This window comes from Lathyrus oleraceus, chromosome 3, assembly GCF_024323335.1.
Source record: "Lathyrus oleraceus cultivar Zhongwan6 chromosome 3, CAAS_Psat_ZW6_1.0, whole genome shotgun sequence".
NCBI classification, from domain to species: Eukaryota; Viridiplantae; Streptophyta; class Magnoliopsida; order Fabales; family Fabaceae; genus Lathyrus; species Lathyrus oleraceus.
In genome coordinates this window covers 260,959,773-261,031,861 of record NC_066581.1, presented here as the reverse complement: position 1 = coordinate 261,031,861, position 72,089 = coordinate 260,959,773, and the positions used below count along the sequence as shown (strand labels likewise).

The window sequence follows — 72,089 nt, the reverse complement described above, 5'->3', positions numbered from 1 at the left end:
ACAGGACACATTCAATGGGCAGCATATCAAATTTCATGCAATTTGGACCAGTGGAAGTAGGGAAATTAAATTCAACATGTCATGGCATGCAAAAATCAACCTAAACTAGGTCACAAACCAAGTGTCAACTTCAATCAATTTTAAAACAGTATGAACAAATGGGAAATGAATGGGACTAAAGCCAAATTGATGCTAAACATGTTAAGAAACACTCCACCAAATTTCATCTTCATATGGTAAGAAATGAGCATTTCACAAGATATGGAAGTTTGCTACTCAAGCAAAACCCTAAAAATGCTAAACAGCAATCAAAAATCCCAATCAAATGAGAAATGGATCAATTAAATCCACACAAAATCATGGTGAAACTAGACATATACAAGGTATCTCATGCAAAAAATCAGAGCCATAGGCCTAGTGAAAACATGGAAAATTAGATCATGAATACAACATAGCATAGTGTGACACATATTGTCACACTCAAAAAGATTATATCATATCTACCAAACCAGGGATCCAAAAACTACAAACTATACATCAAAATCACCAGGCATGAGTCAAGAACAAGCATGTGAAATTTTATTCAATTTGGATAATGCATGATTATTTTATGATCAATATGGTAAAACATATGCACATATCATACATGATCAAGATCAATAGGCAAGTTCAAAAAATCACCAGGCACAACTTTAATTACCATGCCTAAAATAAACTAGACAAAATTTGGAGATTAACAAAAAAAACCCCACTCAATTTGGATTAGAATTGAATTTAATATGATTTTTAGAAGTTTAATGATGAAATGAAATAATTATTTAAGTTTAAAAATGAATTAAGTGAATTAGCGTGGCATTTTTGTAATTAAGCCCAGCCAGGATCAAAACGCCACGTTCTATTAAATTGCCTGGCGTCACGTGATTGGCTGGTTTGCGCGCTAAACATGTTTTCAAACGGAAAGGCCATGGAAACGGATCTAGCACGCGAAATTGAAAGGAAAATCCAGAGTTCTTCATCATTTCACACTGTTCATCATGGACATGAACATTTTTTCACGAAAACTAGCAAACTATATATGCATCTCTTCATCTCGCAACAAGGATCACGGATATGCAATTAATTTTATCCAGAAATCATCACACAAGCAGATACGATTGAAAATAGTTTTGCATCTAAATGTTCAGATCCAGATTTCTCCTTCGATACTTAACGAAACTCTATGATCTAAATTGCATTGTAACCTACGTTGTGAGATCTACAAGACGCATATCAAGATTTCAAGAATCGTGTTCATCGAGTTCTGACCTTATGTAGATGCAGGCCGTGATTCAGTTTGTTTTGCGGCTCCAATGTGTGAAACAGATGGCGTATGTTGGTTATGAAGGTGACTGGTGATGATCGTTTAGCTCAGAAGTGTTTGGATCAGTGGAAAATCGCGATTGCCATGGAAACCCGAGCTTGCAACAGTTGGTGTTTTGATCGATTTCCTCTCCAATTTCCTTCAAACAGAACTACACAATCACCTGCAGATGATGAATGCTGCAAAAGAAAGCACAAAGATCAAAGGATTCTTGAAGAATTGAGTGAAAAAAGTGAATGTGCAAGATTGAGATTTTTGAGAGAATTGGAGAATTTTGTGATTTGATCTGAAAAATGATTGTTCCCCCTTCAATTCTGTTACAATTAACCTTTTATACTTCATGTTAATCCAAGCTTTAATCATGATTAAGCAAATTTGGATGATTAGTGAATGAGCTCATTTATGCACTTTGGCCAATTTGCCCTTGGATGGCTTGAACCAATGTAACAGTAATTTTTCACTTGAAGCAAACCATAAATTGCATTTAGAAGCTAATGGAATTGGTCCCATGTGAAAATCCCTTGTATTTTGAAATTTGGACTTTTTTCCCACCAATTTTTAAATGGTCCACTTGAAAAATGACCTTTTTATGTGAAGGTTTTTGGTGAAATGTGATGATGGATTTGGATAGTACACACCAAATATGGTTTGCTCAAAGAAGAACCATCCAATTTGGCCATTCCATGTGAAAGTTATGCCACTTTGAATTTAGGCATTTTCTGAAAATGATTGGACCATATCTTGCCAACCACACATGGGAATTGAGTGATCTTGGACTTTTTGGAAAGGTGAGAACAAGATCTTCAACTTTCATGTTGGACAAAATTCCATTTGAAGCTTGTATGATGAAGTAATTTTGAGGAGCATAACTTTCCATTTTGGGCAGGTGAAAATTACAGGTCATTTCCATTTGGGGAAACTTTTTGTCTGACCTCAAATCCTTCAACCTTGATCTTTGAAATGTCCAATGAGGCTTATATGGACATGAATGAGACCTTTCCAACCATCTCACACCTTCCAATTCCTGATTAAATGTACAGTTGACCACAGTTGACTTTGCTAGGGTTTTGGTTGACTGAGCCATGTTCTGATGAATTTCAACCCTTTTTCACTTGAGATCTTGATACCAAATGATACCATAACTCATATAAATCTCTTATGAATGATCATGGTGCCCAAATTCTTCAAGAATGGTCACCATCTAGCTCAATGGCTGATTTTGACTGTTTGACTGATGATTGCTTCAGCTGCAAGTAACATGGTTAGATGACAATATTTTTGTACTTTTGGTTAGTAAACATATGAAAAGCAATGACATACAAATGCAATACATGCTTGGTGATCAGGAACCACACTCACAAGGCACCCACCCACTAGGAGGGAAGCAAAGATGCACAATGATCCTTGAGGCTATGATATGATATGATATGAGCCATGAGGGATCTTAGGGCAAAAATTGGGGTCTTACAGTCAGATACATCTATGTGAAGCAGATCAGCAATCTCTTGGAAAGAAGGAAACCTCTCCAAACCACTGAACGGAAACTGGTCCAGAATAGGTATACCCACAAGATAGGCATACTCCTCAAGTGTAGGCAAAAGCTGGAAATCCGGGAAAGTGAAGCAACGATACAGAGGATCATAGAACTGCACCAATACACTCATCAGACCTTCATCCACCTGAGTAGAAAGAATAGACAGAAGCTTCCCATGGCGAGCTTTAAACTCCAAGGGATCTAATACATAGGATGTCAAACTCCTTAACTCTTTCAAGTCGGGTTGTCTGAAACTGTACTTCTTCGTATTCCTTCTTTGCTTATCCATGACTGAAAATTTGCAAATAGACCTCTTAAGTTCCTTGAAAATTTTGTCATTGTTGATGATATGGATGCAAATGAATGCATGAATGCATGGATGCAACAATCACACTCAAGGATCAAGCAAGTCACACCACACAAAGGTCACGGGATGGCTCAAGTCATCCTTAATATCAATCATCCATTTTGGTGGATTATGGTTTACACCTTATCTACACCCAAGTTCCATTGATATTAAGGATATACGAGAAAGGATCAACCGCGAATCAAGGGTTTGTTGTGAGTCACGAGCATGGAGTCTCGGTTAAGAACCAACCAAAGGGAGTGTACTATGGTTAAACCTGACAATCATGTTCTAAAAGAGGTCCCCATAGTCATCATCTCATATTTCGGATATTATCGGATAAAACGACTACTCGTATTCCCAAAATATTCTCAAGAGAGACTCTTATGAGTGTAGTATCCTGTAACAATCGTATCAAATCTTACACTTGAACGACCTTCGCACTACGTCCTAAAATAGGCCAAGATGGGCTAGATAATCTAAGGTCCTTGGATTCTAAGGTTTATATTGGAAAGAGTAATGCCTAACCACGACTACTCGTGTGACATTATTGATCCCAACAAGACCTCCACCAAGTGAATGGGCTTGCAAGTCAACTTGCAAAGGAATAACTCCACACAAGTCAACAAGACTATGCCATTCTCCTATCATAAGTGCACTCGAGTTCGGGTATAGAACTCATCTCACAAGAAACCACCAAGCACACAAGCAATTGATATATATCAAGTAAATCATACATTACAAACAATACAGTCATCCCAAATTTGCACAAAAATATGTCACAAAACAATACAATACAACAAAGGCAAAAAGTAGGCTAAACCTGTAACACCCCGAATATTGTTGGACTAATTCAAATATTATTTTAATATGATTATTTGAAGGTAAAATGATTTATTAAATAATATTGGGAATTATTATTATTATTATTATAGATGTTAATTATTTAATAACAATTAAATAAATAAATGGAATATGAAGAGTGGAAGGGTAAAAGTGGAATTTGGATAAAAAGAGGCCAAAGTGAGAACTTAGGGTGTTTTCACGTATTGTTGCCTCAGAGTCAGAAAAAGGGAGAAACGCTGAAGAGAAAGAGAAGGAAGAGGAAAAGGCCAAAGATTGCTCAGAGCTTCCTTCAATCCAAAGAGGTAAGGGGTCTGAACCTTATTAAACGATAATATGCGAGCAAATTCATGATATATGTTGGATTGTTGATAGATTTTGGGGATTTTAGGGAGATTTGGAAAGTTGGGGTTTTGATGGAAATCCCCGATTTGTGAGTTTCGTTGAGTTATATGCTTTATAACCGAAGTATGTTGTGTATGTATGACTGTTAAATGTTGATATTGGGTTGTTAGCTGTGGAGTATGAGTTATGGCAAGTAGAGAAGCAAAGCTGCGCTAGGTTCTGTAGCAGAGGGCTTCTGTTCGCGCGCGATTCGCGGCGCGAAGCCCAGTTCGCGGCGCGAACTGGGCAGAATCCAGAGGAGTTCTGGAACGCACCGTTCGCGGCGCGAACCCTGCTGCGCGGCGCGAACTGTGCTGTGCAGAAGTTGATGTTGGCGAGTTTTGGGTACGTTGAGTTGCGAGACTCTTAGTAAGTCGCTGTATTTGTATTATAAACAATTAATAGTGATTGTATGATTGTGTATGAGGTGTTTATGATGATGAGATGTTGAATTTACGTGTTTAGTTATAAATGTGTTATGTAACGATGTGATATCGTTGTAATATTGTTGTTGTTTTGTTGAGTGTGTGTCATGTTATTAATGATGATGATAACATGACTATATGATGCTGTTGTTGCTATGTTGATTATGATGCATGTTTGATGTGCATGCATTCATGAAAGGCCGATGCCTAGTGATGAACGGACTGAGTTCCAATGATGTTGTTGACTCCGGGCTTGTTGAGAGGCTTGGTTCCTTGCGGGGAACTCGGATTCTATGGTGATGAATCTGGGAGTGGTGATCCTATAGTTGGTCACAAAATGGGTATACCGAGTCGTGTTGAGTCATGCATGGGTGTGTGCATTGCATTTGATATGTTGTTTTGTTGATGTTCATGAGTATGATGATTATGATGATTATGACGAGCTGTGTTGGCATATGTGAAATATATTTATGTTTATATTTCTGTCGTTATATTATTATTTAATAATGTAATTCTCACCCCTTCTGCATGTGTTTATGTTCATCTATGATGAGCAATGTGCAGATAAAGAAGAGTAGCTATTGTTGAGGTTTGAAGAATAAGTGTAGAGTTATTCTGCAGAGTCGAGTCAAATGCTCTGGTCATGTGACACCGGGGTTATGGGATTCGATAGATAATTGGTTATTATTTACGTTGTTTAGGATGACTAATATGTTGAGATGTTTTGTTGAGATAATGTTGAAACATTATTATTAATTGTTATATGATGAATGATAATATTGGTGTTGTTGTCCGCTGCGAAGTTTTAATAAAATAAATAATATGTTTTTTTGTTGTGATGTGATAAAAGTATTATGTTGTAAGAAATGTAAACTCTTCTACATGTTGTACTCTGATAATCTATTTAAATATGTCGTTTGGGTAGAAGGGTGTTACAAAACCCACTAGGAAGGAGTTCCCCAGCAGAGTCGCCACTTTTCTGTAGCGGGGTATTCGTTACCTTTAGATTTATTGACTAAATCAAAAGTAAGCATACAATTCGAGTCGCCACCACACTTCTATTTATCCAAAGGAAAGGTTAGAAAGCGAACAAAAACCAAGTAAGAAGTTTTATCAAATCAAAAACTAATAAAAATGTCAGAGATCTGGGTAAGGGGGTTGGTTATGAGATGGGAAGGTTTTAAGCACCCAAAATATCCTTAGTACTCTAAGGGAGCCCTTTTTGCCAAGGTGTATTGTAGGTTGGTATTTGTGAAAATATTTGTGCAAACAAGATTGGGGAGATGAGAAAAGAATATACAAATTATTTACAATTTTGTTGTTTGAATGGATGAACCCATTGCCTACGTACCATCACAAAGGTAGGATCAAAACCTCGTAGTTCGGGGTAAAAAATCTCAAAAAATTAGTGAATTGATTTGTCAAAAGCCTTAAGGTCTTTTGTTACCAAAGGGAGAAAACTCAACCTAAACCAACAAATCTACCATGTGAGGAGAACTTCAACATACTAGTGATGGATCCACCCTATAATAAGTATGGAAGACTTATAGTCCAATCACTAAAGATAAGGTGAGGTTTACATCAACCACTATGATAACTTAAACCTATGGCTAATGTTTATGAAAAAAAGTTTTTAACAAAGGTGGTCATTGGAACCACAAAAATCACTTGAAGTGAGTTGGATTTACAAATTATAAGTATTCACAAAATGAGGTCAAAGTTGACTTAAGATTCATTCAAAATAAGTATTAATGAAAAGAGTTTGAAAAATCAAAGGCATAAGGCCTAGGTTTCTAGTTTGAAAATGATGTCAAAGTTTGCACAAAATGAGTTTGGCTTGGGTTAGAGTGGAGAGAAGAAAAGAATGGCTAGTCCTAAACATGCAAAGATAAGAGAAGAGATAAAACCCTTGGAGCTCCTTTCTTGAGATCATAAATATGATTCAAGATGCTCCTTTTCTTTGGACTTAGTAATTAACTCAAGCAATCAAACAAATATTCAATCAAGCTCCTAAGATCTCCATTTGGCTTGTCTTTCTTAACTTGGCTATTCATGACAATGGTCCTTCTTACTATCTCAAGATTGGAATCCCTATCACACAAGAACAAAGAATCAAAAGGTTCACAACACAAATAAGAAAAATGGACAAAGAAAGAGTTTTGAATTAGGGGTCCTTTGAAGTCAACTTTCAAGATTAAGCATTCTAAAGGCATGAGGCCTAGTTGCTCTTGAACTCCTTTAAGCATAGGTAAGGTCCTAATTCTAAGTCCTTTCTCCTTTTTGCATTGGGTTCCCACAAACAATCACAAAACAAGCACAAAGCCACAATATATTTATTCACGATAATGAGCTCAAGTGAACAAAAGGAAAATAGCATAAACATAAAATATGAGCTCAAGTGAGCAAAGGGAAAAGGCAATATGAATAAATGAGCAAGAAATTAAATTGCATTAAAGTAAATTGCAAGAATTAAATGCTTGAATTAAAATTAATGTTAGTAGTTAGTGTTAGTGTGCCATAAGGTAATTTAGCGCTATGTTAAGCAATCATAAGTGGACTAATGTAGTAGTCACACCTATCTGAGGCCGGTCAATAAAAATATAGGCAAATAAACACAAGTTAGAGATCATATAGGTAAATAAATACAAGTTAGAGATCATGACTAGTAAGCCAAGCTTCTACAACTTGCCATGCCAAAAGAAAGGAAGGAAAGGCCTTGTATGGATTTTAGGTTTTTTTTTTACCAAGAAGCAACCTATCTTGGACACAAAGCAATTCACTTGATCTTTGATCAAATTGAATTTGATTTGGATCAAAGAAGGTTAAGCCTCTCATATGTCAAGGCTAACCACAAATCATTAACTCCTTGGCCAAAATAAAAAGAAGAAGATGAAGATGAAATGAAAATGGACAAAATGAGAGTTCAAATGACATAATCAAAATACAATGATCAAATGTGAATGAAATCAACATCAACCAATGGTAAACAGAAGAGAAATGAAGTTTAGAGGTCAACAAAGTCAAACATATTTTTTGGTATTTTTGGAATTAAAATAAAACACAAAATAAAATTAATAAAAGAAGGTCAAATTTCAAATTCAATTCAAATCAACTTGGATAAGTCCAATTGAATCATCATAAGTCTAACATGGTCAAACAAGGTTTGACAAATTTTCTCAACATTTTTTGAAAACAGAAACTATTTTAAAACAATTAAAAATCAAGAAAAATAACACAAATGGACTAAAATCTCAAATAAATCTTAAATCAATTAAGAAATTGATGAGAATATTTTTCATAGACTTATCATGATCCATATGTATTAAGAAAATATTTTTGGAATTTTTGAATATCAAAAAGTATTTAAAATGAATTCAAAACTATTAAAAACAAAATAATTCACAAAAAATATTAAATGGAATCACAAAAATAATTAAAAATCAGATTATGAAACTAGATTTTAAAAGAAATTTTTTGCAATTGGTCTCATATTTTTGTGATTCCAAATAAAAGAGTTATGAATTTTTGAAAATAAATGGAATAAAAGAAAATAAAACAGAATTTAGAAAAAGAGAAAAATCAGCGCCCTTGGATCAATTCATTAATTGACGTGGCAACATCCAAGGGTTTAGAAGCGCGCGCACCATGGTCCACAGTCAAATGCATCACACCATGAATTTTAAAAAGTCATAAAGAACAAAGGCCAGGATTAGATCGTGCATGTGAGATCTAATGGACACAAGGCCTCCACATGGGGATGGTGGTGAAAACCACTGCCTTCTCCGGTGAGCTAACAGTTTCCGGCCACCAGTTGCAGGTTTTAAAACCTCAACCAAAATGCATGATCCTTATACCAAAATAAAGTTGGGGTGATGTTCATCACCCCTGTAACCTTGGATTATCCTCAAGATCCCTATGGAATGAGAAATTTGAGATGGAAAATCCAGGTGTTCAAACTGAAATGTTCCAATTCACAAAATCAAAGCCACCATTGGCTTGCCTCTCACACGAGGACTTCAGAAAACCATTTGTACACAAGCAAATCACATTATATGAAGAGATATAGATCAAAACAGTTTGAGCATAAACCTTTGAAGTGCAGCTTTAAACAGCACGATCTGCTCCAATTCTTGCTTCCAACTTGATCAGGAGATGATGATGATGATAGGCTTAGGAATTAGAAACTGAAGATCAACCAAGGAAGTTAAAATTCAAGTTTGAAATTGAGAAAATAAAATCAGAATTCCTCTAGTGTGGTTGGGTTTGAATTTCTGCAGAGCTTCAGTTTGAATCCAGGGTGAAATTTGAATGAGGCGAGGCTCTTATTTATAGCTGAAGTGCAAGCAATGAGGTGCCAAAACCGTGTGCATGAAGCTTTGGGTCCTCCATGCATGGGCTTGTACAGGCGCATGTAAGGCCCAAAAGCTGGTGGAAATGAATGCTGACCTCACTATAAAGTGAAATGGACGTGTGGTTTGAATTGCAATTGCTTGTTCATGAAGATTCAATGTGAATTCCATAATTGGGCACAAATGTTCCCCTCTTTGAAAGTCCCATATAGAAAATCAAGTCATAGACATGTGAGTAATGGTTGGAAAGGTCTTGACATAAGGAAAAAAAGCTATGTTGGACAAAAATCCATTTGGAGTTTGGAAAATTGTGAAAACTGATCATGAAGTTTGAGGTACAAAACATGCCTTTGAAAAATTTGTCAAAAGTGGCCAACTTTAAGCCCTTCTATTTCAATGATGCAAGCCTCAAATGGAAAAACCTCCAACATCAAAGCTGTAGATCTTTTCAAAATGATAAATTTGGACTTAAATTTTGAATCATTTGGATTTTTGATGAGAAAGTTATGGGCACTTGAAGTTGGACTTTTTCAAGATTCAATGGCTTTGGTCCAAAGTGACCTATAATGTTTTGTATTATCACATGTATTTATTTTAGGATTATGAAATTTTTTCCAACATAACATTTGAATTAGACATCATAATATTTCCAATTCAATTGGTCTCACCTCAAAATCATAAAAAATGAAGGAGTTAGGTCCTTGGGAAGTTGACCCAAAATTAGGGTTTCAGTCAAAATGACCTATAATGTTTTGAAATGAATGACGACCTTCCAAATTTCAAATGAATTTTTGATGAACATGAAAGTTGTTCATATGGTTCTTAAGAACATTTTTCTCTTTGGGTCATCTTAATTTGACAAACACATCAAAAGTTAGGTCTCAATGGATCTCAAAATAGTCAGATGACTTGACCGGTCAACTTCTCAAGTCCAAACTTCAAATCTTGATGAATGAATGATTGAGGATACTCACATAAGCTCATATACGCATAAAATAGTGAATGAAAGAACTTCCCTTGATTGTATTTGATCATAGGTTGAGGTTGCTTCATGAGCAAGGCACAATCAATGCACATATGAATTAGGGTTTCCTTGGGAAACAATCCTTAAGCCCTTTGGTTTATCTTGATCAAATTGGAAAATTGAGACACTTGGGAGACATATATGATGATTGAGAGCTTTGGGAACCATTTTCATGCTTACTTTCATCTTCATCTGGCCATTTCATTGAGCATAGTATCCTCCTAGGAGCAAGGGATCTCATGATTGCTTGAGTTTCAAAATAAAATAAGTTAGTGACATATTTTTGTGTTTTTGGTTAGTAAACAAAATAAGAAAAGCAATAACATACAATTCAAGCATGCTTGGTGGTCTCAAATCAACTCACACAAGTCCTAACCCAAGGGTTAAGGAGCCAAGGTGTTATGATCCTTGAGGCAATGCAATGAGCAATGATATGATGCCATGAGGGATCTTAGGGTCAAAATTAGGATCTTACAAATATTGTGATAAAATCATCGTCACAAGAGGATCAGCTTGATCACCTTCGACGCTCGTTTGATAGAATGAGAAAATATGGATTAAAAATGAATCCATTAAAATGTGCTTTTGGTGTACATGCAGGAGACTTCTTAGGTTTCGTGGTACACAAACAAGGCATCAAGATCAATCAAAACAAGACAAATGTGATCTTGGATATCAAGCCTCTGTCGACAAAGAAACAACTTCAATCTTTGTTTGGGAGATAAACTTCTTGAGAAGGTTCATATCGAATCTAAGTGGTAGGAATAAGGTGTTTTCGCCACTACTCAGGATCAAGAAGGAGAGTGATTTTCACTGGGGACCATAGCAGCAAGAGGCTTTCGACGCCTTCAACGGATACCTTATAAAGCCTCTTATTTTGTTGCCCCCTAGTAGGAGTAAAAGTATGAGTTTGTATATTGTTGCGTCGGATTCGACCATAGGGAGTATGTTAGCTCAAGAGGATATTAGTGGTGTCGAAAGACCCATATATTACCTCAGTTCAATGCTGATAGATGCTGAAACTAGGTACAGTCTGATTAAAAAATTGTGCCTATGCCTGTACCGCGCATGCATGAAATTAAGGAAATATATAAAATCAGTTGATGTTTATGTTTCGTCTCACTATGATGTTATTAAACATATGATGTCTCAACCTATTCTGCATAATCGAATAGGAAAATGGGCACTAGCTTTAACAGAGTTTTCTTTGACATATAAACCTTTAAAGGCTATGAAGGGTCAAATCTTAACAGATTTTATAATGGATCATGCTATGACCGAACCTTCACTAAACACGACTGACACAAACCCTTGGCGGTTATATTTTGATGGGCCGAGCCATAAAGATGGAACGAGAATTGGAGTATTGATATTATCCCCGTAATATATTCCGACAAGATTCAAGTGTAGAATCGACGAAAAATGTTCCAATAACAAAGCCGGATACGAGGCCCTAATAACTGGTCTTAAAATCCTGAAAGGATTAGGGGCCATTAAAATAGAGGTGAAAGGAGATTCAGAGTTGGTAATTAAGAAAGTCACACGAGATTACAAGTGCATTAAAGAAAATTTACTGAGGTATTTCGTGATGGAAACACAACTATTGGAGTACTTAGAGATCATCGGCATTACGCACGTGCCAAGGAATGAGAACCAAGAAGCCAACGATCTACCCCAGATCGCTTCTGGGTACAAGATGTCAAAGTTAAGACTCCAGGAAATTATCGAGGTACGAGAGAATATGGTGTCGAACGTACCACCACCACTTAATACGAAGATCCAAGAGGCGACATGGAAAGATATCCTCGACAGTAGTGTCAACTTCTATGAAGGTCTCGGTGACAAGCGCCTCGAAGATTTTGAGTTTGAAAGTTTCTGGAGACACGAAGTTTTCGCTGTTGGAAATTCATCACCATCAGATTGGAGAAAACCAATTTTGGAGTACTTAGAGAATCCAGTCGGAGATACTGACAGGAAAATCAAGTAAAGGGCCCTGAGCTATGTACTATTAGAAAATGAAATATTGAAGAAATCTCGAGAGAGAATATTGCTTAATTGTCTGGGAAGTACAGAAGCATACCTAGCCATATCTGAAGTACACAATGGAGCTTGTGGGGGCACACCAAGCAGGCCATAAAATGAAATGGCTAATGTTTCGACAAGGCGTTTATTGGCCCAGTATATTGAAGAATTGTATCGAGTTCACTAAAGGATGCCAAGAATGTCAGATGCATGCGAGTGTCTAAAACGTACCAGCAAGTGAGCTTCATGCGGTTATTAAGTCGTGGCCCTTTAGGGGATGGGAGTTAGATGTCATTGGTGAGATTCGAATCATCGAAGCAACAAAAGTTTATCATGGTCGGAATAGACTACTTTTACAAGTGGATCGAAGCTATCCCTTTGGCAAAAGTAGACCATGAGTCCGTGATCGAATTCATTCAAAAGCACATCATATATAGATTTGGCATCCCATAAACCATTACCACAGACCAAGGTTCGGTTTTAGTGGGGCAAAAGATGCAGAAATTCGTCGTCGAAGCAGGTTTCAGGTTGGTCACTTCCACACCTTATCATGCACAAGCAAATGGCCAAGTCGAATCATGTTGACAAGAAGCCAACAAGGTGATAATAAGTCTAATCAGAAAACATGTTGCCAAAAAGCCAAAAAATTAGCACAAGACTTTGGACCAAATCCTATGGGTCTGTCGAATGTCCCCAAAAGAGGCAACAGGTTCGACGCCTTTTCGTCTGACATTTGGGCATGATAACGTACTACTAGTAGAGATTTCTTTACAGTCAGTCAGGGTGCAACGCCATAACGATATTCAGTCGGAGTGATATTGGGAGCTGATGTTTGACGAGTTGGATGATTTAGACGAAAAGAGATTGGTCGCGATGGAAGTATTGATTCAACAGAAAGAGCACGTGGACAAGGTATACAACATAAAGGTTAAAAAAAACCTTTTCAGTAGAGGATCACGTTTGGAAAGTAATTCTGCCCATGGATCTAAGAGATCGAACCTTAGGAAAATGGTCTCCAAAATGGGAGGGACCATTTCATGTAATCCAAACACTTACTAACAACACCTATGAGATTCAGGAACTAGGCATGGGTCGAAGAGTCTTAAGGGTAAATGGGAAATACTTGAAGAAATATAAACCTATGCTACAAGAGATTCAAGTCCAAACATGAAAAAAATATTCATTAATTCGTTTAAATAGCCTAAAAGGCATTACAAAAAATGGCCTACCGACCTTACAAAACCAAAATAAGAGAAAGTCAGGCAGGAAATCTAGATTTGAAATCCTCAAAGGAGGTTGTCTCATGACCAATTCGACTATCTAGAAAAAATTTCTTCCCTTGCAGCTGCTTGATGCTAACCTTGATTTTGAGGGCCTTTTCTCCATGAGAGATCCCCTTCAGAACTTTGCGGTCGATGGCTTCTTGTGCAGGAAGCTCTTCAGTCGTCTCTAAGAAAGCCTTTTGCGCTTCCACCACAATAATTTTCTTGTTACGTTCGGCTATCTGCGTGGTAGTCCAAAATTTATTGGTCGAAGGCCTATTGTTGGTAGAGGCGCTCCTTCTTCTTGGCTTCAAAGTCACTAAGTTTTTTCTCGCATACTTCACTAAAATCCCACTCAAGCCTCATTTTGTTAAGCTTCGATTTCATTTGAAAGTCAGCATTTTGACGAAGGTTGAGGTCCTTACAAAATTGGGTAAAGAAATCTCAAATTCAACAAAATATTTGACAAAAGAGGCGGGAAGCGCGTGAAGCACAAGTACGTCAAGGAGTTTGAAGACGTCACGGGCTAAACCTTCTTCTTCTTCAAAGACGGTTAAAAATTCGCGCTTGAACAACAAGTCCTTCAACTATTGAAGTGCGAGGACGGCAGCGACATCCATCTCCGACGGGGGAGCCACAGTTGAAGACGAAGTTGTGCCTCAGTCGAAAGCTGACGAAGTTGTTGTAGCTTCCTTAGAGCCTCGGCTGGATTCTGTCGCTTGATGGCCAGAATCTCGTCTGGAGTTAGAACGCTGGTAGAAATCCCTTAGTCAATGACATTTGAAAGATCTTGATTTGTTTGAGGGACGGAATTCTATTGGATCTCAAGCAAGACATTTTGAAACTCAGTTTGCTTTTGTGGGCTCAAGACAACCTCGATAGTTTGGTTGTCGGCCCTCTCTTCTACCACAGGTTCGGCCTGAATCAAATCAGCCATATGTTCCTATGGTATAAAGAATTAGAACTCACACCAAAAATAAGCCCACTGATTGGTAAAGAATAAAGAAGGACGAATACCTGAGGGGCCACGTGAGACGGAGAAATAGTAGGAGTCCTCTCTGAATCATGAGGGGAAAAGACCTCTTCAAGGTCATCTGGGACTGCAGGGGTTGAAATCGAAGGAGGCACCTTTTAAAGGATCTTCTTATCCTAAGCTTTCTTCTTTCGGATTGGAGTAGGAGGAGTTAGTGGTGGTGCCTTCGACATCAGGAAAATATGCGAATACACATTGTCTCCAGACTCCTCGTTGTCAACCAAAGGGACCTCTTCAGGAACCTAGATCATAAGACAAGTGAGAAGGTGATGAAAACTGTTAGAATAGAAATCCTTTTAAGGACATTGATGCTAAGTACGTTTGGTTTTGGAGTCGATGGCGCCCATTGCTTCTTCGAGGGCTTGGCCAAGGCTGGTTCACATGAGGGAACCTTTTTTCGACCCTAACAGCAGAAACGTTTAGTTTTTTACATTCGTAGGGAAAGAAATAGTGAAAGAATAATGTTTTCCTTTCTTGGGGCTTCATCGATGTTGTTGGTTTGGATTGTGTTGTCGGGAGCATTGACAGACGGTGGCGGAGGCGGTATATCGACGGCGAAGGTGGAAAAGGCATCGATCATATTCTGGAGAAATAGATCACTGGAAAAGGCTTGAAGCTGGTGGATGGCCCACCATTCGTCAAAATCAAATGTTATTAAAAAGGATTGTTGAAACTTGAACATAGGAAATTCATAGCGTTTAGTGGATTTAAACGAAGGCAAGCTTTATGGTCATCAGAATTTAATGATCGACCAGATCATATAATGTCGGTAACATGTGATACTAAAGGCTTCAGGACCATTTGACTTAGTCCAAATTGGCGAGCCACCAAATTGGGTTGATAACTCATAAAACCGTACCCCTTTGACCCTGCTTCAATTCTGAAAGATAGCAGCGTAGGAGTAAAAAATGCTCTCCATAGGGCATTTGACTGTGTTGCGGTCTAAGGAGAGTCACCTGGGAAAGGGTCTATAAACCATTTTGGGCCAAAGCTTCGATCTGCGAATGGGGACATGCTAGGGGCAAACTTATCAGCCTCGATAAACATATTTAAGTATTTCGTGAAGAGGTGTTTGTTGGGAGTTTCCTGACATGTTATCAAAGCAAACCTTCCCCCTTCGATCGGTCGATCCTCATTCAACCGAAGGATACGTTCCGACACTAGATAGCCTAGCTGATATTTGAAGGTGGCATTTAACCAGTGTTGTAAAAGCCACAAGGCACCCGACAAATTCAGGGCCTTTGGGGTATTATGGAGAAATTTTAGTTTCAGGGTGGCAAGCCCCAAAGATTGATACAAGGAGGCTAGTAGTAGCTTACCCAAAGAGACCTGTCGACCCTAGTGAATTTGGATCACCAGGTTGATATAACTCTTGGCTATCTGCAAAGAGTTAGGACGTAATACAAAAGCCACAATGTGAAAAAAGCGATATGTTCTTTGTTTGATACTTCGACGAAGTCTTTGTTGTGATGGTCCTCGATGTAATTTTGAAGACTAGCTCGACCAAACGAGAAAGTGTTTTCCGTCGGAAGTGTGGGTTCAAAGGTATCTCCCAACGACGATAGACCAGTAATGGCCGCTACGCCGAATAGTGTGGGCGTCAGCATCCCACATGGAAGTTGGAAGGTATTGGTCGAACCCTCCCAGAAGTACATAGAAGTCAGTAACATGCAAGGATTGATGCGGTGGGCGTACCTAGAGATTTGGATGGCATCGAAGATTCATGCACTTCTCCATTGATCTTTGTGTTTCTTATGGACTTTGTTAAGCCATGCCAAATATTCTTTATTACCTGGAGTAGGCATAGATCTGAAGACTCTAGCTTTGGAATCCATAAACCTAACGTCGATAACTCTGGTCTTATCGAAGGAAGGAGGAGCAGTAGGACCGTAACCGGGGAAAAATCCTTGGACTGCTTTTGGTGAAGATTTTGGGTCTGCAAGAGGCCCATGAAACGCAACTAATTTCTTGTCAACGAAAAAAGGAATAAGCATCTGGCGCTGCCATATTTTCATCACCGCTTCATCAGAATAAGAAGGTTGAGGGATGCATTTCATGCTTTCTTTTGCGTTGAGTTGAAAGGAAATAGGGTTGTCCCAAGTGTTTAAAGAGCTTCTGTCTTTAGTACAGGTAGAATAAGCCATTGGTTAAGAAGTTTGAAGGAAATATGGCGAAACTGAAGTTACTGTGAAAGTTGTTGAAGAAAAATGCAGAAGGAATATGCAGGGGAAGTATGCAGATACGCGGTTGTGGAAGCAGAAAAGTTTGAGAGTGAAGAGATGGTTATTTATAGGTGAACAAATGAACAGTCAAGCATTAGTCGACTGATAAATGTTCAACTAGGAGGTAGTGGGAGAGTTGGTGGCATTGGTTGTAATCCCACGACCTAGAAGAAAGATAGTAATGATGATAGTGTGTCTGGGAAACCGCAACGTAAGAAAGCCATCATCGCACATAAAACCATCACTAATGATTAGATGGCTAGCCGAAATTTAGAAAGTCAAAAGTCAGGTTTCTCGGTCGAAGAGCTCAAGTCAAAACCAGCCTTTCAAGGGGGCAATTTGTTAGTTGACAAATTTCGTCCCAGGGAGTGCATGGTTTGGTCGACCACAGGAACGGTCAGAGGATCGGATCAACGAGGCAGAAAATCGGAGTACGGAGTCGATATTAAGGGAAGCCTGTTGAAGTCGAAGGCCAGCACTCCATGATGGAAATTGATCATGGGTGTCTGAAACGTGGGAAGTTACCTACAAACATGGGAGAGATGCTCCCACACGTGTCATCTCGTGAAAGGGTTGCAACTTCCCAATGGTTATTTTCTACTAGTATTTAAGCAAATTGTAATGATCATTTAAAGGGTGGCATTTTTAGCATTGTAGTAGAAGTATACTTGAAGTACCAAAGCGTTTACGAGAAAAGAGTCATCTCCCTACAAAATGTACCTTTGCTTCCATTTATATTTACAAGTCATTTAACTTACCAAATTATCTTTGTTTATTTTTTCCATTTACATTAAAAAATTTATCCTTTACTGCATTTTGAACTTGTGAAACCTTGAGTCCACTACCCTTAAATATTCCAAACACTTTACAAACAAAACATTCATATACTCAACACAAAGTCTAGGACTTTGTAGCCTCTCCTGCAAGTAAACGAATCATTCATCTCAAACTCATTCATCAGCTCCTTCTTGAACTTAGCTATCTCATGTTCACAACTTCCTGTTAGCAATATGTCATCAACATATAGACACACTAGAATCATATTTCCTTCATAAGTATGTTGAACATAGACACCATACTCTATCTCACATTTCTAAAATCCCTGCTTCTTGAAAAATGAATCAATTTTCAGATTTCAAGCTCTAGGGGATTGCTTCAGTCCGTGCAAAGCTTTATGTAATTTCTACACCATCCCTTCCTGATTCCTTTTCTCAAATCCAGAAGGTTGTGACACATAAACCTCTTTTTCTAATTGACCGTTCATAAATGCATATTTCACATCTAAATGCATCAGAGGCCAATTTCTGTTAGCAGTTATCACAATCATCAGCCTAATTGTTTCATGTCTTGCTACAGGCGCAAATACTTCAAAGTAATATAACTCAGGTTTTTGCAGAAAACCTCTCACAACTAACATTTCTTTGTTTTTTCCAATTGATCATATGGCTTTAGCTTCACCATATAAACCCATCTCATGTTGATGACTTTCTTGTTCTTGGGAAGTTCTATCAACTTGCAAGTCTTGTTCTCTCTATTGCATCAAGTTCTTATTCCATGGCTTTCAGCCATACTTTCTACTTGAGAGCTTCTTCCGTACTCACGGGTTCAGAATCTACTAACATGGCACACTGAATAACTTCCCCTTCAAAATCTACTGCAGTATCTTGCAGCATGTCAAACTCTACAAACCTTCTCAAAATGTTTTTGATTCTTTGTGGCCTTTGAACTTGATCAAAACCTTTTGATTCTGGAATAATATAAGATGCTGGAACTCCAAAAGTATCAACTTCAGAAGTTGACCACCTTCAGAATCTAGAATATTCCCAGAATCTGGACTACCACCAGAATCTGAATCACCATCAGAATTTGGATCACCAGAATCTGGATAAGAATCAGATTCTTCCTCAAAATCAATCTCGGCTTCTAATTCAGACTCAATCTCAGACACATTTTCAGGCTCTGACTCGTCTTCAGAATCATAATCAATATCTTCATAAGTTAACTCTACACCGGATTTGGATTGAGACTTGCTCCAATCCCATACTTCTTACTTTTTCACAACAACATCTCTACTGACTTCAACCTTATTAGTGAATGGACAATAAAGCTTATAAGCACTTGTAATGTGATACCCCACTAGTAACATCACCTTGCTTCTATCATCCAGCTTCTTTCTAGTAGCATTTGGAATGTGTTTATAATAGACATAACCAAATACTCTGAAATGACTCACACTTTGCTTATCTCCAGTCCACCTCTCAAAAAGGAAAATTTTCCTTCAGCTTCTTGGTTAGACACCTGTTGAGCACATATGTTGCAGTGGCAACAACTTCTCCCCACAAAACATTAGGAAGCTTCTTCCCCTTCAACACGTTCCTTGTCATATCAAGAAAAGTTTGGTTTCTCCTTTCAGCAAGACCATTGTGTTGAGGAGTATATGGAATAGTCACTTCATGCTCAATTCCATTCTCCTCATAGAACTTCTTGAACTCTGTAGAGTTATGCTTACCTCCACCATCAGTTATGAGAATCTCCAGAATCTGACCACTCTGTTTCTCAGTCTTGATTCTGAATTTCTTCAATTCAGCAAACACCTCGTGTTTGAACTTTATAACGCATACCCATGTATTTCCTTGTGAACTCATCCACAAATGACACAAAGTATTTATTCCCTCCTAGTGATGGTTCTGGAAATGGTCCACACACATCATAATTCACTACTCTCAAAGCATGTTTTGCTCTTGGAGCTACTTTTGATGCAAATGGCAGTCTTGGTTGCTTTCCTCTCATGTACACGTTGCATAGCTTTTCTGGTTCTTAATTGCAGGAACTCTACATACCAGTTTCTTTGAATTCAGATGCCATAAGCTTCTGAAGTTCAAATGAACAAATCTTTTATACCACATCTCACTTTCCTTCACAACACTTGTTGTGCTAAGGCATTAAAAGTCTACAGTTTTAACATTCACCTTGAATGTTTTATTCCTTCCCTATTCAGACTCCATAGTCAGCTTTTGATTACAATCATACAACTTAAAAAGATTGTCCTTCATGGTAACTAACAATACCTTTTCAATTAATTGACCTACACTCATCAAATTGCTCTTCATGCTAGGAACATACCAGATGTTCTGAATTAGCGCAGATTTTCCATTATTTAGAATCACTCTAACATTCCTCATTCCTTCAGCATTCAGATACTTATCATCAGCATATTTGATCTTTGTCCTCTTCCCAGAGTCAAAATTAACCAGCCATTTCTTATTTCCAATAAGATGATTTGATCAACTAGTGTCCATATACCACCGGTCTTCTACAGACGCATTATCAGAATCAGAAGCCTTTAATAGCACATGTTCATCATCAGAACTTCTGGCTATATTCGCTTCTTCTGATTTCCTCTCCTTGTTTGACCAACAACCTGCATCGAAATGGTCAAACTTCTTACAACAGTAACATCAAACTTTTCTCTTGTCATACTTCTCCTTTCCCTTTTGACTACCAAAAGTTGAGGTTTCTGACTTCTAAGACCTACCATGTCTTTTCTTGGCTTCTGACCAAGACTGCTTCTGGTCTCTCAAAGGTTCTTTCAATCAGACGCAACTCTTACGCCTCTAGACTGCTTTACAACTCTTCTATTCTCATGGTGCTCCGATCCTTAGAATGTTTAATTGCTATAAAGATGTAATCAAACTAAGGAGTAAGAGATCTAAGTACCTTCTCAATAATACTTTCTTCAGAGAGAGTTTCTCCACACGACTTCACCTTATTTGTGATCAGAATCACTATGGAGATATAGTAAGGTACCTTCTCATTGTTCTTCATGCTGAGATAATCATACTACTTATGTAAATACTGAAGTTTCACCTTCTTCACTGATGTATCACTATCGTAGCACCACACTAGTGTCTCCCACACAGCTTTCGCCGTCGTCGAATCAGCGGTTTTCTCAAACATATTCACATTCACACACTGATAGATGTATAACAATGCCTTCTGATCCTTCTTCCTCAGATCACGCTGAGCATTTCTCTATGCATCCGTTGCATTTTCTAGAAAGTGTAATCGTCGTTGATGAGATCAAGAACATCTTGAGCGCCAAACAACACATGCATTTGAATCATCCAACAATTCTAGTTCTTGCCATCGAACACTGGAAGCTTGGTACTCAGATTACCGTTTATGCTCATTTTCAACCTTGTACAATACACTCAGATCTTACCTAAACATAGTGTTTCTCAATCCCACATAATCAAGATATGTATGTAGCGGTAAATTCATGATCATCAAGCTATGGATAAGCAAGACATCAAATAACAAGAGTCGCCACCGCACTTTTATTATTTCCAAGGGAAAAGTACGAACAAAACCCAAAAGTAAGAAGTTTTCAAATCAAAACTAATAAAATGTCAGAGATTACAGGTAATGGGGTTGGTTACACAGAGGGAAGGTATTAGCACCCAAAGTATCCTACGTACTCCTAGGGAGCCCTTTTTGTGTGCATATGTATTTTATACAAAGTGATGTATACAAACAAATAGAATGGAGGGATGAGAAAAGAATTCATTAATTATATTTTTGTTTTTGACAAGACCTTCGGACTTGTGCCTACGTACCAACATAAAAATGAGGGATCAAAATCTCGTAGTTCGTGATACAAATTTCAAAGTGGGTGCATTGCATTTTAATCAAAATTAAGTTTGAAAGGCACAAAGGCCTAGAAAATGGTTTGAGTGAGTTAGTTCTTTTTGGCTTTTTGAAAATTTTAAGTCAAGTATGATTAAGTTTATTTACAAGTTTTATTTAAGAAAAGAAGTTTGAAAATGCAATGGCATAAGGCCAAAGTTTCTAGTTTGCAAAGTGGTCGAAGTTTAGAACAAAATTAGTTCAAGCAAAGAAGAATTTTTTTAAAGGAGGGAGAGTTTTTTAAATTAAATAATTGGGGAGGAGATGAAAAGACTAATCCTATGCACAAAATTAAAAGTTAAGAGTTGAAAAGATCTGACCAATGGGTAGCAATCCAATAGACAAGAATGTCTTATAGAAACCCCAAATTCCCTTGGATATTAGAATCAAGCAACAAACAAGGCATACAATATTATCTTGAAGAGAAAGACATCAAATAAATGTAGCCCCCATCCAAGCCTTATCCACTCCATGATCTCATCCAAATTATCCCATGTAGCAGAAGAATTCCACAAGTCACAGGTTCAAAATAACAACTTCATAATGATCATGTTGCAGATGAACTCAAAGGGATCTTCAAAGATGTATCAGATGAAGTTTCAAATTGCAAGCAATTGATTTCATGAAAGTTGGAATTGGCCAAGTCCTTTAGCATAGGAAGGTTGCCTAGATTCTAAGTTCAATTGTCCAAGATCAAGCCAACAGTCCACACAAAAAGTTTTTTAGGGTTTTTATTATTATTATGTACATTGATGGTCAAAGACCACACAAACAATCAAAATATACACAAGCAAGATATATCACACAATATGGCCCAAATGGACAAAGGGAAAATGACATTAACATAAACAATTAGAATGGAATGAATAATGGCAAATGAATAGAGCTTAAAGATTAAAGTGCATTAAAATAAAGGACTTGAAATTAAATGTTAGTTGTTAATGAGTTAGGAGTTAGTATTGTCTTGCTTTTGCTTTTGTTTTAAGTCATTCTTTGGAGAACACTCAACCCACTTATCACAAGCATGGATTCTTGAACCAAGACATCTTCCAAAGGAAGGAAAAAATGCCAAGTTTCCACACAATACCATGAAAGAGAGGAGACTTACAATCTCACTAACTAGAATGATATGCCTTTTGTGTCAAATATTTAGTGATGTGTTAAGCAATCGTAATTGAACTTATGTAGAAGTCACAACTATTTGAGGTCGGGCAATAGAATTTTGGTGTTAATGCATGTTAGAGACATAGTATAATAGACTATACTCATGAAACATACCACACACAAAAAGAATATGCAAAAGAGGTGGCATAATCTCATCCATACTTATGTTGATTTCACAATCAACTAGCCTTAGGATTTAGAGATATCATAGGCCAAATGAGATGAATGCATAAAGAAGGGGAATTAGATGAAGAGGGAGGGGAATGGATCAAAACTCAAATTGGTCAAAGGAAGACTTTTACCAAATTAATATCATTCATTCATTTTGGGAGATGGAATGTACATTCCATCAATCCCCTAAATCCAATGATATTAACTTAACAAAGTCAAATCAACCTTGACCAACGCCCAACAATACAAGTCAAACTTACACAAATCATCACAAGAGGTCAACACAATTATTTGGCATTTATTCAAATTAAAAATACTAAAATAAGGCATTTAAATTAAATATGATTTGTCAAATTCCTAAAACCTCATCAAAACACCAAAGCAATGACCATGAGATTTATCATAGGTCAAGCAAGGTCAAAGGACCTTGGAGAAAAAATTTCAGAATTTTTAAAGACTTAAAAGTATTTTTAAACAATTAAAAATAATCACAAAATTAATTAAATCATGAAAAATATTAATAATGATCCAAAAAATAATTTTAATTCAGAATATGAAAGAAGAATTTATTTAAATTTTTTTGGTGAAACTCTCATATTTTTTGGATCAATATTAAAATTAATATGAATTAATGAAAATCAAATTAAATAAAACAAAAAAAAAACGTGAGCCACTTGATCTCCCTCATTAATTGAGGTGGCAAATCAAGTGGACACAAACGCGTGTTCCATGATGGAACCTAGTCAGCACGCCACACGCGTGGTAATCAAAACCAACGCCTAAATTAAAATAATTTGAATGGATTCTGTGGCTGGGAGACGTGCCAACACATCGCCGGAGCCAGAGCTTCGGTCTTCTTCTCCGGTGGACCTCACCAGACTGGTCCATCCTCAACCATCACCAAAATAAAAAAGGAGGACATGATTTGAAAGAAAAAATGGCGTAGAGCACGAATCTGACCTCAATTTCAACTAACTCCAAATATATAAAAAGATACGAGGAGTTGAATTTTGAGGTGTGACAACTGAGTTGCTTCGGTTTGACCTCAAAGCAACTCAATCATCTTGCCTACATTGGTAGGACTTCAGACAACCAAAGATCCAAGAGAATTGATGAGAATTGAGTGAGAATCGAAGAGATGAAGTTTTTTGAAATTTACCTTCAATGCTGTGTAGAAATGGATCTTGCTTGCTTCAACCTTGATCTGATCACACTTGAGAAGCTTGTAGGATAGGTTTGACAATAGTTCAAAGCTTTGGATCCTGGAGTTTCTGAATCTCCAAACAGTGAGATTCAAACTCAATTTTCAAGTTGAAAATTCACAGGTTTTCCTTTGAAATGTGAGGGTTTCAATTGGGGGGCAAAGCTGGCGTACAAGGTGTGTTTGAATTGAGCTCCAAGGGCCTTCAATTCTCTTAACTTTTTAGGCTCATGGTAGATCATATATGCATAAGATGATGGATTTTAATGTGTCCCTTGAGAAATTTGATCAATTGGTGAGATAGCTTATTGGAGAAGTTACTTAAGATACCCAGTCAAACTAGGGTTTCCAAGGCAAACCACCTTCAAACAATTGAAGAATACTTGATCAATATAACATGTAGGAATTATTGGGACTGATATGTGATGCTTATAACCATTTATGGATCAATCCTTGGTTGTGCTCTTAGCCATGAGGGTCTCAAACCCTAGGTATGAACTTGATAGATCAATGAGAACATACCCTACCTACAAAAGAGTTAGGCAAATGCAAAGACACATTTTTGGTATTTTGGTTAGTAAAATGATAATATACAAGTATGATACAATCACATGGTGCTTGGTGATCTCTCCCAAAACAAACCCAATGAAAGAGGGGTAAGGAGGATGCCAAGATATGATCCCAATGTTGATGCATATGATGAAATTGTATGAGGGGTCTTAGGGTCAAAATTGGGGTCTTACAATGTGATTCTGTTACGATTCTGATCAGAAAATCAACATGAATTCTCCGAACATAAATCAATCACACGACGTCTCACCATTTCACTCGTGTTTCTCATGGTGTTTCCCTGTGAATCTGAACTGGAATCTAGATACCAATTGTTGGTGCATAAGGTGATAAAGATGAACAGTGTAAATAAGAGGGAGAAGAGAGAATAATAACAAACTTCCACTACTCTAAAACGGTTACAGCAAAGGCACACACACACACACACATTGATCTGCTACACTATGCATACTATAAAAGAAGGATAATTATATTATTGTTCACACCACTCACTTGCTTAAATACAAGTGAGACTTAAGTAGAAATACTAAAATACCATCTAACAAACTTTATCTACAAGTTATTGAAAATGAATTAATTCTAACATTATGCAACAATTCTAAATGAAATTGATTGAAACAACTTGATCAAAACATGTACTTTATGGTTAACTACATTCACTTAACACCCAGTTGTATCTTATTTTCTTGAATGTTGTATTTAGCCACAAGCTTATAATCTCTATTTACACTAAGAGAAACTGACTTTTTGTGACACTCGCAGTTTGTCACTAAAAGTCAAATATTTATAGGTAGAAGTCTACAAAGCGTTTAGTAACATCCCTCTTTGGCAACTCTCAGTTTGACACTAAAAGTCAAATATTTGTAGGTAGAATTCAAATATTTGTAGGTAGAAGTCTACTAAAAGTTAAATATTACAATCAAACATCATTAAAGGATGTATACAATTTTGCATTGTAAGTATGAAAGAATCAACTTTGGAAAGAGAGACACCATAAGTAGCTGAGATCTCAAAGACATAACAGACCTCAATAGTAGACCACCTTTAAAGCCTGAGAAACCAGAATCCTGAAACATCAGAAAACAATAATTCAGAGCATGTATGGCATAGTAGTTCCTGATTGAATTCAAATCAAGTGATGAGCAATTGCAACAAGCATCTAGAATCCAGAGTGTAAGTGTCATTAGACAAGTTTTCTATAATCAGGCCATTCAACTAAACACGACTAAATTGTCAAATGAATCTTAATAAACATAAATTTGTTCATTCTTATAATAGAAATGATAGTAATTATCATAAATCCTCTAGAAATCCTGAATCAGTCAATACAAGTCCTCAACAAATATCACAGTCAATTTAATCATTCATATTTCATAAATAGAAAACTAATTTAACTAAATAAATGCAAATTATTTAGTAACAAGCAAATCATAAAAAGCTTCCATTATCAAGAACCATACACTCGCGGATTTTCTAGATATGTCCCTTAGTACATGTTATTAAACTAGCATATACTAAAAATTAGAAAATCCCTCCAATCATGAAATTGTGTTGCAATTCACAAAGAAATGAAAAACGGTAAATTAAGATAGTGAAAAAATAATATGAGTACTCGATGTGTGATTTTTGCAATAACTTTGTCACCAACTTTAAAATCCTTGACTTGTAGTCCAACCTCTACTATCTATCCTGCTACATCAGTAAACTAAATTTCATGACAACAACATACTAAACATATTTATATGGAATAACACGTATTCTAACTCCATTCTCATACAATATATATATATATATATATATATATATATATATATATATATATATATATATATATATATAGAGAGAGAGAGAGAGAGAGAGAGAGAGAGAGATGATCAAATGACATTAAGGTGTCAAACTTAGTAACATTACACCACTGATAACTCTTCACTCTATGTTTGTATAACATAATCCACCACTGAATTGAAAACTATTATCATATAGATCACGCCTACAAAATTTCACATCAATCAAAAATCATTTGATATATTAAAGAGAATGATACAAATTAACGATTTTCATGAAGTCTTGTAAAACGTTAGTTCTTATGTATCTCGTAACATGTCAAATGATTTCCGATTGATATTAAATTTTATAGACATGATCTATTTGATAATAGTTTTCAATTCAACGGTGGATTTTATTATATGAATATGCGATAAATAGTTATCGGAGGTGTCATGTTACTAAGCTTGACACATTGGTGTCAATATTCTTTTATACGGGTGTACACTAAATCTCGCTTATATTACAGAGGGTTTCGTATATATATATATATATATATATATATATATATATATATATATATATATATATATATATATATATATTATATATATATATATATATATATATATATATATATATATATATATATATATATATATATACGAAACCCCCTTAATATAAGCGAGATTTAGTGTACACCCGTATAAAAGAATATTTTTGTATCCCCTTATAATGTGAAGATTCTTTGTCTATGGTCTTTGAATGCACTATTTGCTGACGTGGTTTGTCTATGTGTTATTTAATTTATTTATTTTTAAATCCACATAGATTTTATTTTATTCTTTAAAAAAATTTAAATTTTTTTATAGTTTTTTTATTATGAGGAAGTAAATAAAAATTCGCTCACATTTCAGAGGTAAAATATGTTTTTTCTGTTTTTATGATAAATAAGTTGTCAAAGTAACATAAAACCACTTCATTCATTCAACCAAATATTTTTACAGAATATCAAATATTCTCCAATAGTGAAACATGGTACCAAGAACAATCACATGATGAAGATTCAGATCGTGAATTTCATATTATATGTGTTATGTTGTTGTCACTCTCATGAGATAAACGATCAAGCCAATAGCTTGAATGCAACTCGGTTGTTAACTTGTGGACTAACCAACATACTCTTTACAGCACTCTCAGATGTGAATAATCATAAAGTTTGGCTTTCAGTTTGACATGGTAGGCTTATAATGTTCCAGAAGCTTCTTGGCTTGCTAGTGAAAAGTTTATCATTGTCGATTGTCACATTTCTAAAAAAAAAAAGTGGAAAGATAGAGTGAGACACAATAAGTTAACTTCAATATTGTCAAATAACTCTATTTAGTAAATTTTTATTTTTCGTAATCCATGATTCTCAACTAAGCCCTAAATCCTAAGAACACCATTTCATGGTCAATTAATTGTCAGCTAAAAATATACAGAATAATCTAAGCCCTAAACCTAGGAACACCATTTCCTAAAGAAACTGCAAGGTAAAAGGATCAGAATTTACCTTCTTAATATTAGACTGGATCTGTTGTAGAGGAGTTGCAAGCTAGTTCTGATTTCCAAACAGGTTGATAACACCACTTGACTTTTCTTGTCCCTTTTTAGGAAAAGGTGGAAAGAAAGGATAGAGTTTTCAATTATCCTGATCAGATTTGGAGCAAGAACTCTCATATCTGAATCATCTGTTAATTCTTTATCTGAACCTGAATCGATTCAATAACATGATCACTTAGTCATACAAGCATAAACATCATAAACGAAATGCATAATTACATTACATTACATTTTCTGACGAACAAAATGACCAATAAAGTATTTTTGTACATATAACATAATCAACATCCATGGCAGCCCAATTGAGAGTAGTCAATTTACAGAAAATTTACCTCGTATATTAGGAGCACATCATCTGGTTCTTCAAACCCTTTCAAGGAAAGACACCGTAGGGGAGAGACCAACTTCTTTGTTGTAGTAGATCTTGGAGATGGAGCTGGAGTGTTCTGAGAATCTGACACGGTAAATATGCTTCATATTACAAGATTTGACAAGTGTGGACGTGGATTAGATACATTGACACGTAAAAATTTGGATCTGTTTGGACATTCGTTGCAACATAATATATAGTTGGTTTTTGTACTGTCATTTTGTCCTATAACTGTGGCTTATCCTATAGATGATTATTGGTCAAGATCTTTTTTAAGAACAAAGTTTTCTGTGTGAGTGGGGTGATTGGTAATCGAGTATTGATCTCTCAAGATGAAACTCTCACCGTCAACACTCTCGACAAAAGTGTAAGCACTAAATGCATGCTCTAACTTTTCATATATCATTATCTCTTATGAAGGTAATAATCAAATCATGTATTTTTTAGTCATTATATTTAGTTATTTGTGTTGCTCTTTCTTTGAAGATGATTTTATTATTATCGTTTTTAGATATACCGAAAATCTGAATGTACTCGTTAATCTGATTTAGAATACTATGAGCGTAGATATTACAATTAAATGAAAGATGGTTTTCATAAGTTCAAAATCTCCAACTTAACATTTAAATGTTCATTCTATTCCAATAACTTACATGCTGAGACTATAAAAAAAATTGCTAAGTCCGGATTGTAAGAATCTTGAAAATAAAAACATGAAAGTTGGATTTAAACTTTTAAGTATATAATTTTTTTTTTGTAAGTAGTTCTAATTTACCTAATATAATATAAAATGTAATGTATGAATTTAATAAAAATTAGTTTTATCATTGAAAATGTATTGAAAAATATTCTTAATGAATAATTTTATTTTTAATAATAATATTAAAATAAATTTTAAAATTTATTGTATTTTAAAAATAATATTTATATTTATAAACTAAAATTTAAACACCTACAAAAATCATAGGCATAATTTTTAATATTTATAAAATTAGGATAATATGTATATAATGAAACAGTCATTGTAATTGTAGGTAAGACTTTGTGTAACTAGAAATACAATGACATTCAATTTAACGTCACACCGTACCAATATAGTTAACCTTAAAGGCGGGTGTCACTAAAATTTTTGCAAATTTTTACCTACAGATATTTAACTTTTAGTGATAAATTATGAGTGTCACCAAAAATCAATTTTCTTGTAGTGTCTCGTCACTTTGCTAAGAAATTAATGTTACATTTTTCTTATAGTCATAGTGTTTCATATGCTCTGTTTTTGAAATTTTACATATTAATTTGTCTGAAAATTTATTTACAACTTCCATTATGGTCCATAAATAATTTATAATCCGTGATTATCCTAGATTTACTTAGATTAATTTTCTCAAAACTAAAAATAAGGCTACATTGAGTTATAAATTTTACTTAGTTATCTAGAATCTCGGTTTAATATAAGATTAAAGTGCTTTACATATTATAATTGATTATAGTTTTGTTTCTAAATGAATTATTGTTCAAAGATCATGTGATGAACCCTTCAACAAAATGGGACGGATGAAAGGAGACACCTAACATATCATAAATATTGTTAAGTCTCCTTTAAATTTGTGGCATTTCAGCATTCAAAATATTATCCATATTATTAATAGGCTTCCTAGTCATATTTTAAAGTGTAAATATCCTTATGAACTATTATATAAAACTCCTAACATTCTCATACATTAATAGGCTTCCTAGTTATTGTTTCTCCTAGACCATTTTAATTACCAAATTATATTATCCCTATGTTTACATAAGATGATCATTAATATTGTTTTAGGAATTTTATTTGATTTAAACTTGAATTTTAAAAAAGAATTTAGGATTATGATTCATATCCTAAACTCTCATGCAGGTTGTCAATTCTATCTATTTGAGATATAGTAATTTTGTATAAATGAAGAAAAAAAATGGATAATACTTACTTTATTCGATGTTTTATCATGTTCCAAACTAAGAAACTACCTACTTTCATAAGCGTAATATCTTCATTTAAGATCGATTTAGGTAAATTTATTTTAAAATTTGAACTTTCTTAATTAAGTTTGCGACATTACAGTTTAGTATTTCTAATTCAAATATCAATTCACATCCTTTCAATATGTGATTGATATATGATGATATCTCTCCTTTTATAGGAATATATGCATTAAAAATAGAAAATCAATACAATCAAAGTATTTCTCGTAATAAAATTCACAGAGAGCCTACATGAGGTCTAGCAATGGATAGTCCTCATGATTTTAAATCCTTGTTGATCTCTCATACATAACTATAACAAGAGCATACATGATATTTGATAAAGGCATGAGCATAATGAACAATATATAAAATCAAATAATAAACTTGGATTGCAATGAATTCTCAGTACAAATTGCTCTTGAGAGACTTATTAGCTTATTTCGTAAGTAATCAATGAGAAAATCCTCAATTTATCAGTCAACTAGATAAAACGCATGGATGAACTTTTGAAATCTTTATTCACTAAGTATATGTAAAAAAACCAAGGAAACACAAAAAAAAAATAGCCAAAAAGCATCTTCCAGCCATCAAAGCTCGCTAAGCCAAGAACAATGGATCGTTAAGCAATCAATGGCTGGAAGACAGGACTTCAGAGACAAGTAACTTCAAGATTAAGCAACAAATCTCGCTAAGCACGGTATCAAACTCGCTAAGTGAGTTATGGCGGTTCATTACTTCTTGGTTAAGTTACTTCAGAGGAAAGTAAGGGTTTTATCGCTAAGCGATTAGGATGCGCGTTAAGCTAGGTGCATGTGGCAAAGACCACTTGCAAATGAGCTGTCATTACTTAATGGAGAAGAAAGTAGGCGTGCTAAACGAGCAACATGCCTTGCTTAGTGAGAATTCCATATCTTAACCTTGTAAATAGGGGTGCCAGCCAGTGTAGAAGGAGAACTTAGTGTTTTTCTTGGTAGAGAATGAGAGAAATCCATCTTATACCAAAAAACATAACATGAGAAGAAAGGTCAAGAAGATTAAGGGGGAAAAGTGATGTCCGAGGAATTGTCACAAATGTTTTTCAATGTTCTCCTTCTAGGTATTAATTGTAAAGTTACAATGAGTAAGAGTAAATAACTATTACTCTTTTGTTAGGGTTAGATGTAGTATTCCTAATGTTTATGTATCAGTTATAATCATAGTGTTCTATGTAATTCTTCTTATGCTTTAATATTGATGAATTCTTCATTCGTAATTCTTACTTTATATTATCTACCTAAAACATGTTTTCATGATTTGACTCGATATTCAAAAGGTACTTGTCATTACTAGATCTAAGTTTCGTCTACTAAATGCTAAACTCTAGAGATAAATGTAGGTTTTGTATCTATATAAACTATTGAAGCTTAAGGATATCGTATTGCTTAATAGGTTGAGAAATCGTCTATTAAGCAATACTATTGATCTCAAGTTGTTAACTATGATATGAGTTACGATGCAAAGCGATGGATGGATCTTAATAGATGATTATAATTGTATATTGATGACAGTTTGTCATTACATGGTTTTTATGAGTATTTGCGATGAATTCGATGAAACATCAAGTTAAAGATGAGCTAAATATGAAGAAGTATGAAAAAACGAAGAATTCGAAGAAACATAGAAAAGCCAAGAAATGGGAAAGAAATTGTGAAGAAACGAGCAATTTTAAGCATAATTTACATTTTAACGTTTGTCCAGTAAATTCATCATATTTGGAGTTCTATGACTCGTTTTGATGCGGGGGATTTTGCAAAATGAAGCTAAAAGAAATATCCACATTCAGGAATAATCACGCGTGAGAGGCATTGTGTTCAAAATCATGTGCACAATGGAAAAGTATACGCGTGTGATGGGCTTTTTTCTGGGGTTTTCTGACGCATTTTGACTGCTTTAAAAGCAGAATTTTTGTATTTTTTTTCAAGGGTTTTGCGACTTTACAAGAAAAGTGACGATTTACAACACCATAAAACATATTTAGAGAGTATTTGAAGTCATTGGAGGCTAATTCTTCAAGGGAATTCTTATGCAAACCTCTTATTAATATTTGGTTTTGTAATTTCAATTATGAGTAGTTGATTCTCTCTAGGTTAGGTTGTGTTTTGATGAACCTGTTTCAATATTATGGGGAAATATATTGATTTTACTTTGCATGAAATCTTTGATCTATAATTTTATTCAATGGTTTCTGGTCCATAATGATTTTTATGTGAGATGCTCTTTTAATCTGATTTTGGGCACACAGGGAATACTTACCATTAGTCTATGTGTTAGACCTATGGCAATTGTCATGTTTATGTTGGTTAACTAGGGATAGAAATCCCTAGTAATGGCTAGTGAATTAATTGTTTGTTGCATCTCCTAATCCTGCTTACGCTAGTGGACTAGGGATAGGAAGCTCAGAATGGTGATTAGTGAGTTATATCACAAGGAATTGGTCATAGCGGTTTTGTTAATTCGTCGTGGGATTATAGTGATGAGACTATTCATGTAAGAGATCAAACATCAACCATGGAGAAATAGGGGATTTTATGCACAACCTGACCGCTTTAGTGAATTTGTTAGAACACTTTATTTTATATTCACATTCAAAACTCGAAAACCCCCCTAAATTTAGTAGTTTCTACGCACTACACAATATTGTCTTGTTAAATATCAGTCCTTGTAGATTCGATCTATTTTATTATTGTGATATTATCGGTACATTTGCCGAGTCACCAAGTTTTTGGCGCCGTTGTCGGGGACTGTTGATAATTTCAACAAGGCGACACTTGTGAAACGTTTAATTTTGTTTTTTTATTTTTATTTTTGTTTTCAATTGTAAATATTTTTTTTGTAATTAGTTTTTTTATGTTTTTTCTTAAATTTTATTTCCTATTCTTTCTCTTTTTAGTTTTAATTTTGTTTAAAATATTTTTTTATCTAGTGCAATGCTACTAAGGTATTCTTCTTTTAGTTATGTAGGCGAGGTCAAGACAGACATGCAAGATGACCTCTATGCTATCTTGACAAAGTTTGAAGCTTATTCAAAGGAGCTTGCAACAAAATCGCCCATTCTGGAAAATGCTAGAAATTATTCAGAGCTAGAACCTTACATCAACATTGATCATTCATGGGAAGAGGATCCATCATCTCAACTTGAAGAAACCCTGACTCAGTTTATAAAGATGACTTAACTCAATTTCGAGAAAATCAACAGGCATCAAGAAACCGTGTGAAGTAACATGGAAACATCCTTTGAGAATTTAGAGATGCAACTTGGTCAAGTATCTAGCCAATTAGCATTAAAATTGAGATCTAGTGGGTATTCTATGAAAATATGTTAGATAGTCCAAGAGATAAGAAAATTGAAAGAGAAGTCAAACAAGAATGTGAGGTATTCGATGAAGGAGGAGTTGAAGAAACCTTGACTCAATTCATAAAGATTACTCAAATAAATTTCTGAAAAATCAACAAGCAGGAATAAGCCTTACAAAGGGACATGGAAATATCCTTCGAGAACTTAGCTATGCAACTTGGTCTAGTATCTAGCCAATTAGCATTAAAACTGAGCTATATTAGGGAGTTCGGTGGGAAAATTTAGATAGTTCCAAAGATAAGGAAATTGAAAGAAAATTCAAACAGGAATGTGAGGTATTTAATGAGGAGGAATTGAAAAATAGAAAGATGGAGAAAAGTGCACATCATCTGATAAAGAAATATAAGTAAGAATAAAAGAAGCGGAGGTAAAAATTATATGTGGGAAAAGAACAAGAATGCAATATGAAGATTATATAGTTTTGGATGAAGCTCTAAATACAACAATTCATTTAGACGTAGATGTCCAACTACAAGATCTTCAATAAAAGAATAATCATACACCTAGCAACAAGTCTGATAAAAGAGAATAAATAGATGAAAGAAGAAAGAGAGACTAAAAATTATCTCTAGTCCTATTTTTTTTTCTAATCTCTTTGCACTTTTAGTGTTGTTGTTATTATTTCAGGCAATGGGTCCAAATTGATGTCGCTTCTCTTGAGCATCACTATCAATCAGACGGGGGAAGAATGTATCAAACAGAACCAAGCCTTCAACAACATCATGCAAGACTTTTTCCGCTCCAATGACATGTTAATTTGGAGTTTTCTAAATTTATATTAATTTATGCGATTTTCTTTTACGTCCAACAAGTTAATCTCTCAGGTCAATCTAGAGTATTAGCTATAATACTTTGTTCCCCTTTGTACCAATAAATTTATGTTTGTCTTTAATAAACAAGTTTGTTACTGTTGTTTCTTTCAGATTTACAAAATTGTAATTTTAGCAGTGAACAGATGAACCATAAGCATCATAAAAAAACAAAGGTGATCAGCAGGAAAGTTCCTTGCGGATTGAGAGTTAAGGAAGAAAGGAACAACCAACTACCTTGTGCTTAATCTCCAGATACCTCAACTAGTATGATTTGATCCAAATATTTCATTGTTTACTTTTTCTTCTTATGAGAGTATTAATACAATTGCTATTTTCTAGAATTTGCATTATTTCTGCTTTAATCTATTGGTTTGATAAATACACACTGAAGCATTTGTTTATGGTAAACTCTGAGCCTTTTCAAACTAACATGTATATCATGTTTATATCCTTTGCTAACCACTTTGAACCTAAGCCCTTTCTTTCAGTGACATAGTCACATCTATTAGCCAATTGACTTGAAAGATAAATTTTTCCACCCTCTCTTTGGAGTTAGGTAGAAAATTCAGTTTCTTGGTCATATGCAAAAGAATAAGTTTGGGGTTGCTTTTGGAAGTGAGTAAAGCTTAAGTTTGGAGTTGGTGTACTAGAGATTTTGGTCAAAATTTCAAAAATAAAAAAGAGAAAAATCAAGAAGTCAAAGCAATTTCTTCAAAAAAAAATGAGAAAAACAATGTTTAGGACCATAAAATGTTAATCTCTAGTACCAAAATAATTAAGTACGAGTTTATATGAAAAGGAATATGTTAAAATAAGGAAAATTAGGTACCTAACTCCAAAGGTTTAAGTCTATTATCCCAAATTATCTTACACTAACATAAGTCACATTATAACCTTGAAAGACCTCCAAAAGTGTGTGTTTAGATGATTTTGATTGGTTTTATTAGAAATTTTAAAAACTCATGGTAATATATTTTTGTACGTTATTTTGTGGTTACTCTGTCAATTCGAGTGAAAAATTATTGAGCTGAGAGACAGGTTGAGTATTTGTTGTGTTGGAAGAACTTTTCTAAATTTATTCGATTGAAGTCGGAAAATGGAATGATGATCAGGTAACACAATTGGTGATGTTCATTTGTTACTATTGCAATTTATTTTTATGGTTGAAATATATCGTTTCAGGCGAGTTACTTGAGGACAAGCAACATATTAAGTTTGGGACTGTAATGACAGTTTGTCATTACATGATTTTTATGAGTATTTACGATGAATTCGATAAAATCTCAAGTTAAAAATGAGTTAAATATGAAGAAGTATGAAGAAAATGAAGAAGTCGAAGAAACAGAGTAAAGCCAAGAAATTTGGAAGAAATTGTGAAGAAACGAGCAATTTTCAGCACAATTTACATCTTGACGTTTGTCCAGTAAATTGATCATATCTGGAGTTCCGCAACTCGTTTTGACGCGGGAGTTTTTGCAAAATGAAGTTAAAATAAATATACACATTATGGAATAATCATGCGCGTGATGGAAAGGATCGCATGCATGATGCAGCGTATTCAAATCACGTGCGCGGTGAAAAAGTATCATGCGCGATGGATGTTTTTTGGGCTTTTCGATCTGACGTGTTTTGACTGCTTTAAAAGCGGAATTTTGATAATTTTTCAAGGCTTCTGCAACTTTTTACGAAAAGTGACGATTTACAACACCAGGAGGTATATTTTGAGAGCATTTGAATTCATTGGAGGACAATTCTTCAAGGGACTTCTCATGCAAATCTCTTATTAATATTTGGTATTATAATTTCAATTATGAGTAGCTAGTTCTCTCTAGGTTAGTTTGTGTTTTGATGAACCTGTTTCAATATTGTTGGACACTATGTTGATTTTACTTTGCATGAAATTTTTGATCTATAATTCTATTCAATTGTTTCTTGTTCGAAATGCTTTTTATGTGAGATACTATTTTAATCGGATTTTGGATACATAGAGAATATTGACCATTAGTCCACTACTAGAAAAACTGTTATTAGCGTCGGCCATTTACAGACGCTAACGGTGAAAAAACAGACACTAATATGTGGTTAGCGTCGGTTTAGCGTCGGTGTCGGGCCTTGAATAAAAGTTGCGAAGCTACTGTGTAACGTCGGCTAAAGATACACCGAGGCTACGTAGCCTCGGGGAGACGGAGGCTAAAGCGGACACTAATTGAACCGACGCTATGTTGTTTCAAAACCATGAAAAGTCAATATTATGTTTAGCGTTTGCCTGTCCGACTCTAAAGTCAACAAAAAAAGTCAACAGATAGCGTCCGTGTCACCGACCCTAAAGTCAACATAGAAAAGTCTATAATAATATTTAGCCTTGCATACACCGACTCTAAAGTCAACAAAAAAGGACAATAACGGGTTGCAACATGACAACCTCACTCGAACAAATTTTTTCAATCCACAATATCATATTTATGGTAAAACATTTGGAAACAATTTTAAACATTCGTGAAAGTAACTACAAAAGTTCTACCCACATTAACTTTCAAAAAACATACACAAAAAGTAATCACATCCGAGATTAATTCGTTCTACTAAAAGTACAAGATCAATCTTCATCTAATGATTGATCATCCAAATCGTCATCATAATGATGAGAATGTGATACAAAAGTTGAAGTGTCAAATTTCTTCATCATAAATTCCTTCCAAGCATTCATCTCCCTCTCCATCCTTTGTGCAGTCTCGGTAGCAGCTTTTGCAGCCTCGGTAGCAGCTCGCATTGCTTCGTGAAGTTGCTTTTGAATGTGAAGGTGTGCCTAAATTGATTAAAGACGTGGGATGTTCCTTACAAAATAAACCAATTGAAGAATGGAAAGTGTCGTTAGATAATCTTAAACATTAGTTAATATATATTTATCCATATAAAGTGACAATGCATTAGTTAATATATACAGTAATTATAAAAGTACAGGCTCACTTTATCATAAAAGTACAGTAATTATATACATTAGTTAATATATATCTATCCATATAAAAGCAGCAACAACAGCACAGCAGGAATTTCATTTTCAACAGAACTTTCCTTTTCAAACTGATAGCAGGAATTTCAAACTGATATCAAACAGCACAGCAGGAATTTCATTTTCAACAGAACTTTCCTTTTCAAACTGATAGCAGTCCTGACTGTAGAATTACAGCTTTCTATGGTCACTCTAAGCATGTTGATAAACATAGGACTTGTGCTATTATATCTAACTTACATTAGACTATAAAAATGGATAACTAGATCCTTTTTGGAGAGTTTAATTTGATTAAGTCTGCTTCTGAAAAATAAAGGGGTAAACATATATATTTTAAAACTACTAATATGTTTAACGATACTATAATTAATATCAACCTCCAAATAAGGTGGAGTCAGAGAGCTAAAAGCTCTTGGTTGATGGAAGGAGATAGAAACTCCAAATACTTCTATCAAAAATAGTATCATACAGCTCAATCTATTTAGTAAAATAGTATTTTACCTCGATGTACTTCTTGGCATTATCCCAAGCACCGCCAGTGTTGGATGCAGAGATGGCAATCTGTAATCAACACAACAACCACATTGCATCATGAATTAATATTGATTGTATTACAAGCAGCAGACAGTGGGTACCAAACATTAATTACCTGTACACCAGAAACCAATGATCCGGCAAGGACACCAGAAAGTGTTTCAACACCAAAAAAGATCCCAACAATAAGGGGTGTTAGCATAACAAGGGCACCAGGTGGGATCATTTCTTTGATGGAAGCGTCGGTGAAGATTGTCACACATGTGGCATAGTCAGGTTTCGCAGTTCCCTCCATCAATCCAGGAATCGTGTTGAATTGCCTGCGAACTTCCTCAACCATCTTCAATGCTGCACTTCCGACACTCTTCATGGTCATGGCAGAAAACCAGTAAGGGAGCATGGCGCCCACAATCAGACCGATGAAAACCTTGGGAGTCAGGACATCGACGGTTGTAACACCAGCACGGCTCACAAAGGCACCAAAAAGGGCCAAAGACACAAGGGCGGCAGAACCAATAGCAAACCCCTACAACATAGTTACAACATACATCAAGAACTTAACTAGAATAATAGAATATATTGAACTAGGTGAAAAGAAAAGAAAAAAAAAAGAGGAAAACTGAACCTTTCCAATGGCAGCAGTTGTGTTTCCTGCAGCATCAAGATCATCGGTTCTCTCACGAATTCTGTGACTCATTCCAGCCATCTCAGCAATACCTCCGGCATTGTCACTGATTGGACCATATGCATCGATGGCTAATCCGGTTGCTATAGTACTCAACATTCCAAGTGCATCAACAGCAACACCATACATAGCAGCAAAACTGAAACTTACAAAAATACTAATTGCAATGGCAAAAATTGGAATGATAACAGACTTGTATCCCAAGGCAAGACCAAAGATAACATTGGTAGCAGCACCAGTCCTGCAGGAATCAGCAACATCTTGCACAGGGCTGCAAAATTCAGAAAGAAAATGTAACTCCTGTTAATATTTAATCAATTAGATGAATGAAGATGAAAATGCAAAATATGATTCAGAATTGCTTTTACCTGTATGCATTGCTGGTATAGTATTCAGTAACAAATCCAATGATAAGCCCTGCCCAAAGACCAACAGAAACACACAAGAATAGCTGCCTGCAAAGCCAAAATCAATCCAGTAAGTACTAAGACTGTTCAAAATTTATGATTCAAATCATTATTTCGTAAATAGACTGAAACCCTAACAATAAGTGTTATGAAACTAACCAGTTCTTGACAACTTTCTGCTCTCCAAAATTGAAGATGGTGAAGGTAGATGGGAGTGCTATCCAACTAACAATTGCAATTCCAACAGTCATCAGTACTGTTGAAATAACAAGCTGTTTTTTCAATGCTGGCTCAATTTCCTTTACAAGTTTGATCTCAAAAAAGTCGGTTGCAAATAAGGTGGTGAGAAAACAAACAAGGAGGCCCACAGAACTGATGATGAGAGGGAACAACATGGCAGTGAACTCATGATTTATCCCAAAAGAAGAGATGCATGGAAGCAACAACAAGGGCAGCACAAGATGCCTCTGCATATGAACCAAATAGATCGGATCCCATACCGGCAATATCACCAACATTATCACCAACATTATCAGCAATAACCTGAATACACAAGAGTTCAAGGAGACATAAGCAAAAAACTAAATAAACAAAAAACCAAAAGCAATATAAAAAACAGCAAAACTAGAAAGAGAAACTAGAAAGAAAAGAAAATTTAGTTCTGCTTCACCCTTTTGTTTCTATTTGAACCCTCATTCACGTCACATCACGCTTATCTTCATCAATGCCCTCTATCTGCTTCACTAGTAGAGCAATCAAAAATCTCTTCAAGTACGATCCATTTTCTATAAGGCAAATAATTAACTCGTCAACCACTGAAAATTAAAACATATATTAGACAAAAATGAATGGCTGATAAGTTCCTAATGGGTATTAGGAGAAAATCAGATAACTTCCTAATGGGTATTAGGAGAGAATAGAATACATGCATTCCAAGGGATTTTTATTTTATTTTCAGTGGTTCAAAAATTAAACATGACGATATACACCATTCACAATTAACAGCCGATTTCTTGATACATACCTCTACGTATCCATCTCCAAAGTTGATGCCATTTCCAAAATAGGTGCGAGAGATATGACGGTTAAGGGATGCTGAGTTGAACTGTGTTAATACAAATACTTTGTTGATCCCGTTGTTGATGCAGTTGCTCATTGGAATGTCTATAAGCCTGTAGCATCCACCAACAGGAACCTGAAAAATGTAAACAATACTATGTATCATTACCGAATGAAACAATTCTCGAATTTTGAGTCAACAAAAACAATGGTTTGGTTAACTCACAGCTGGTGTAGCAGCTCGTTTGGTAAGAGGAAAAAGTTGAACACCAGAACCTCCTCCCAGTATGATGGAAACAACATTTTTAGGGTTGGCTTTTCTTCTCAAAAAAGACGGAACTTGAAATGTCTGAAGTTGTCACACATAAATACGAATCCAAGAATCATTTACCAAATAATGACATAAAATTTAGCTGCAGAATCTAAGGACCTAAGCCTTGAGTGTCATATTGATCAATACCATAACATTTGGATCACCCAAAATTGATTTTAACATGTTCGGTTGCTCTCATGTAGAACTGATTTTTCTTTCTATAACATACTGTAAAACATACTGTAAATCACTGTAAAACATACTGTAAATCATGTAGAACTGATTTTTCTTTCTTAACACAGCTCAACTCACTTTTGCAACAATTTATCTAAAACATACTGTAAATCACTTTTAGCCAGAATTACTTTTACATAATCAATTCAATCAAAATCAATTTTCTTCACGGCAGAACCAAATACACAGACGAACTTTAAACTAAATTTGATTAATTCAAATTAGTGGAAACATACAAACATACCCGTAACCAAAACACAGAGACAAAAGGTTGAATAAACTATTTCTTCAACTGTATTCCATAGCATTTGAGAACGTCTGTACATAAAAATTCATGGATAGTAAATTGAATATGGAAACAAATCATGTATATACCGAGAAATAAAAATTAAAAAGGGAATAAGCATGTAGTCCGTTATGTGAGGAATTGAATTGGAACCTGAAGTAATCAGAGAGGGGGATGAAGAATATGAATCAGAATCGGAAGACTAGCGATGATGCTTGCGACGTCGTTTGGTGTGGGAGTGAGACTTGGTTTTTTTTCGGTTCTTAACGGAGTCCTTGTCGCGGTCTCGGCGATTACGGTGGTGACGCCTGCGACGGTGAGAGGAAGAATCGGAAGAGAGAGAGGAAGAATCAGATTAGGGTTTTCGTTTTGTGAAATGAAATGGAGGGAGAGTGAAAAATGACGAGGGAAAAGGAAAGAGGGAAATAAGCTGATTTTTGGTACGAAATAGAAAATTCCATTGAGTCCGCCAAGCGGACTCTAATTAATAAATAAAATACTTAAACCTTAAATATATATATATATATATATATTATAGATAAATCAATGGAAATTGTATATGTTATAAGAATAGAGTCGGCTCAGCGGACTCTAAGTAAATAAATACTAATTAAAAAATAATGCTACTAGATAGAGTCGGTCTCACCGACTCTAAATAAATTAATCAAACATTCTTCAAATATAAAATAACAAGTAGTGTCGGTTTTGCCGACACTGATAAAAAAAATAACTTGTCTTACAAGTGTACCTAGATAGAGTCCGTTAGTGTAGGCTTAGCCGACACTAATAGTGTCCGTGTCGGTGGCCGACTCTAAACTAGGAGGCTAAAATGACTTATTCTAGTAGTGGTCTATGTGTTTGACCTAGGGAAATTGTCACGTTTACGCTGGTTAACTAGGGATAGGAAACCCCGAATATTGGCTAGTGAATTAACGCTTTGTTACATCTCTTAATTCTGTTTACGCTAGTGGACTAGGGATATGAAGCTCCGAGTAGTGATTAGTGAGCTCTATCACAAGAGATTGGTCATAGCGGTTTTATTAATTCTCCGTGGGATTATAGTGATGAGACTATTCATGTAAGGCATCAAACATCAACCATGGAGAAATAGGGGATTTTATATACAACATGGCCGCTTTAGTGAATTTGTTAGAACACTTTATTTTAGTTTCGCATTCAAAACGCGAAAATCCCCCTAATTTAGTATTTTCTACGCATTACACAATATTGTCTTATTAAATATTTGTGGATTCGATCTTATTTATTACTGCGACATTATCGATACACTTACCAAGAAGTCACCATATATTACTGCTCACAACTATACATGAGGATAGGTCGATGGGAATTAACCCCAACAAATTTTCTCAAATGTTAACACCAAAGTTAAACTTATTTTATGTTATTTCAAATTTCACAAACAAACAACCTTTGATAAATCATTCTTAAAATGATAGAAACTATTGAACAAACTTTGAAATACAATCAGTCCACGTAGAGATGATAAAACTCACACTTATACTATGAACAACAAAATATCGCCGTTGTCGGGGGCTGGTGTTAGTTTTTTCATCCATTGTGATAGTTTTTATTATTTTAAGTATTGTGTTTATATATATGTTTAAATTTGTGCATACTTTTGTTTATCTTGGGTAAGGGGTCAAATGGTGTCCTTTGATTGAGATTCCATTTATGTTTATGTTAAAGACAATCCTTAAAGATTGGATCGTTTTTCTTGATAGTTATCAAAAGGTAATTGGGACTATAATCGTATAGCCATTTATATTTGTAATGCTGAGAAAATCTATGAGATAGAACGAGATAGAAAGCCAGTCTATTTCAAGAGATCCAACATATTCATTTAGTCTCAAATATGGATGTCATTCATTCTTCACAACATTACTCTGAATTATACATCCACTGCAACTATTCATACTGCTCAACTAATATGGTACATCCTTAAATAAAAACAAATTAACATAGCGAGGGTGATATTAATAAAAAAAAAATTGGAATATCCTGAGTTATCAACAAAACATGATTTTGTTTTTCCTAGCTTAATCATAGGATCATGCAAATCATCTAACGTGGATATACCAGATCATTACCATTTTTGCCTGACTTCGAAGCTTGATAATGAATTTTTTTTCTCGCTACTGCATGGGACGAAGAATAAGAAGAGGACCACCATCACTACTGGTTCCTCTTACAGCACCATGTATCCAAATTTGGAGGCATATTTATCTTTTATTGTTTTCTAGTTTAATTTAACTTCTGGTTGAACAATTAATGTATGATTTTCTGTAGTTTCATTTGCTATCAATGTCATGAACAAAAAGAACGCGGACATGTTGGTCTTATTGTACTAAGTATATGAGCATGACCAAATTTCCAAAACACTTGAGTATCTTTTGGACATCATGTTTATGTTGAATGTATGTGTTTTATGTTAATGTAAACAAGTACTTGTGGGTTGTGTAGAAGTACAAGAAGCTCGATAGGCGAGATCTGCTATGTGATAAGCAAGTTTTGCTGTTACACGCTCGCCTAGCGATAAAACTCCGGCTTAGCGAGGTTCTTTGCAGAACCTGCTCTTTTTCGATAACTTGAGGACATGTCAAGCTTTTCTACCGAGGTGAAATGTAAATGAGATCAAATATGAGTCTATACTCTAAAACATGTGATATTTTAAATCATTTTATTAAATACCTTACATGAGTACTCGTTTGAAAATTTGAAAATTTTGAAAATTTGTGAATATTGTGAAATTGTTGTTTGTGCACAGATGGTTCAAATGGTTTGAAAATCCAAATGTATATGAATCACAAAGTATAGATTAATGATAAAGTTAAGAACAATGGCATGATAAAAGGTTTATTTTTGTAAAATGATTCATTTATGATTGGTGTTGTGATTATCTTTAAATTAAAGCATGATAATAAATTAGTTGCTTGTTTAAAGTTGAGTTTTACCACTTGTTTGTGACATGTCAATCGTAAGCCTAAACCAAGTGAGGTGATTGTAAATATTTTACATATATAAATGAGAGTAGATAAGTATTATAACTATGATAATTTTGTATCATTCTTTTTTTTTTTATGGATTGTATCATTCTTACTATTATTTAATATTCATGATGTCATGGATATGGTCAAAGGTATGAATGAAAAACTACTTAACCATAAAAATCCTACGTTGTGAATATGTGATCCTTTGACGGTCATTTTTAGCCGAAACATGAAAAAAATTGTTCTTGAAAAATTACAGCCCTTACCCAAATTCAAAAGATTAAAAATTTAAGGGTTTACAAATAATAAAGTTAGGGGAAATGAATTGTTTTGAAAAAAAATACCAAATGATTAAATGATAATAAAAAGAAAAAACAATAAAAGAACAAATAAAAAAGTGTTAAAGCTTACATAAAATGAAAATGCTAAGAAAATATATTTTGAATAACAAAATGATATACAAATATTTCTCTCGTATCTGTTAGGTGTTGGACATGTGACTCCATATATAAGAGGGGAGAATTGTGAAAATTTGAAAATTCATGATTTAAAATAGAATTTTTTGAGAAATTAAAGTTTAAAACCATTTTATTTTAACAATTGATAAATATGCCGCGGAAATTCAAAGTAAAAAAAATAATATTATTTCTCCGTGTGATCTATTCTATTTATCACAGAATTTACGTGTTTTCTCTCAACATATTCAAACCACTGAAATCTATTTTTCACCATCTTTTGTTGGTGTTATTCCAACACTCTCTCTAATAGTGTCATTTTTAATCTTATTATATCTAATTTTACCACACATTCAACACAACATCCTCATCTTTGTTACATTTACTTTATTCTCGTGTAGATTCTTAAACGTTTAATTTTTTATCTCATACAACATCGCAGATCTTACCGCAATCCAATAAGATTTTCACTTCAACTTCAACTTCAGCGATGCCTTTCTATCACATAAAATCCTTAAAATCTTTCTTCATTACATTCCCTTCTGTTTTTCCATCGGTTGATATTATGGAATCAAGATATTTAAACCGTGTGACTTGTGAGATGATATGGTCTCTAACTTTCATCTCTAGGTTAGAAACATTTCTCCTTTTGCCGAACTTACGTTCCATATTATTTCTACTCAGGTAAAAGTCATACGATTATAAAGCTTCTTTCCAAGTCTCCCACCTCTCAATTAAATTCCCCTTCGACGCTCTAAGACCATAGCATCTACAAAAAAAACATGCATCTCAATGCTAGCTCTTAGATGCCCTTTGTAAATACATCCAAAATTAAAGTAAAAAACTAACGGCTTAAGATTGAACTTTGGTGTAATCCTATTGTAATGAAAAAATCCTGTCTCTCCACTTTGTGCCTACATATTAGTCGATACTCTTTCATACATATCTTTTATAGCTCACATATATGCAATCCGAACTCCTTTCTTCTCTAAGATTTTCCACAAAATCTCTTTAGGCACTCTATCACGCGCATTCTACAAATCAATAAAAATTAAGTACAAGTCTTATTAGTCCATCCGATACAACTCCATCACTTCTATAATCAACCTCCCAGACATAAAATCAAATTGATTCTCAGTTATTTGAATCTCTTTTCTTAGTCACCGATCAATCACTCTTCCCATTACTTCACCAAAAAAATTGACTTTCTCAAAAATTATACTCAAAAACATTCCCCCATCCAAACATACTCTAGATAGTTAATTACCACTTGCAAATCTTTCACAATGCTTGTTTCAATCAAGAAAATAACCCATCCAATGCAATAATCAACTTCCACAAAGCATTTCAACATCATTTATCATGTTATGTGATAATTATTTAAGCAATTGACAATAGTTAACCCATTAAATTATTGACATTGTTGAAGTATTTACAGGAGGAAGAGGGTCAGTGTTATTTTTTCAAGGACAATGGCCTCAAGTAAAGGCCAGCAACAAGTAACTATGTACAACAGGGTCAGCAAAAGCAGCATGCTTTTGAAGATGGTGTAAACTAGAATTTTCAGTTGAGGTCGAAGTACCTCGGATCTTCAGGAAAATGGTATTCCACATTCATCTGTCAAATAGACCATAACAAACATTGTGAGACACTCTATAGGAAGATCGAAAAATGCACACGAAAATATTCACATGCAGAGATAAACCATATTGCTTATATACACACCTTTCCCTCGTCGGCATCTGAATGGCGCTGAGGGAACACAACCTTTAAATCATTACACAGGTAGAATCTTCGTTCGCCTTCTGTGTCTGATCCGGCTTTTTCGGAAAGAGAATTATATCTACATTTTTGAACTGACCTACTTGTCTTCTTAGGAAAAGGGCAGATAAAGCGGAGGTGGAGAGCATAACGTAGCGGGCCAGCGCTACTAGAATTCTTTGATGACTTCCCTGATTCATTGCATGATGTTTTCTCCCAAGATTCCTTTCTTTCATTCCTTTCACATTCATCGGTTAAACTTCCATGGTCAGGCTTTACTGAGGAAGGGACTTTCAATATATTCATGTCTAGTGATTGCTTGGAAGAATCCTCTTTGTTTAGTAAATTCCCTAAGCTAGAAGAACCCTTTGTGTTTCTCGGATCTGTAGATTTTGTTTTATTTACAACAACATCAACAGCATCGGTGTGCATTACTTCCTCATTACACGGGATGTCGTGATTCTTTTGCACTAGTGGAATACCCTTGTCATTTCCACTGTCCAACCCGGTTGAACCATTTTTCGACTGAGGGGAAGTTGTGCTGGAAGACTCGAGAGTGATTTTCTGGCGCAAGAATGTCTGCTCATTTATAATCAAAAAAATCAGAAACTGATATACAACCAAGTAAATGCGATATGATTGTAAAACATAAAAAAGAGCATATAATTTCGAAACATTCATATATAATGCAAGTTAAAAAGCGAAAAAGGAGATAAATGGGACAAGAGTCGAGTCATCATATACAGATTGCAAATGGGACAAGAGTCGAGACCAAGTCGTATCTAAGTCAAAAACATAGGCTGACCTACATTTGAGAAAGCCAAAGCCAAACTACATTGGGACAAAGAAGGCCAAACAATATTTGAAACAACCAATGCCAAACTGTATCTGGGATCTCGTTCTAAAGCTGATGCGGAGAATCTACAGAAGACTATTGAAAGGAGGAATCAATAGTGCGACAAACTGATCTAAGGATCTAAGACAGGTTGTGGAGCAATGGTGGACAAAATCTGCAGAGCTATGTGAGGAAAAGAATGGTGGAAATAATTATCTCATTGCAGCAAAGTTCCAGATTCTACAGAAACTGATTGCAAAACTTGACATCAAAACAGTGATAGGCATTTTCATAACCCCTGAACCTCTTATTATGTTCTGTTATGGAATTAGTACTTTGTTTTTTATGACATGATTTCCTTTCGCCTGTACTTCATTTGAGCATCTAATGATGTTAAGACCTTGTGATGGGTCTAAACGCTAAAACTAGACGTGTCAGAAGAATAACGGCATTCTAAATTAAAAACTTCCAGGTAAATATAGTCAAAGATTCATTCGGGCCTAATCTTACTTTGGTACCAGCTGGCATGTCACTCAAATCATAGTTGCAAAAGAAAGTGTGAAGAGGAGTCTTTTCCGGATTGCTTAGCACCTGCGGAGAACGATTAATCGAAAGAGTAAGGCATTCTTGCTTAAAAGATGCTAGTCTCTAACAGGTTCAATTGAAGACATTCGGATACAAGGGCTAAAACTGAAACTGAAATAAGTATATCAATACCAGCTGAATTCTTCCTTTCATTGGTATACGGAAACGGCTTTTGACAATTTGTGAATCATCATTTCTAAGCCCCCGTTTCACAAAATGGCCTCTGAAGATGTTTGGTGAAGAATTCCCCGCAAGATTAATGGATGCATAATACAATAGATACCGATCTCCATCAACACTAGTAACAGAAAATGGAAGCTTCTGTGATTTAGGAGAGAAGTTTCCCCCAGTAATACTTAATACGGCGAGAAAACCATCGATTTTCTACAGATATAAGGGAATAGAAACAAGTAACCATCCGTCAGTTTCTGTAAAAATTATCAGTCAACCAAAGTATAGAATCATGCACGAGACCATTAACAGTAAAGCAATTACTTGCTAGATTATATATACAAACCTTACTATAGTTTCCGGATGCGAACCGGCCAGATAAAAGGGACTCTTCAAATGAACCGACCAAAGACCTCCTTACTGAAGGTCCACTCAAACTTCTAGTAAACCTCGTGATGTTAGAGATGGGAGCTGATTCTTGAGAAAGTGGCCGGTTCATGTAAGAAATGTCATCCAGAGAAGATGGACAAAAATCTTTGAACAAGAATTCAACATCTTCAAAAGATTTGCAAGAAATTTCTAAACCATCATCTTTACGATTTAACATAAAGCGTGAATTAGAATTGTCTAGTGATTCATCTGTACTCCTTAAAGCTATATTGCAATTCTTTATCTCTTCAGTAACACTCCTCCTGCATCTCTCGGCCATTTTCATTCTTTCAGAAAATCTAGGACCAAGAGGTGACATCGAAAGCGGAGAGCTCGCAGGTGATACAGATATCATGCCACTTTGAGGTCTGGCCACAATACTTGATTCTCTTAAGTGTTCACTTCTAAGAGTTGGTGAACTACCCTGTACTCTTAAGCCTCTATAATCCAGCAAAGGACCATCAGTTTGAAAAACAGATTCTCTACTTTGTGCCACGATTTTCTGCTCAGAGGAACTTGTCACGGGCCAAAAAGGCAATGTATAACTGCTTTTACATCCAATATTTGCCTTCTTATTATCTTGTGCAATGGACATTCTGATATTATCACCACTCTTAATAAGGGAGAAAGGCTCAATATTTCTGCGTCCTATATCAAGAGAATCGCCTTTGAAATGACTTGGGGAGAGCATACTGCTCAGCGGAGATAAAAGCCGCTTCCTAACCAATGAAGTGGCGGATTCGGTGTCATTGGCTGAGATACTAGCAAAAGAAGAATGGATATTTCCAGACGGAACATCGGTGAATCCATCAGCTAAAGAACTTGTTCTACCTGATTCAAAACCAACAACCCTGGAAGCAGGAGTGTGAACCCTTCGCTCACTTTTTGAAGCAGGGAGAGTACTTATATCTGTTGTATCAATCTTCAAACCGTGGACATTGGGAGTGACTTCCATTGCTCCTCTATAAAATGTCTTATCAGAAACAATTGACCTTTCTAACGAGGCATTCTTGGGAAAACCATCAAACGAGGATCCAACGGTACATGCAGCATACCCGTGAGTGTTAACATTACTCATGCTGCTTATAGCAGAGGGACTTGCGTCCGAAAACTGAGGCGAGCCAGTTGAAACCACCCCAAAATGCTCATTCTTTTCAGAAGCTTCACCTTGAGGTATTATTTGTGGCAAACCCATCCTTAATATCTATGTCACTAAATACCAAACTTATCTACTGCTAAAAAGATGAAAAACTTACTCAAGACTATCAATGCAATCCCTCGGCAAGATCTTACATGTTCATTTCACCATCTTCCCCTTTACCAGACAACTAAAAACTACAATCTACCTATTCGCTTACAAGTTTAAGAACTCAACTACTAATGCTACCTATTAACAACTACAATTGGAACGCTATCATACAAATCAAGTAATTCTAAACCATCTAAGAATCTCATACAATGCTACGCAAATATCAGAGGAATCCGAGTTTTAGACATTGCAACCGTCATTTCTTTTGCATGGCATACAGAATATGTCATCAAAGACATGATGTTATATATCCAAGAACTGCAGACGGAGCAAATCTCTCGATCTCCATACTTGCAGCAGATGAAGCCCAAACAATCCATAGTGGATACCAATTCATTGCCTACAAATGCAAGAACAGTCACATAAATACACGAGTCATCCGAGTTCACAGCCAAAAACACATACATAGATCACAATCATCTCAAATTCAACACTTCACAGATCATAGTATGAAACCAAATTCAAGGCAAACAACAATCAGATGGAAGAAAATGCTGAGAAATGCAAATAACTTCCATCAAGCAAATATAAGAAAGTTATAAAACGATCTATCTTTGAGCAAACTATCAAGCTGAAGTAAAAACAATAAATGCCATTAAACAAAATGCTTCTTTTGAAACAACCAACATGAAGAAAAAAAAAGGAAAACCTTGATGAAAAGAAAATGGAAACCCCTCAAGCTCTTGAGTTTTCATCTACAACAAGCAAACGGAGTTATCAATTTTATTTCTTATTCTTAAAACCCCTTAATCAGAACAACAAAAAGTTAATTTTAAACCCAAAAGAAAATTCAAACCAAGTCCAAAACAATTCAAGATGATCGAGTAAACCAAAAAAAAAAAAGCTCAGAAAACGCACCAACGAAGAACAGAAGAAACCAGGAGATAAATCATATAAATAACCCTTCTGCAATTCAACCTTCCGATCAAATAAATAAAGCAAAAGGGTATTCGAAAAACAATTTTTTTCTGTTGGGTCGTTGGAATTGCAGAAGGTGAGAGATAAGGGGTGGTGGATTAGGTGATGGAAATGAAATTGGGGTGTGATTGTGAAGTTGAAGAATGAGGCATGTGTGTGTATCTGTGTGCCCACAATAACATTAACATCTGTCCAATGTTTATGTTTATAAATATAATACCAAAAAAAAGAAATTAGCATTTTAGCCTCATCATTCCCACCGCACACACACCCACTTGCTTTGCCATTAATGTTTTTGATGTAATTATTTCATTAAAAACACTAATTAAAATTTTAATATAATACAGTAATTAAATAATTTAAGAAGCTTTTTTTTTCTTATCTCTCTGTCACTCACCATCGTGTATAGTACATTTTGTCTATTCTTTCATGGTTATCTTTTCTTTTCACTCATACCTTCTGCAGCTTTTTTTTTTGTTTTTAAATATTTCGCAATGGTGGAAAAGGTTAAATTTTGAAATTCACATTCTAAAAATGTATTTCTTTTTGACTGGTTATTATGAGATTGATACTGTTTTTTAAAATGTTGTAATTAAAAAAAGTAAGAAAGAAAGAAATCTGACCGAAATTGTGATCTAAAGGATGTATAAGAGACAATATCCCGGGTTTGTTAACTGAATTGGACTATGCTATGCGTGTTTGAATTGTACTGTACTTTTCTTCTGCTCTTTGCATTTATTTTTTTCTCTCTGCATGTTTCAAACTTTCGGTGTATATTATATTATTGCTGGCCATGGTTTGCTATAATAAGATAGAGCAAGTACATCCGAAAGAAAAGTTTAATAACCGTGCAATTGAGCCAATGAAAATTTACTATTTTATGAATTACGAGAGTTCTATTTCAAAATATTTAATAATATAATTACTTTTAATTATTCTTCTGAAGCATGCGTCAGCTGGTAGTTGGTATGGCGCATGCATGTATTACTTGCATTAAGGCGTCAATGCACATGATATTAAGGCGTCAATGCACATGATATTAAGGCGTCAATGATCAACTCAATGTAATTGGCGCATATATTATGATATTAAGAGCATGTGTCATTGCATTGCATGTGATGCATGGTTTGATTATTTTTTAATTTTTTATGTTATAATTATATAAAATTGAAATAAAAAAGTAAATGAAAAATGATTAATAATATTCTGATATAAAACTAAAATACATAATAATTGACAAGAAAATCAATGACTTGTTCGATCGAAACGTCCCTTTGTTCCACATTCCAGTGTGTTAGCCTGCTTTCGAGATCTTCCACGATTTTCCTGAGGTGTTTGGGGTCTTTGAGTGCTGACATGATGCAATGGTGGCTGGTGTGAAGGTCCGGTGGAAGGTCCAGCGGTATTTGACAAACTTATTATCATTTCTCTCGAATAGTTGGGGGTTGCCACCAACGGCGCTACCGTAATTGAGTTCAGTGCCCATGTTGTTGTAGTTGGGTCGTTGTGGTTGGGTTGTTTGTGGATGGTATGGTTGCCCTAATTGGGACATTGAATCGTTTTGGAAACGAGACAATGGTTCATGTGGTGTAAGAAAGTCAAACAATGGTTGGGTTTGTGGCAATGGATTGTTTGGGTGTTCATTGGTGGTGGGATGAGGTTGAATCGTATGAATCATCTGGGCTATAGACATATATGGGGTTACGTATGGTTGTTGGTGGTAAGGGTTTGGTTCCTGGTTTTGAGTTTGGGTGTGTGGCATGAATTGATTGCGATGTTGGATGTTTGGTGGTTGGATGTATATAGTATGGTGATGGTGTAAGGTTGGTTGTTGGGTTTGGGTGGGTTGACATTGTTCTTGGGTTTGGTAATTGTGTGAGGTTGGTTGTTGGGCATATGATGACGAAGCTCGTTGGCATGGATCAATCAAATATCTGGGCTCAAACACAAACTATGGCGTTGTAACGGACCTAAACCAAGCCATATAATGTTGAGTTGGTCTAACATCATGTATGATTGGTTCGTTTAAGATGTGCTGACGTCGATTCCTCTAATGACGACACATCTCTTTAGCGTAGTCTCTCCAATCGAAACAATCTCATTGGACATCGACTCTTTGTTGATGTCAATCTCCCAAACACGTCGGAGGTTTTGGAATTTGTTGTTGCATGCCGAACTACAATTTCACGTGGTCACTCTGGTGCATCTCCACGGCAGTGAACCGGATGATTGATGTTTTTGTTGTCCAAACTGCAGCGTCATCGTCGTTAACCTGATGGTCAAGACCTAGATACGGCCTCCAGATAAACTGTATAAGAAATTGACATGATTAGAGGATATTTAATTTGATCAGTTTTTTAAATCAAAAGTAGAGGTGTTTAGTAGTAATACATCGCCTGGTCCAATGTGGTCTAAAAGATTACGATAGACTACTACACCGTGTTTGGGACACTTGTTGTAGTTCATCCCCTGAACTGACCACCTAGATCGAAAAGATTGAAAATATATTAGTTATAGTCAATTGTAGTATAAAGTCTAACAAATTAGAAGATTTAAGATAAATTTACTTTGTTGCGTAAGGGGATGTGAATGGTTTCTCATTGACCGGGGCGAGTGACGACATTCTCGACCAACCCCATGCTTGTAGAAAATAGGCGCAAGAATTAAATATACAAGTATTTTTTTTCATTTTTACACAACGAACTATATAGATGGGACAAAACAACTGAATCCCAACTATATTGGTGTTTTTACTGTCCAAACTGCAGCGTCATCATCGTTAACCTGATGGTCAAGACCTAGATACGGCCTCCAGATAAACTATATAAGAAATTGACATGATTAGAAGATATTTAATTTGATCATTTTTCTAAATCAAAAATAGAGGTGTTTAGTAGTAATACATCGTCTGGTCCAATGTGGTCTAAAAGATTGCGATAGACTACTACACCGTGTTTGGGACACCTGTTGTAGTTCATCCCCTGAACTGACCATCTAGATCGAAAAGATTGAAAATATATTAGTTAAAGTCAGTTGTAGTATAAAGCTTAATCAATTAGAAGATTTAAGATAAACTTACTTTGTTGCGTAGGGGAATGTGAATGGTTTCTCATTGACCGGGACGAGTGACGACATTCTCGACCAACCACATGCTTGTAGAAAATAGACGCAAGAATAAAATGTACAAGTATATTTTTTTTGAATTTTTACACAACGAACTATATAGATGGGACAAAACAGTTGAACCCCAACTATATTGGTGTTTTTGCTGTCCAATTTGCAGCGTCATCGTTGTTAACCTGATGGTCAAGACCTAGATACTGCCTCTAGATAAACTGTATAAGAAATTGACATGATTAGAGGATATTTAATTTGATCATTTTTTAAAATCAAAAGGAGAGGTGTTTAGTAGTAATACATCGTTTGGTCCAATGTGGTCTAAAAGATTGTGATAGACTGCTACACCGTGTTTGGGACACCTGTTGTAGTTCATCCCCTGAACTGACCACCTAGATTAAAAAGATTAAAATTATATTAGTTATAGTCAGTTGTAGTATAACGCCTAACAAATTAGAAGATTTAAGATAAACTTACTTTGTTGCGTAGGGGGATGTGAATGGCTTCTCGTTGGCGGGGGCGGGTGTAGCGGTAAATTCATGATCATCAAGCTATGGATAAGCAAGACATCAAATAACAAGAGTCACCACCGCGCTTTTATTGTTTCCAAGGGAAAAGGGAAAAGTACGAACAAAACCCATAAATAATAAGTTTTCAAATCAAAACTAATAAAATGCCAGAGATTACAGGTAAGGGGGTTAGTTACACAGAGGGAAGGTGTTAGCACCCAAAGTGTCCTAGGTACTCCTAGGGAGCCATTTCTTGTGTGCATATGTATTTTGTACAAATGATGTTTGCAAGCAAATAGAATGGGGGGATGAGAAAAGAATTCATTAATTATAATTTTTGTGTTTGACAAGACCTTCGGACTTGTGCCTACGTACCAACATAAAAATGAGGGATCAAAACCTCGTAGTTCGTGATACAAATTTCAAAATGGGTGTTTTGCTTTTAACAAAAATTAGGTTTGAAAGGCACAAAGGCCTAAAAAATGGTTTGAATGAGTTAGTTCTTTTTGGCTTTTGAAGTCTTTAAGTCAAGTATAGTTAAGTTTGTTTACATGTTTATTTAAGAAAAGAAGTTTAAAATGCAATGGCATAAGGCCAAAGTTTCTAGTTTGCAAAATGGTCTAAGTTTTAGAAAAAAACAAGTACAAAAAAAGAAGATTTTAAAAGGAGGGAGAGATTTTGAAATTAATGCGCATGGTTTCCACCAATGATGTAGGCCTGTTAAAACCATGCGCATCCCTAGCAAACTTGGTCCAAAATGAATGAATTAGGACTCTTTGGAAAGCTTAGATCAATAGGAATAACTCTTATGTTGAACACGTTTCCATTTGGAACTTGGATAAAGGTGAATTTTGAGGTGGAAGTTTGGAAATTTCAACATGTTGAAAAAATTTCTAAGTGTCAAGCCATATACCTCAATGTTCCACCTTACTAAACTTTTTATGTGGGATCCAAATGAGAAATGTGTCTTCATAAAAGTTGTAGCTATTTAAAATTCCTTTAATATGGTAACCAATTTGATATCACTTGGATTTATAATGAGAGAGTTATGCATTTTTGAAGTTTAGGAAAATCACTTGCTCAATGGTATTGGTCCAAAATGACCTATAATGTATCCTCATATCACATGCTCATAAAAGTTGATTTAGCTTTCACTCTAAACATCAAAGTTGAATTATACACCTTGAATTTGATTGTGAAATTTTGAAATCTTTCATCTTATAAAAATTGAGCAAGTTATGGCCTTGGGAAGTTGACTTTCAAATTAGGGTTTAGACAAAATGACCTATAATGTTTCAACATAGAAAATGACTTTCCAATCAAAATTAGCTCTAGACTTAAACATGAAAGTTGTTTGTAATGTAATTTAGAGTAACGTTTCTCTTGGAATCATTTCCATATGGTGAAAATTATAGGAGATAGGGTCTAGGGAGACCCAGTTTTGATCAGATGAATTCATCTGGCCAACCACCATCAACCAACTTGCTAATTTGCAATTATCTTGACTTTTTAGGATCATGGTAGATCACATATGCATAAGATGATGAATTTTGGAGTTTACCTTGATAAATTTGATCAATTGGTGAGAAAACTTGTTGAAGAAGTTACTTAGGATACCCAGACAAACTAGGGTTTCCAAGGCAAATCAACTCCAAACTCTTGAAGAAAAATTGATCAAAATAACATGTAGAGATCATGGGGACTCATATATGATGCTTAGAGACTTTGTGGATCAATCCTTGGTTGTGCTCTTAAACATGAGGGTCTTAAACCCTAGATATGAACTTGATAGACCAATGGGGACCATGCCCTACCTACAAAAGAGTTAGGCAAATACAAAGACATATTTTTGGTATTTTGGTTAGTAAAAATGATAAATATACAAGTACGATACAATCACATGGTGCTTGGTGATCTCTCCCAAAACAAACCCAATGAAAGAAGGGTAAGGAGGATGTCAAGGTATGATCCCAATGCTTATGCATATGATGAAATTGCATGATGGACTTTAGGGTCAAAATTGGGGTCTTACAGCGAGTGACGATATTCTCGACCAACCCCATGCTTGTAGCAAATAGGCGCAAGAATAAAATATACAAGTTTTTTTTTGCATTTTTGCACAACGAACTATATAGATGGGACAAAACAGTTGAACCCCAACTATATGTGCCTACTTTATTTATGTTTCGTAACAATGACAATGTCATACCCCAAAATTTACCTGTTAATTTTTATGATAAATTGATTCATGCATGGCATTCATGTCACATTTGCATTCATTCATTAGCATGCATTCTCATATAAATTATAAAGTTTAATTTATTTATTATGTGATACAGATATAAAAAATAATAATAATTTTGGTTATCTGTATGATATAAATAAATTTTATATATATAAATAAAATAGTTTTAATTTAATGATAAATAAAAATAGATTCGAATTTTAAATGTATAATTAAAATTTTAAATTAGTTTTATTTGTTAAAGCTCATTAAATTATACTAACTATTTTTTTTATAATTTAGTGACTCATGTTCCATTTAGTCATTATTTATAAATAGTATTTATTTAGTAATTCACGTTTTTTACTTAATAAAATTTATTTATAAGAGTAACATTTTTTTAAAAGCCCATAAATTATAAAATAATTTTGGTTGATATAAGTAAGAATAATTTTGATTTTTTTTTAAATGATGAAAGTAAAAATAGAAATAGGTTTAAATTTTAATTCAATTATGTAACTAAAATTTAAATTAATTTTTATTTGTTAAAAGTCATTTAAATTATTCATTATTTATAATAATATTTGTATTTAATAAATATTTGGCAAGGTTAAACCCTAACTCTCCTAAAGTATAGGAAGGGATCCAAATATTTAGCAAGGTTAAACCCTAACTCTCCTAAAGTATAGGAAGGGATCCAAATATTTAGCAAGGTTAAACCCTAAATCTCCTAAAGTATAGGAAGGGATCCAAATATTTAGCAAGGTTAAACCTTAAAGTATAGGAAGGGATCCAAATATTTAGCAAGGTTAAACCCTAATCCACACCATTATAAATACTTCATATGGCTGCAGCGAGAGGGAGAAGAGGAAAAAGAGGAGAGATACAGCAGAAGAAGATACATAAGGCAAGGCAGAAGCAAGAAGATTCACGGGCAGGGAAAAGAGAAGCAACCATAAAGCACTCATAGCCTGAATAAGAACAACACACATACAGTGAGCAAGCTAGAAGAATCAAATCCCTAGTAAGTGTTCATTATGGAATTTGCATCCAGCATGATTACCTTGCAATACTCCTTAATTCATGCATGAATAATATTGGTTTAATATATATATATTGAGATGATGTATTCATGATTTGGTGGATGTTGATATTGCTTTATTCAAGTATGCATCTGTTCTTGATATGTCATAGCATGTTGGAGAAATTTTGTTTGCATGATTAAAGAATTATATCTGCCATTTAATTATTATTATATGTGTGTTTTTTCTAGCATGATTATGTTTATTTCACATGCTGTTATTACATAATAATGATGATGATGATATAATGGTGATAATATAAATCTTTGGTTGTCTTTAACATGTATGTGTAAGGTTTGTTTTATCATTATCACTTGCAGTAAAGAGAACTAATACATGAGTAAAATAATATAAGCTTCTTGATTTGTGCATGGCTATTTTTATTATTGCATAATGATTACATATGATCTTATTTTATGTGTGTGGTTTGATATAAGATGAAGTTACAGGTTTGTTGTATTCACATGAAAGAAACCGCATGAGAAAAAATAAAGTAGTTTGCCGTAATAGAGAAAGTTGTAACATGCATGGTGGTGTTGTGTCATTAATATATATTTTAATGAAGGCGAATAAATAACGAATGGACCAACATGGTTCGTTGGTAGCTCCCCCCTCACTGCAACAGGTTTTGGCTTTTCAGTTTTTTTACTATGTTTACTCCCTTTCCACTATAATTAATTCACCACTATTTTTCTCATGCTGTTTATTAATTAAATTTTCATATATCACTTCATTAATTAAAATGGGCTATTTTGAATAATAAAAATCTAATTATATTTTTTTTCTCTTTTCTTTTAAAATTTCTATCAATTTAGTCTAAGTTTTTCCATAAATTCATAAAAAAAAAGTTTCTATTATTATAGACTAAAAATATTCTTAATTCATTCTTAAATTTAGTTTATTTATTTCATTTATCATTAGGATTTTTTTTTTATTTCTTTCTTTTTAGTTTAATTAGGTTTTATTATTTTGTATGCCCTTTTAATTTTGTACTCGTTAATTAAGATTTAGATATTTTATATCCCCTTTTAAATTATGTACCCCCATCCCGAAGCCATGTAATAGCGTAGCCTTATTTTTTCGCACATTAATTTTTCCATACTGTGAATATAACTGTCTAGATGTATGCTAATAGGATTGCATGGAAAGATAAATAATCGAACTTAGATAAATTAATTCAAGATAATATATCTGAATCCAATCATTTCCACACTTGCACCTCTAGGGTAACCCTCTCTTTGTTGCCTTACGATATTACGGTCATGTCCCCCGAATGTGGGGATACCCTTAGCAAAGACCCTTTCGATTAAATCATCATCATCCCTAAACAGATAAGTCATAGTCCCTTCGATCAAAAGGTCAATGTCCCTACAAGATAAATCATAGTCCCTCGAACGTTGCCTTCGAATATATGACCTTGTCCCTCGAACGTTGCCTTCGAATATATGACTTTGTCCCTCGATGACCCTTCGTTGTAGCCTATGATTAAATGATGATCGTCCCTTCGAATGCTAAGGTATCCTTACAAATGTTGCCTTCAATGACCAATCAACGACCCCACGATGTCCCTTTACATCCAAAGGATAAAACTACTTACTTCTCAATAGTAAGGACAGTTTTACCCTCATAAGGATAGGAAATACCTATAAAGACCTTGGTTAGGTATAACTCTTAAATGCTTGCTCACAGCTTAAAATACTTTTCACACCTCACACTTTTCAAAACATCTTTTAGAAAATCACCACTTGGTATACATTCGCACCAGAATCATCGCCGAGTTATATTTTTCTAAACATCTTTCAAAATCAAACGAGATAAACACTTTGTATACATTCGTACAAGAATCATTACAAAGTTAAACTCTCCTTTCAAAATATTTTCTAAACACACCACATTTCTCAAACACTTTCTCAAACAAGGAAAACATAAGTGAGTTAAGCAATTAAGAGCCCATGGATAACCATGGATACAAAGGGTGCTAACACCTTCCCTTTGTATAATGTACCTCCCGAACTCAAAATCTAATCAAGGTCTTTCCTGTTCTTTTCCGCCTTTCCTTATTGGATAAAAGAAAAGTCGGTGGCGACTCTTGCTATCCGCAACATTGCTTTTCAAAGCAAAAACACAAAGTCAGTTCACCGTATCACAGAACTGGCGACTCCACTAGGGACTCTTAAAAAGAGAGGTTACCTTAAAGATAAGATCACTTATGTTTTCGAATTGTTTCTTTGTCTGATTTACTTTTAAGGGATTGTTTGGGTATTCTATGCTTGAGTGAAAGATCCTACACTCGGATCTAGTGTACCTTAGGTAAGTAGCAAGAGATCATCGCGACTGTCCGGCGTATACTGGAATGGTTAAAATGATGGCTACGGTTAATGTGACACTTTGGATGTCCTGATGTTCCTCATGTTTACTTGAGGAAAAATTTGGCGTCTGTGTGGTGTCATCAAAGCATTAACCAGACCTTTAGAACCCTAATTGACTCATCCTAGCCATTAGAAAGTAGTGAGATAACTGACTTCGGTTCCGACTGGGGTTGGTTGATACTCGATACTACACTCTTTGAGATTGGACTTTAGGGAAATTTTGGTCAACCGCTTGGTGTTGCACTGAAGTGGACTTAAGGAAAGGTCAATGATTTGAGATCCTTCTAGAACCCGGTTACTATTCTAGGACAGGTTGAACCAACCAAACTTCAGTGGGGAGGGTACTTACCTATGGAACTCATGCAAGCCTTAAAACCTAGGAATGATTGTGGTGTGACTTGTTTGTGCTTGTTACTTACTTGACATCATAACATCATAACATCATGACATCATGGCATTATACTAACCATTTCGAGGACTTAGGGATTTAACTTTGCTCTGTTTTGTAGGGCTATGGCTTCCAGGAAGACCATCCGGATCAATTTTGTAGCGACCTCTCCTCAACTCAAGGATTTAGTGTCAGAACTTCCCGATCATGCTCAGTTCATCAAGAAACATGGTTATCTCCTCAATTTAGTTACCACCGGTTTCAAGGAAGATATGATGAGAGTTCTATTCCAGTTCTTCGATCCTAGACATCATTGCTTCACCTTCCCAGATTATCAGTTGGTACCCACATTAGAAGAATTTTCCAGGTTGCTTGGGATACCTATCCTTGATCAAACACCTTTCAGTGGTTTAGAAAAGATTCTGAGGTCTGAAGAGGTTGCCGCGGCTTTACACATGACAAAGTCCGACATTTAAACTAATTGGGTAACAAGAAGTGAAGTTAAGGGTTTACTTGCCAAATTTCTGATAAATAAGGCCCGAGAATTCCTAAAAGCTATGAGTGTCCACGCTTTCGAAGATGTTCTAGCATTACTAATCTATGGTTTGGTGCTATTTCCTAATCCGGATCAATTCATAGACATGAATGTTGTTAAGATATTTCTCACTCATAACCCTGTGCCCACCTTGCTTGGAGACATTTTGCATTCCCTTCACACACGTACTATGAAAAGGCAAGGGACTCTCATGTGCTGCGTACCTTTATTATCTAGGTGGTTTATTTCGCACCTTCCTCAATCAGTCTTGAAGAATGAGCAAAATTTGAAATGGTCTCAAAGGATAATGTCGCTCTCCCATTCAGACATCCATTGGTGTCCCCAACCCAAAGAAAATGTTATCATCATTGACCGTTGTGGAGAATTCTCTAACGTACCACTCCTGGGGATAAGAGGAGGTATTACTTATAATCCTGCTTTAGCCCTACGTCAGTTTGGTTATGCTCAAAGAGATGGTCCACATGAAATAATTATCCAAGGCACTGTGTTTGACTATGACAACAATTCTCAAGGTCTCCGTCAAAGGTTTGTACGAGCTTGGGGCATGGTGAAAAGAAGTACTTTAGGATGGAAAAAATCTATTCCTATGGAACCTTATCTCAGATGGGTACGCGCCAGAGCTTGTGAGCTTATCATGCCATATCTTGCAATCGGACCTCTGATTGTTGAACCAAAAGTTGAAGGAGGTACCCCTCAGATCATTCCTTATCCAGATATTCCTACCAATGTTGAAGAATTGAAGAAATCTTTGATCCAGTTGAGAGAGGAAAGGGATACTTTTGAAGCTCAGTTCTTTGCTGAAAGGAAGAAAGTATTAGAGCTCACCAGCCAGCTTAATGAGGAATGAAGTCTCAATGCATATCTCCGCCCAAAAAGAAGCCGTCCCTGGGAGACTTGAGCTTTCATTTTTTCTTGTAATGAACATTGATTAAAGAAATTATTAATAAAAGTTCCCCTTTTTGGTGGTTTACGCAAAGTTAAATTCCAAAAGTCCTTGAAAACATTTCATACATTGCATAGCATAACATAACATTGCATAACAGGTACTCTAAAGGATCAATGTTCTCACAGTCTTCCTCTCAAACAGAAAAATGGCCCTCGAACAAACTGTCAAGGATCTCCAGGCTCAGAATGCTCAATTCCAGGAGATGATCTTGAACTTATCCAAGGGGCAGGAGGAACTGAAGACTCTATTGCTCGAGAAGAAGAAAGACAAGAAATTTGTGAGTTACATTAACCCGGGAAGAAGGCTTAAAGGACATGCTCTAGGAGTCAAGATTGGAATTCCGAAGGATAAAGAAGATGAGACAGAAAATGATTCGGAAGATGAGAATGCTGATCCCTTCAACCCTGAGGACGACTATGAAAATTATGAAAATGAACAGTACTCTCCGAAAGATGATAAGTATAAGTTGCTGGAAGAACGTATGCTAGCTATGGAGGGTCAGAAGGCGCCCGGTCTGGATTTCGAAAGCTTAGGTCTGGTCTCTGATGTGGTCATTCCTCGCAAATTCAAGGTCCCCGCTTTCACTAAGTATGATGGTGCGTCTTGTCCTCAGATGCATCTGAGAGCTTATGTGAGAAAGATTCAGCCGTATACCACTGATAGGAAGCTATGGATCCATTTCTTCCAAGAGAGTCTGTCTGGCACACAGTTAGAGTGGTATTATCAGCTCGAGAGCTCTAACATCCGCACCTGGACTGATTTAGCGACAACTTTCTACAAGCACTACCAGTATAATTCTGAATTAGCGCCTACTAGGCTACAGCTGCAGAATATGACTATGGGCTCTAAAGAAAGCTTCAAAGAATATGCTCAAAAATGGAGAGATTTGGCTGGCAGAGTCAAACCCCCTATGACTGATCGAGAATTAGTGGACATGTTCATGGGTACACTGACTGACCCATTCTACAGCCATCTATTGGGAAGTTCCTCATTGGGTTTACTGAACTTATATTGACGGGTGAACGTGTAGAAAGTGGCATTCGAAGTGGAAAGATACAGGCGGCTACCTCTGCAAGCACCAAAAAGTCCTATCAGGGGAAGAATGAATCAAATGCTGTGTACGGTCAAAGGGGTCATAACAAGAAAAATCGTGACCATACTGTTGGAGCAGTTACGATTGCAGCACCGCCATCTCAAAACTTCCAACACAGACAAGACGGGCCAAGAAGGCAGTTTACCAAGATCAATATGACTTTAGCACAAGCACTGCAGGGTATGCTAAAAGCAAATTTAATTACCCTCAGAGATCCTCCTGCAAATCCCAACACTATTTCTCCTTGTTATAATCCCAATGCCAGGTGTGCATATCACTCTGATAGCCCCGGGCATGATACAAACGATTGTTGGTTGTTGAAGAATAAGATTCAGGATATGATCGACGCTGGAGAAATTGAATTTGATCCTCCGGAGACTCCTAATGTCATCACTGCTCCTATGCCTAATCATGACAAGACTGTTAATGTTGTGGATGACAATTCTCACATTACTAATGTAGCTGACTTAGCATCTCCTCTCCTGATCATCAAGAAGAATTTATTGCAAGCTGGTTTATTTCTAGGTTGTGCTGAAAATTGCGATCTTTGTATACTCCGACCCAATGATTGCTTGAAGTTGAGGAATGGTATTCAACGGCTGATGGATGATCGTACAATTCTCTTTGAAAAGATTCCTAAGGTGGAAAACCCTATTGAAGAAATATCTGTGATTGCTAGGTCCAAAGTTCCAGTGAAGATTACCGCTACTAGAGTGCCTGTGAAGATTACTGCTAAGCCCAAGGTAGCTCCCTTAATTATTACTGCATCTGGCCCAGTACCGTATTCCTCAAGCAAAGCCATTCCGTGGAATTATGGAGGTGATGTTTACATCCACGGCATAAAGCAAGATGATAATTCTGCTAATCCTAATGACGTTGACATTGTTGGGACTAGTAAAATTACTCGAAGTGGAAGGATCTTCTCTCCAGAAATCTCACCTCCCGCCCCTGAAACTCGAGGAAAGGGACCAGTAATCAATCCTTCTCAGTCAAAGACACCAGTCGAAGTTACTACCGAAGATGTTGCCAAGCAGGAAATGGAAGAAATGCTGAAAATCATTCGTAAGAGTGATTTTGATGTGGTAGAACAACTGGGGCATACTCCGTCTAAAATTTCGATGTTATCCTTGTTGTTATCTTCTGAATCTCATGCCAATGCGTTGATAAAATTCTTAAAGACCGCTCATGTACCTCAGGAGACATCTGTCGATCAGTTAGAAAATTATGTTGCTAACTTGGCTGTTGATAATGGCATAGGCTTTTCTGATGCTGACCTGACACCAGCAGGAAAGAATCACAATAAAGCTCTGCATATCTCCATTGAGTGTAAGGGGATCACCTTGTCTCATGTGTTGATCGACAATGGCTCTTCTTTGAATGTGCTACCGAAAGCTGTGCTCGATAAGCTTGACTATAAAAGCATTGAACTGAAACCTAGTGACGTTGTGGTGCGTGCTTACGATGGTGCGAAGAGTGTTGTCCATGGTGAAGTGGTTCTCCCTATCAAGATAGGACCTCAAGTCTTCAACACTACCTGTTACGTAATGAACATTCGTCCTGCCTATTCCTGCTTGCTGGGACGCCCTTGGATCCATGAGGCAAGTGTTGTAGCTTCGTCTCTCCATCAAAAGCTGAGGTATCCAATAGAGGGCAAGATTGTCACTGTGTGTGGAGAAGAAGAGTATATTGTCAGTAGTGTGCATACCTTCAGATACGTCGAGATGGATGGTGAATTCTTTGAGACTCCTTCTCAGTCATTTGAAGTAGTTCCTCCGACCAGTCATGTCCTTAAGCCAACTTCCCCGTGTGCCCAAGGTTATTCGTGCTCCTCTTGCTATGATTTCTCTGAAAGATGCTCAAGCCGTGGTTGAAGATGGTGGTCGTATTGGCTGGGGTCAACTGATCGATGTACCATACAAGTCTGATAAATTTGGCCCGGGGTTTAGCTCTGAAAAGATAGTCAAAGATCAGATTAATGCTGTAGAAGATGCTGATAGTGATTGCGACTTGGATAGCTGGATTTTCCCAACAATTGGTGACGGACTCAATAATTGGAAGACGGAAGACACTATCCCGATTTCCTTTAGTCAGGAGTAATTGTTATTGCTTATTTTAGTGTTTCAAATTTTGTAATTTTTATTATTAACAATTGAACTTCTTAAAGCATTGTGTCTATGCCCGGGGCACAATAGCTAATTTGTTAAGGGTTTTGTCATTTTCATAAGCATATTCACATTCAATAAATCAATGGACTTTTTGCATTCAAATATTGCGCTCTTTATCTTTCCTGCCATCTTTCAAATAAGCTATGTTTTCTTACACACACTCACGTAACAAATTACAGATCCATATCCACTCTGGATCCTGTTGATAATAATTCTGCTACTGTTAATTATGGATTTAAAAATCCGATCTACCAAGCCGAGGATGGAAGTGAGGAAGATTGCGAAGTGCCTGGAGAGCTTGCCAGACTGTTACTGCAAGAAGAAAAGACTATACAGCCGCATGAGGAATCAATTGAAATTGTAAATCTGGGTACTGAAGTAGACAAGAAAGAAGTCAAAATAGGAGTAGGCTTGGAAAACAGTATCAAAGAAAGATTGATTCAGATGTTACGTGACTATGTAGAGATTTTTGCTTGGTCTTATGAAGACATGCCAGGACTGGATACTGATATAGTAGTACATCGTTTGCCGATGAAGGAAGATTGTCATCCTGTTAAGCAAAAGGTTCGTCGCATGCGTCCTGAAATGTCTGAGAAAATCAAAGTCGAGGTTATGAAACAATTTAATACAGGTTTTCTAGCCGTTACTTCTTATCCTCAATGGGTTGCTAATGTGGTACTAGTGCCAAAGAAGGATGGTAAGGTGCGAATGTGTGTAGATTACAGAGATTTGAATAAAGCAAGTCCCAAAGATGACTTTCCACTTCCGCACATTGATGTTCTGGTAGATAACACCACTCAACACAAGGTATTCTCATTCATGGATGGATTCTCAGGTTATAACCAGATTAAGATGGCATCTGAAGACATGGAGAAAACTACGTTTGTGACGCAATGGGGCACTTTCTGTTACAAAGTAATGCCATTCGGTTTAAAGAATGCAGGGGCAACATACCAGCGTGCTATGGTGGTTTTGTTCCATGATATGATCCATCATGAAATAGAGGTATATGTGGATGACATGATAGCCAGATCTCATACTGAAGAAGAACATCTCGATCATTTATACAAACTGTTTGAGAGGTTGAAGAAATACAAGTTGAGATTGAACCCGAACAAATGCACCTTTGGAGTAAGGTCCGGTAAACTCTTGGGCTTTATTGTCAGTGGTAAAGGAATTGAGGTTGACCCGGCTAAGGTGAAAGCTATTCAAGAAATGCCAGTTCCCCGTACAGATAAAGAAGTCAGAGGTTTCTTGGGACGCTTGAATTACATTGCCCGATTTATCTCCCATTTGACTGCTACTTGCAAACCCATCTTCAAATTACTGAGGAAAAATCAAGAGATAATATGGAATGATGAATGTCAAGAAGCTTTTGACAAAATCAAAAAGTATCTCCAAGAACCTCCAATTTTGATGCCACCAGTTGAAGGAAGACCTCTAATCATGTATTTGACCGTGTTAGAAAATTCAATGGGGGGTGTGTGCTGGGGCAACATGACGAGTCTGGTCGAAAAGAGCATGCAATATACTACCTTAGCAAAAAGTTTACCGACTGTGAAACAAGATACTCACTGCTTGAGAAAACTTGATGTGCTTTGGCTTGGGCTGCTCGCCGACTAAGACAGTATATGTTGAATCATACCACTTTATGGATTTCTAAGATGGATCCTATCAAATATATATTTGAGAAACCTGCTCTCTCCGGAAGAATAACAAGATGGCAGATGATTTTAACAGAGTATGACATCCAGTATACTACCCAAAAAGCAATCAAAGGAAGCGTGTTAGCTGATCATTTGGCTCATCAAGCGGTTGATGATTACCAATCTATGAATTTTGAGTTCCCTGATGAGGATGTTATGCTTGTTACTGATTATGAAGAACCTGAACCGGATGAAGGACCCGAACTGGGATCCCGATGGACTATGGTTTTTGATGGATCTTCTAGTGCATTGGGCAATGGTGTTGGTGTTGTAATTATTTCTCCCAAGGGTTGCCATACGCCTTTCACTGCTAGACTATGTTTTGATTGTACCAATAATATGGATGAGTATGAAGCATGTATTTTGGGACTCAGAGCTGCTATAGACCTGAGAATCAAGTTTTTGAGTGTGTACGGAGACTCAGCCTTAGTAATCAGTCAGATCAAAGGAGAATGGGACACTAAACATCTGAATCCCATCCCTTATCGAGAACGGGTGTTGACATTAGTCCCATACTTTGAAGAGATTACATTCGAACATATTCCACGAGAAGAGAATCAGTTGGCAGACGCATTGGCTACCATGTCATCTATGTTCAGAGTCAGATGGGACAATGAAGCTCCTATGATCACCATTGAACGATTAGATGAACCAACATATTGTTATGAACTTAATGCTGATGAAGTAGAAGAGAAACCTTGGTTCCACGAAGTAAAAAGATATTTAGAAACTCAGGAATACCCTGAAGGGGCATCCATCAATGACAGAAAATTTCTGAGGAAGTTCTCCGCTAAATTCTTTTTGAGTAATGGAGTATTATACAAACGTAATTGTCATACCCCGATTTTGGTCCTGAATTTTTTCCATTTTTTCATTTTTATTTGGCACTTGGCCTAAAGTTCATTTGCATACATTCATGACCAAAGGCAACCATCCATTCCCAAATCCATATTTTTTTGATAAACATTGGTCATTATCTGGTTTTTTGATCATGGTGTTTTTTGATTATAAAATGGATTCTAACTATTTGACTTTTTAATTTTCAATTTGATTTTAATTTCAAAGTAAATCTAATTCCAAATTTCAAGTTAATCTTAATTGTGTTTTTACTAATGATTCAAACTCTAATTGATTTTAATTTCCAAATAAATGTTAGAGTTGATATCAAAGTAATTTTAACAAATTATAGATTAATTTGATTTTAATTGGTTTTTTTTATTTGTTTTTTTATTTTAAATTGACATTTTGATTAGTCTCGAATTATTTCTAAAATCCATATCCATTTTTTTTTTAAAACCAAACATCCATCTCATAAACCAAGGTCGCACCAAATCTTCCAGTGGCTCGAATGTCTCAACAGAACGCCTCGGAGAAACAATTACAACTATAATCATTGTCACAAATACCAATGAAGCGGTTTCAGCAACGGAGACAACAACATCTGCCTGAATCGTAAAAAACCCATGACACTACTACAGCAACAGATGACTCAGCGACTGGGAAGTTGATACACAAGAACCCTGCAAGAAATCAACTGTCAGTTTGTTTGAATAAAACTATGCATCAAGATGGAGGCGGAAGTTCTTCCGGTGGAAGCCAAGAAATGGCAACTTCGGGTGCTAAGAAGCGTCAGGCATCACTTCCAATCCTTGATGTTAACAAATTGATGAGCAAAAGGCGGTTAGTGAGTATGCAGAAGATGATGGTAGCAGAACCGATATTTTGGATGACGAAATAAAGGCTCCAGATGACAAATGTGAATCTAAGTTGGGTGCGGCTCCTGAAGAAGAATTGGGTCATCTTTCAAAAATAACTTGACACCTCAACAGAAGAGAAGTTAGAAGCAGTTGAACCTGATAAAAAATGTGAATTAATGCCTCCTAAAAAATTTCACAAATGAAACTGAAAAAAAAAAACAGAAATCACCTTCACTGTTAGACCCAACCTCAAAGTTGAAAGTAAACATCAAGCAATAAAATTTCCCGCTAATAAAGCCAAGGAAGTTGCTCTTGGAAAGATCCCCATATTTGCTTATCATGTCGTGAAATATGTTGACATTGGAGTTCCTGCCAACAACAAGGGAAAGCATATCATAGGTTATTTATTTTGACTTTTGGCTAGGATGGTGTTGCAGATGCGTGGTACTATTCGCCCTGGCCATGGGATTTCATGGTGGATCTTTTCTTCTACGAAAATACAAGAATGTACCATATTCCAAGCCTGATTCTATCAGCAGCTACAATGAAACCAGAAAATTCATTTTTGCAAGAGAAATTCACTGCAGTAAAAACATACAGTTAGCAAAGGCAGTTAAAATTCAAAAAGAAATCCCAAATTGGCATTAAGACAAAACAGAGGGAGAAAGTAAGTAGGTTCAGATTACCGTTCCGAAATCCAAGCATCAAAAAGGCCAATGCAAACTGAGTTCATAGAAAGGATGTTGGCAGATACCTGTTTTACTCTACCATACAACAACCCTAAACCCTAAAGTTGTGGACATAAAATAGAGAGAGAGGAGAATCAGTGAGAGGACCCTGAAAAAAAATTCGGAGGCGGAGGATGAAAATCGGAGGCGGACAAAACACCACAAAAACCCTAATCCCAAAATCAAAGCAAAAATAGTATTTGAAGAGGCGAAGGGAGAAGATTCAATCATTACCTGAGCCGTCGTCGTCGCCGAAGGTGAGCTTTTACTTGAGTCTCTTTGAAAATCATAAATTTGTGCATTTCTTGGAAAGAGGATGCGCGATTGAGTGAGCGAAGGTTGATGATGAATGATTGAGGGTGAGAGAAACGTGAGGTTGAGAGCGAGAGAGAGATTCGTTGAGAGCGATTGAGAGAGGACGCGAGGGAGAGAACGAGGATGATGAAGCATTGAAACCATCTGTTACGTTACTTCCAATTTCTTTCTTTTATTTGTTTTTAAACAGAATAAACTTTGAAACCATTAAAAGTTACGTTTAAACTTCCTAGGTTTTATTTAATAATGTTTTCATTTAGTAGTGTATATTAACATATTAATGTTTATCTCAATCCATTAGCTCTAGAACCCAACAGCCAGGCGGCTGGATTTAATTTCCTGTTTTTTTTTTGTAATCCAACAGACCTTTTTTTATTATTATTTTAGTTTTTATATTTTAATTTTTCTTATTCCAATCTTTCTGGCTTATATACCCAAGTTGTTATTGTAAATAATAACTAACCATAAATGGCCTAGTGGAGATAGGGTAGTTTCATGGTCTTTAGTGAAGTGGGTTCAATGCCCATATATAGCATTTTATTTCTTTTAGCATTCATTTTTTTTCATGTTTATGTTTTAGTAGAATTTCTCCCATACTCATAGTTTCATTATTATTTAATAACACAAATTTGGTTTCTTTTAATTTCATCATCCAACCAAAACCGCTTTAAACTATTAAAATCACACTTTTCTCGATTCAATGTCGAGCCCATTTCCATACCCTTGTAAGTCGATTGCTTTTTAAGCATCTCCATCAACCTCACATAGCTTACTCTTGGGCTTTCTTACAATGAGCCAGTTCTCTTGCACTTACACTCATACATTGCATTATTTGTTGATTGGGCCCGATTTAATTATTTCATGATTTTGAATCCCCATTTGTCAAAATGTACCCCCACTCCCCCGATGTGTAATGATTTTATATTGTTTTATTTCTTTATTTGTTTGACTGTTTAGTTAGATACTAACACAAGAATAAAATCAACCATTTCCAAAAGATCAAAAAAATAATGACTCGATCCAACGTTGAGTATTTTCTCAATAAACAAATCAATTCATTTCTCCCTCCTATTTTATTCCATTTCTTTCAAACTTTCATCAAACGCTTGATTCAACGTCAAGCCATTTTTTCTAATAAAAACTCAAAAAAATATTAATTTATAGTTAAGACCTTTTCAATAAGATGGAAGTGGACCGTGGTGTATACCGCACACTCCTGAGACTAGGATTCGAGATGTATATCTCGCCAATCATAGCTCTCGCCATCATCCAAATTTATCCACTTTGTTTTCTCTCAAACACTCATTCAAATTTCTCTTAAACGTCCCTCAATACTTGATCTAGGGTCAAGTCATTTTCACAACAAAACTCAAAATACCTAATTCTTATTTAACACTTTTTCAATAAAGGTGGAAATGGAACATGGTGTATACCGTGCACTCCTGAGATTAAGATTCGAGACGTATGCCTCGCCTATCTTAGCTCTCGCCATCATCTAAAATTGTCAATACGGTTTCTTCAAACCCTTTCTCAATCAAACCTAAAATACCTAATTCTTATTTGACATTTTTGCAAATAAGATGGAAATGGAACATGGTGTATACCGTGCACTCCTGAGACTAGGATTCGAGATGTATATCTCGCTCACCCAAGTTCTCGCCATCACTCAAAATACATCCAACCAATCAAACTCTTTCTCGCCGCCGTGCGATTAATCAAAAAACCTTTTTCATAAATGAAAGATATATTGTCTTAAGGTGATGCAAACCAATGTTTCGCCCACGATTGTTGAGTAGAGATAGATGACGCTTTTCCGAATGTAGATTTATAAATTCGTTCGATGTGTGGTATGCGTTCACTCCTCATCTGTTTTGGGTAAAACAATGTTTTCGTCGATTAATACAATATAGCTTTTACTAAAATCGACCAACAAACAAACATTTTTCTACCCAGAACTACATAAGCCTTGATTTCTCTTTTGAGATACGTAGGAGCAGGATTTTTAAATCTTGTCAGGCCCACCAATAAAAAAACTTAGGTTTAGTCCTTCGTCAAAAATCCAAAAACATTCTCTTCTCATCCTTTCTTTCTTTCCCATCTAATAATTCAAAAAGCCTAACATTTCAACTAACACTAACGCACACAACTAACCTAATGGTTCCCGTTGAGTACAACGGACGTGAGGGGTGCTAATACCTTCCCCTTGTGTAATCGACTCCCGAACCCTGATATTGGTTGTGATGACCATATCTTATCCTTTCTTTTAGGGGTTTTATCGATATTTTCCCTTTCCCATTTTTTGGGAATAAATAAAGTTCGGTGGCGACTCTGTTCAGTCAATCATTGCGAGCGTGCGATCGCGCTTCGCTTTGAAGTCGTATCCCCATTTTTTCGAGGTGCGACAGATGGCGACTCTGCTGGGGAACATACCCAACCCCTAAGTGAGTCAAGCCTAGTTAGGACGTTTGTGTGCCTCTGTTTGTTTAATTGTGTGGCTTTTCCCTTATTTATTGCTTTTAATATCTTTATTGTTATATTGATATTTCTATTATATATTGGTTCCACTGTGTTGGGTACTTGGATATTTGATTTCAAACCATGTGGGAAAGACTCTACACCCGAGTCTAGAGTGGAAAAAAACATAAGATAGGACGAT

The 72,089-nt window shown here is 35.7% G+C and overlaps 2 protein-coding genes and 1 long non-coding RNA gene across 4 annotated transcripts; all 3 read right to left on the bottom strand.

Moving 5' to 3' along the window:
* Positions 1-27,324: 27,324 nt before the first annotated feature.
* On the bottom strand, positions 27,325-28,434 carry LOC127126792 (uncharacterized). The gene is made up of 3 exons (XR_007805086.1): positions 28,295-28,434; positions 27,913-28,111; positions 27,325-27,670 (listed from the first exon to the last, which is right to left on the bottom strand). It is a non-coding gene; the product is annotated as an uncharacterized LOC127126792 (long non-coding RNA).
* Positions 28,435-36,996: 8,562 nt separating this feature from the next.
* On the bottom strand, positions 36,997-39,886 carry LOC127126791 (pyrophosphate-energized vacuolar membrane proton pump 1). Its single transcript, XM_051055793.1, has 7 exons — positions 39,846-39,886; positions 39,335-39,718; positions 39,137-39,223; positions 38,709-39,039; positions 38,199-38,609; positions 38,051-38,110; positions 36,997-37,373 (listed from the first exon to the last, which is right to left on the bottom strand). Exons 1-7 carry the CDS (start codon positions 39,869-39,871, stop codon positions 37,209-37,211), a joined length of 1,464 nt encoding a protein of 487 aa, XP_050911750.1. The 5' UTR covers positions 39,872-39,886; the 3' UTR covers positions 36,997-37,208.
* A 6,023-nt stretch (positions 39,887-45,909) lies between these two features.
* On the bottom strand, positions 45,910-50,745 carry LOC127126790 (uncharacterized). Of its 2 annotated transcripts, XM_051055791.1 has the most exons (7): positions 50,479-50,745; positions 50,270-50,315; positions 48,229-49,960; positions 47,844-48,095; positions 47,637-47,717; positions 46,256-46,870; positions 45,910-46,147 (listed from the first exon to the last, which is right to left on the bottom strand). In XM_051055791.1, exons 3-7 carry the CDS (start codon positions 49,504-49,506, stop codon positions 46,094-46,096), a joined length of 2,280 nt encoding a protein of 759 aa, XP_050911748.1. In that variant the 5' UTR covers positions 49,507-49,960; positions 50,270-50,315; positions 50,479-50,745; the 3' UTR covers positions 45,910-46,093. The 2 variants fall into 2 exon arrangements, with proteins under 2 accessions (XP_050911748.1, XP_050911747.1); XM_051055790.1 differs by lacking the exon at positions 50,270-50,315.
* Between the last annotated feature and the right edge of the window lie 21,344 nt (positions 50,746-72,089).

Bases quoted from the DNA above. Each gene is read 5' to 3' on its own strand.
- LOC127126791 (XM_051055793.1), bottom strand. From the start codon at position 39,871: ATGAGGGTTCAAATAGAAACAAAAGG. The intron at 39,719-39,845 runs GTGAAGCAGAAC...TTGTGTATTCAG, and splicing joins GTTCAAATAGAAACAAAAGG to GTTATTGCTGATAATGTTGG. The intron at 38,111-38,198 runs GTAATTAATGTT...TGTTGATTACAG, and splicing joins CATTGGTTTCTGGTGTACAG to ATTGCCATCTCTGCATCCAA.
- LOC127126790 (XM_051055791.1), bottom strand. From the start codon at position 49,506: ATGGGTTTGCCACAAATAATACCTCAAGGTGAAGCTTCTGAAAAGAAT. The intron at 47,718-47,843 runs GTATTGATATAC...CGTTCTCCGCAG, and splicing joins TGAAAGGAAGAATTCAGCTG to GTGCTAAGCAATCCGGAAAA. The intron at 46,148-46,255 runs GTGTGTATATAA...TCTATTTGACAG, and splicing joins CAGATGCCGACGAGGGAAAG to ATGAATGTGGAATACCATTT.